Here is a 72,089-nt window from a genome sequence, read left to right as displayed (position 1 = left end):
ACTATTATACATCCTCTCTCTTGGCTTGATTTTGATTATCATAAGTACGAGTCAACTAATTATTATGGCGTGGCCTATCAAAATGAAGCATGGGTTTATACTATGTACTTTGATGGAGCTTCTAGAGGGCCCGCTAAACATGCGAGCGTTGGTGTGATCATTAAAGATCCTCAACATAGGGTTGTCATGAAGATGGGAGTCTATTTAGGACCCTATTTTACTAATAATATGGCAAAATACAAGGCCTTGATCATGGGGTTGAATATAGCCCGTTGTGGTGGTATCCGCTGATTATTGGTTATAGGTGACTCACAATTAGTAATCAATCAGCTAAATGGGACCTACAGTGTGTAGGATCCCATCTTACGGATGCACCATTGTGAAACCTTCGATATGTTGCATATCTTTGAGATGATGTCACACGAAATTTGCACATGGCGCTTGTGAAAGTCGCTCACCACGACAGGGACGCTTTGCAATGGGAGAACTCAATGTAAAATAATTAACCAAAAGAATTTTAGGTTCAAGACGAATGAGAAAATAAATTCTTTGATAGACAAGATACAAGATCAAAAGACTCTTAGATGATATGATCAAAATACATATGAACACGAAAGTGATTGATAGAGAGAAGAGAAGAAGGTGGAGCTCAGGTTTTAAGGAAAGATCTTCAAGGAAGGCAAGGAGCTCAAAGTTTGACCTCAAGCCTCTCTCTTGAATTTGATGCCAAGATCTTTGAAGTGGGTGAGGGATACAAAGCTCCACCTCTAGCCTCTCTCTCTTGATTTTGATGGCCCCCTAAGGCTCTCATAGTGTCACCTGATATATTTTTCTCTCCTACATCTTCATATTGTGCTTTTCTTTATCCAAAAAAGCCTAAGGCCTTTTAGCTTAAAACATTAAGGTTTAGCTTTTGAATCTTATGCTTTAAGAAAGCATAATGCTAAGCTACCACGTCGTTTCTTTTCTTTGTAAAAAGTTTAATTATTAAGCTTTTTCACCACCCTTTTTGCCACCCCCTAAATACGCTTGTTGGTTATGGCACATTTAGAACCAGAGGCAATAAGGTGACCATCGGAGGACCAGGTTTGATTTATGAGGGCTTATTGTGATTCACTACTATCTTGGGTCCGACCAAAGACATGAAGTCAGAACGTTGCGCCCCAGTAGTCAAACAATCAAAGCTATTTGCACCATGAAAACGTTGAAATCTGCTGGATTTGGCAACACACCCATAGCTTGTCTTTCAAGCACGTATTCAGGCCTTTGACTTCAAGTATCAAAACCAACCACTCACTTATCTGCACCTACAGAGAGCACTGATTACTTGAACTGCAGTGGCCAACTATACCCATCATAGCTAATGAATGTTGATTCCTATGCAAAGATTTACATTTCCATTTTCCATCTTCCTTCTCATCCAACACATAATGACAACATGGTCACTACCACCACGGCATGAAGGCTATACTATTCAGTATACCTTTCACATGAGATTTGTCTTCCAAAAACTATGTCATTTTCTTCCCAGAAGACTTGATTATGGCAACTTGGCTATCATTTCCATCTACAGAGTAGCAAGCAAATAGACAATCCCTTGTTGGGTCCCATTGTCATGTATTTTGGTCATCTCCTTTATCTCGAGGAAATTCAATCAATTGAGCTCAACAACAATGAGAGGTCAATCCTTGTGGCACAAAGCTGCTCAGTTGTGGAATTCACTGTGAGACTTCTTAGTTTCCCATTATGTTGACTAGAAACATAATTTACTTACATAATCTGGAACTATAGAGAGGAGATGTTTTGGCGGATGTTAGGGACCACATCAGTGTGATGTCTAGGCTCTTCAAGGTGAAAGGATTGTCAGTTGAGGCAGAAGCTACCCTGACTATTTGTTGAAGCCTCATAGGTTTCATCAAAAGACAAGATCCAGCTCCCTTATGTCATGAATCGTGTGGTGGGGGAGCTTGCTCAAGATGCTGCACCAAACACACACAGAATGCACAAGGAGAAGCTCGCTCAAGAGACAAGAAGAGAGATGGAGGCCAAAACGTTTTCTTGCTGTTTTTTTCTTCTTCTTTCACACACTTTACAATGTACACAAAGTATAGATAAGATACAATAGTAAGGAAAGTGGCCTATTAAGTAAAACAATGCATAACCGACTACACTAGTCGACTAGAGCTATAACTATGCCAGCTATAAATAGGTGTAACAACCTAAATATAATAAGTAATGAATCAGTGGCCATGTGAGAGTCATAATGACCACCGAGTGCTAAGTGTAGACGTGTGGACCCATCTAACCAGGCAGTCCATCATCAATGTCCCCATGTGTTGAGCTAGTCATCTCAACACTCCCCCACAAGATCAACTGCATCTCTGCAACTCCAAGTAAGCTTCGAAACTTTTGAAGCTTCTTTGTACCCAATGCCTTCGTGAAGATGTCAGCTATTTGATCCTGTGTGCTGACATACACCAAGTCAATCTCACCTGCTAGTACCTTCTCTCTCACAAAGTGGTAGTGTACCTCAATATGTTTTGTCCTGGCATGGAACACAGGGTTCCTAGCCAATTGTATACTGCTCATGTTGTCACAATAAATGACAACTAGACCTTCCACCTGCACATCTAAATCAGCCAATAACTTTTGCAGCCATACTACCTCACATGCTGCAACAGCAGCACCTCTATACTCAGCCTCTGTACTCCACAAAGCAACTGTAGGTTGCTTTTTGCTGCTCCAAGTAACTACTTCACTACCAAGAGAGAACATGTATCCGCTAGTAGATCTTCTATCAAACATACTACCAACCTAATCTGCATCTATGTATCTAAACACCTGTACATCTGTACCTGCCTCATAGAAAAGTCCATAATGTAATGTGGACTTCACATATCTCAATATGCGTCTGACTGCATCCAAATGTGGCTTTCTAGGTACTTGCATAAACTGACTCACAAGATCAACAGCATAGCTTAAGTCTGGCCTTATAATGGTCATGTAGATCAAACTCCCCACTATCCTCCTGAATATAGTAGGGTCTTCTATCTCATCCCCAACATCAGCACTCAACTTTACATTCTGCTCCAACGGGACTGAAAGTGGTTTGCATGCTATCATACCATACTTGCTTGAGCCCATAGAGCACCTTCTTCAACCTGCACATATACGTGGGTTTTTCTAAATCTTCATAACCTGCTAGCTAATCCATATACACTTCTTCTTACAAATCACCATGCAAGAAGGCATTCTTCATATCCATTTGCTGCAACCTCCAACCTTTGGCTGCTGCCAAAGCAATCACACATCTGACAATTGCCATCCTAGCAACTGGACTGAAGGTTTCATCATAATCTATGCCATATGTCTGGGCATAGCCTTTTGCAACCAGCCTAGCTTTGTACCTACTAATAGAACCATCTTTATTGTGCTTAATCTTATAAACCCACTTACATCCAATAGCTTTCTTGTCCTTTGACAATGATACTAGATCCCAAGTCTTATTGGCCTCTAATGCATCCATCTCCTCATCCATTGCTGCATCCCAATGAGCATGACCAACAGCCTCCTCAAAGCAAGTGGGCTCAACATCCTCAACTAGTTTCACCATATAAGCATAATGGTGAGCTACATAACCTTCAAAACCAAATCTTTTAACAGGGTATTTGACCTTGCTAGATCTGCGTACCACCGGATCACTCAGTGGAGCCTTTACATTACTATGAGCTCTCTGTACACCTGACGTCCTGACAGAAGGAATACTAAGCTCATCATCCAAGCTCTCTGAGCCACTGGAGTCTCCATCAAGAACTGCATCAATGCCATCTGACACTTTATTCTTTCCTTTTTCTTTACTTGTAGTGCTACTAGATGCACCTGAAGATGTAGAGCTACTCCTTAGTCTCCCAGACCAAGGACTACCAGATTATGTCTCTGGTCCACTAAGAGTCCGTGATTCTTGCTTTTCAGCTTGCACATGAGTGTCATGATCATCATCATCATCCAACGCATCACCACTAGATGCATACCGACTGCTCATTTCATCAAAGATGACATCCCTGCTCACTCTGAACTTACATGTGACAGGGTTATAACAGCAATACCCTTTCTGCTCTAAAGAGTATCCAATAAAGACACACTTTTTAGCCTTTGGATCAATCTTCTTCCGTAGCTCATCTGGCACATGAACATATGCAACACAGCCAAATACCTTCAAGTGCGATACATCAGGCTTCTTGCCAGTAAAGAATTCTTTAGGAGTCATCCCATGAACTGCAGCTGTGGGAGTTCTATTTATAATGTAGACAGCAGTATGGACAGCCTCAAACCAAAAATGTTTGGGCATATTCTTTTCAGCCATTAATGTCCGTGCAACTTCTGCAATATGCCTGTTTTTTCTTTTTGCAACACCATTTTGCTATGGGGTATACCTGCATGTGAACTGTCTCTTTATCCCATGAGACCTCAAAAAATCACTGAACTCATTCGAGAGGTACTCTCCCCCTCCATCTGACCTCAAGCACTTTACTTTCAAGCATGTTTCTCTTTCAACTGCAGCCTTGAAAGTTCTAAAGTGCTCAAACGCTTCACTCTTTTCCTTCATAAAATATACCCACAGCTTTCTAGAACAATCATCAATGAATGTGACAAAGTATGAACTGCCTCCAAGAGATACATTTTGTGTAGGCCCTCAAATATTTGTATGCACAACATCAAGGATATTTCTATTTACATCTCTGTCATGTGTGAAAAGGGTTGTCTTGTTTGCTTACCAAACTAACATGCTTCGCATACCTTATGAAGTTCTGCAACTCTAAACGTAGGCAAACCTATAACCAACCCTTTGGACTGCAATAATTTCAGCCTTTGTACATTTGCATGTCCAATGCATTTGTGCCAAATTTCAATATCTACAACAACACCTTTTCCTTTAGCATACATAGCAGCATTCATAGTAGGAATTCCAGCATCTAGAGTAAACATACGTCCAACTCTACTTCCCTTTGCAACTAACATGCACTTGTCATTGAAGTCTTCTACAAAGCAGCCCTTTGCATTAAATCTGACTTGCAGCCCTTGCTCTACCATCCGACCGACTAAAACCAAGTTCTTTGTAATAGATGGCACATGTAATACATCTAAAAGACTCTTTGTCTTACCATCATGCAAGGACAAGGAAACTTTTCCAATGTGTGAAATTGGGTGGCATGAATCATCACCCGTTTGCACATAACCTACATTTTGAAAATCTTGCATCTCTCCAAACCATTCTGCATGGCTGGTCATATGATTGGATGCACCTGAATCAACATACCAAACATCATCATGTGTTCCCTTTCCTATAACAGTATTCAGCATATGCTGCATAACAAATAGATGTTCATTTTTGTCTTCATTCTGTCATCGTGAAGACAATGCATAGTTTCCTTGCTACAACTTACCACTGCGAATATCATCTTTCTTAGCATAACATTGGGCTGCAATATGACCTATTTTTCCATAGTAGTGACACACAATACCAGAGTTGTTAGAACCTCTGTTCTTCCATCCACCTCTTCCTCTAAAGCTCCCCCTGCCTCTAAAGTTACCACGACCTCCTGAAACCTGCATATCGCCAAATTGATGATTCAATCTGTTTTGTTGGTTGTCACTACCACGTCTTGTACCATGGCCCCTTGAAGAGAACCTGCCATGTCCCCTTCCTAAACTGGAGTAGAAAGCTTGGATCTATTCACCACTTCTTTCAGATGTCTCACTCTACATGTTGATCTCTTTACTGATCATAAGGGAGACCAACTCATCGAAATCTGGAAATGGCTTTCTGACATATACGGAAGTTACAAAAGACTTCCAAGCCTTTTCATTGTTAAGTCCACCCAAGGTAGATGACACCAAATCATCATCATCGGTCATTGCATCAATCGCTGCCAAGGCATCTGCAATGCTCCTTACCTTCAATGCATACTCATTGATAGGTATCTTCCCTTTCTTCAATGTATTCAACTCTTGCTTGAGTTGAATCTTTCGTGCCTTTGTATTTATGGAAAACATACTTTCAAGTATGGTCCAAGCTGCATATGAATTCTATGCATTTCTAATATGTCCTAGCATATTATTATCAGTTACTGCAGACAGCCAATACATGACCTTTTTGTCTTTTGCATTCCATTCCTTTCATGCCTTTGTCTCTTCTGCAGTTGGAGGATCACTCACCTCCGGCTCCTTTTCTTCACCTGAAACAAACTCATAGAGGCCTTTTCCAGTAAGGAAGTTCGTAACATGGAACTTCCATGACGAGTAGTTGTTCTTGTCGAGCTTCTCAATGATAGGCTTTCCATTGTTCTCTGCCATTATCAAAAAACTAATACCAAACAGCAAGCAAATCTTCTGCAACCCTCGACCTGTAGTGTACAGCAATATACCAAACAGCCTTTTTCACTATCTGCTCAACAATACATGCAATCTGCGGTGACCAATTTACAAATAAACCTTGTGTTTATTCGCTGGTAAACACCTTTGAACTTACAGATCTGAAATCTTTAACCTGTGCACCTATATACGGCAGACACAACTGAAATTGCAGCATATCTCGAACTGTTATCCGCAATCTTACGGCTCTAAAATGGGGCCTGAAACGGCCTCAGATGCCCAAAATAACTACACCAAATCTCACTGTAATTTGAGATTTTTGCTCTGCCCTGCTTTCGGTGCCTCCACAGGCACTATCCAAGAGAGAGAGTGGAAGGATGGGAGAGCTTCTTACCCGTGGCTTGCTTGCTCGAATCTTGCTTCTTCTCCTTCACTTCAGCCTTTGAAATTAGCCTCTCTCAGTGGCACGGCTCTGATACCATGTCAAGAATCGCATGGTGGTGGGACTTGCTCAAGATGTTGTGCAGAACACACATAGAATGCACAAGGAGAAGCTCACTCAAGAGACAAGAAGAGAGATGGAGGCCAAAACGTTTTCTTGCTGGTTTTTTCTTCTTCTTTCACACACTTTACAATGTACATAGAGTATAGATAAGATACAACATAAAGGAAAGTGGCCTACTAAGTAAAACAATGCATAACCGACTACACTAGTCGACTAGCGCTATAACTATGCCAGCTGTAAATAGGTGTAACAACCTGAATATAATAAGTAATGAGTCAGTAGCCATGTGAGAGTCATAATGACCACCGACGTGCTAAGTGTAGAGTGTGGATCCATCTAACCAGGTGGTCCATCATCAATGTCCGCATGTGTTGAGCTTGTCATCTTAACACCTTATTGAGAACCAGGTCAATAGGGCAACCAATCTTGGCATTCTCTTGATCTATCAACTCTGTAATACGTGCAACTATGTCAAGATGAGCTCCACATATTTGTAATCTTCACTATGATGCCGCCTCAATAGAGCCCATTCTGAAGCCTAGCCCTACAACAAGTTGATACACATAGCCATCTCACCACACGTAGTATCAGCTATTATTTATTTGCACACTCTTCGAAATGGCAAATTTTCCACTGTTCTCAATGAAGCCACATAAAGTTTTCCTTTAAAGTCAATAAGCTTCTTCTCACATTTTGTCAATCTACATTTAACATCAACTCCACTTTTCCCAAGAGATCCATGGTTTGCAATTAAGAATCGGCCCTGCCTAACAACATGTGTTCGTGCACTATTGAAAATGCAAACAAAATGACACACACAATTGGAAGAAATTTCCTAATAACACTGACTAATGAGATCAAAATCCTGGCAAAAAACTCAGCCCTCAGGTTCGCAATAGTAGACGTGCAGCATCACGACAACGGTGACTTGTTAGTTAGTTCCTCGACAATGGAATCGCTTTAAAGATTCCTTGGCTAACTATGCTTTCATGAAAGATGTCTTTTTCAATTGTGGTCTAGGGGAGCCCTTACAATTGCCTCCTAACATTAGCCCTGGACTACTATGGGGTCTTCTTGTTTGCTGACACATTATATTTCATTCCACCGATGGTTAGTTTGGAATATGAGTCAAGTAGCAAGTGAACACCTTCCTACTCTGTCATGGATGCATAGGCTTGTGTATCTTCATATTCGTCAAACACCCCTTGCTATTTATGCAAGGGGTTAGCTAATAACCTGATGCACTTAGTGTAGGGCCTAAGAGGCCTTATCTTTGGTCGGTTTTGGGCTTTAGTTGAGTAACATTAGGACCAAGGGATTGTTTCAATAGTATGATATGTTGAATGATAGTTCTAATGTTTTATTTCATAAGCCCAAGAGGGCCATATGTCTATTTGGTGCATGTACATTTAATATTTTTCTATCTTAGTGATTGCATCATATAGGTTGGACAAAGTGCCTGGAGGGAGCGTTTGCCACAAAGGAGCTTCTTGTGGTCATTCCAGGTGGTATCGTCACCACCTTTTCAAGTTTTTTTCTTAAGAAGATAATGTTATATGTGTATGTGGGGGTTACTTTATTTTCCTTTGTTGGGGACCCGCAATCAAGGCATGAAGTCCTAGGGTTTTGTTAGGTATATCTGAGGGAGATTTGAGTAGTCGTCTACCTCTTGTTAGGACATTGTCAAGCCTTAAAGACCTATGATAGGGAGTAGTCCTTGTGACCCAATCATTCTTGCTTACTAGGTAGTTGTCCTAGGAGTCCTTGCTAGTGTGGGGCAGTTAGAGAAGCTGGCCAAAGTATTAAAGAAGAGCAAGTTCTAAATCTATCTAAAGATAAAAATTATGGAGGTATGTAAAAATGAGTTCTAACCCCTCAATTTTTTAAAAAAGAAGAAGAAAATTCCTACAATTAGTTGATTATCACCTTGCAAAGGCCTGGTAGGTTCCTAGGATGAGTCAGAGACTCGGGGCTGATGCCTTGTCTTCCTAGGGATAGCAACTAGCCAACAGAAGAGAAAGGAAATTGGATCAAAAATAAAAGTGGGTGAAAGAAAAGGATTAAGTGTCACCTCGCGAGCACTTGGTAGGTTCTTGGGTGTACCAAGATAGGACCTAAGGCCATGCCCTATTCTCCTTGGGTCACTCTATGCTCAAATCCCTCATTTTTACACGCCGGAGTATGGAAACCTTGGAAGAACATGTGCTACAAGAAAAATATAATGACCAAGCTATATGAGTCCTCACCGAGCAGGAGGTCCTGGTCTAGTTGTCCCAAGTTAGGTAGGTAGTTCAGACCACCACTAGGATGACCTCTTTGATAGGGTTTTTAGCCAGTCCATGTTAGAGCAATTGGTTAGCAACTCGCTTTGGATTTCTATCAATTTATACTGGGCCTATCCCTTATGGATTCTCGTGCCTTGATTCTGTCAGGGGGTAAGGTGAGAGCTGTTCTTGTGATTTTTTGAGTATATTTCTTATGGTAGCTTGATACTCTCTTTGGTTATTGTTTGTACAGATCAGTTTGTAGGATTTGACGGACTGAGTCGCCCTATCCCATGGTCGCCAATGAGAGCAGTTTTTAAAGCCCGGTGAAGTGTTGAAAAGAAGTGGATTAGTGCAAATTTGAGAGGGGAATTTAAAGCCGATGAAAGCAAAACCTGAAGATCCAACAATTTTAAAGACCAAGGAAGATGGAAATGCAAAACCTTGGCCGCCATTGCAGTGGTTGTGGATTTTGTTTTTAAAGCCCGATGAAGTGTGGAAAAGAAGCAAATTAGTGCAAATTTGAGAGGGGAATTTAAAGCTAATGGAAGTGAAAACCTGAAGATCCGACAATTTTAAAGACCAAGGAAGATGGAAATACAAAACTTTGGTCATTGTGGTGATTGTGGATTTTTAGTACTTTTTTCAACCACTAGATGGAGAAGAGATAGCTTCTTGACCATTTGGGATGTCGAGCCAGTCAAGCAGGATTTTTCAAATCAAGATTTGGATGACGAATGGTCGAGATTGCCAAAAGTTCAATTGTGCTAGATGGAAGTCATAAGTGTGTGAGGCTATTTGGTCATAGCAATAAGCCCGCATCGTTAGACCAATGTGGCAAATTGAGGTAGTCCAAGAATATTAAGAGGATTGTAAGATGGGTTTGAACACCAAAAATCTCTAAAAGTGTGGTTGATGGGTTAGATGGAAGGCCAAGAATTCTAGGTGGACAATTCCCAAGTAGATGAGACTAGCGGCCATAATGATACATCTAACAGTATGGATGATACATCTATGTGATGGACCTAGGATTGTTATGGGTATTGTTAGAAAAGTTCCTTTGCTTCCAAGTATGAGGTGCAAGTTTTCTTCTGCAAGCATGGATTAGTGTATAAACATCTTTACATTTACATCCATTCCAAACAATCAAAGATATACTTAGTGTAGGTGCTTGCACACCAAATATGCTTTTCCTTTTGGCTAAATTTTAGGAAGTTTGGGCATGCTTTTGGGGGGGGGGCCAACGGCCCCTTATTAAAAACCAAATTTTGTGGGAGTGGGGGGGCCATTTTCCAAACGACAGTGGCTACAAATCAACACCCCCTCCTTCACGAACACAATATTAATGAGTTTGGAAATCTCCCAACTTCTATTTTTTGAATACTAAAAAGGTGGCACCCGGATAACATGCCCATAAGTTTCTAAAAACCATATGATTTGACCTATCATTGGAAAGCGCTTGAAAAATGGAATCTATTGAGCTACAGAGCGCTCAATTTGGAGTTATAATGTTCAAGTTATAGCAAATCCAAAGATTTGACCACGTGTCCCAAACTTATGGGAAATTTCCATATTCCCCAATATGGCATTCACATCGTTCTGGGGGAAGATGCCATTGTCGGGCTACTGCAAAGAGTTTATGGAGCAAACATCAGCAATGAACATCAGAAATGGTTGCTTGATCAGAGAGATCCAAACTGAGTCTTTCTCTCTCCTCCAAGAGGCAGATCACATGCAAAGAATCAAGAAGAAAATGGGATAAAGAATGCTTATCCGGCATGGATCGGATTATTGTAAGGCCAAGATGATGCTAAGAGTCTATGTCCAGCACTGTTGGGGAATTGATGGTGGGTCCATTGGCTGCCCTGAAGCTATTTATAATAACACACAACACACAAATAGGCGGTATGCTCATTTTTTACAAAGAAAATTTTATTGTTTTTTATGGTGGTTGATGACTTAAACGATGTGTGCATGGAAAGAAATTTTGTATGAATCATGTTTGAAGTATGTTTGAGGGCTTACACATAATTAAATGCAGAATCCATAGTCACACATGGTCGCAATAATTAATTTAAAATCCATACACATCTTTTAAGAGGGAAAATGAGGATTTCTTCCATTTTGGGTTGGGAGATGAAGTTCATATGGAATTAAAAAATTGAAAAAAACCATTTTTCAATGGATATGATCAGTCAAGAAACATAAATCAAAAAATACCACATTTTTATGCATAAATAAATGACAAAAAATAGGGAAAATGGGAGAAAAATAGATTTTTGCATCTAAAATTTTAAGAAAAAATATACTTTATGTCTATGAACATATAACAAGGCTGGACCATGAGGTTTAAGCCTCAATTCAACCTTGTTTCTATATTAGAGTATTGTTTCTATTGATTTTTTCATTAAAAACTACATAAAAATGAACGCTACACCTATCCAATGAATGCAAAACCTAAACGGCAGGAGGAAAGAGGGGTTGTAAAAGTGAGTGGTCACTGAAAATGTTTTAAATTCTAATTTATTTGATTATGCATAGCATACAGGCTGATCACCATTTAAATTTAAGAGAGACTAGTAGCACAAGGAAACTCGGTGCTAGTCTCTAGCAACGTCGCAATTACAAGTAGATTGGAAATCATCAAAGGATTGTCCTTGCACCTCATGTTGCTGGTTTGTTATCATAAAATACTTGAGCACGAGGTCTGGATCCACAATTGCATTGTGCATATAGTAACTCCTGGATACATTGCAATTGGTTTCTTATATACATGACCCACACTAAGTTATGAGGCACCTAAGCTGTAGGTCTAGGCATTGGGGTTCTTTGGAAAATTGTCACAAGTGAGGAATTTTTATCTCCTTGATCATTTTAAATAAAAGTGGATCTTGTTACACCTATATTATTTGTGTTAGCAATGCATCTTAGGGCTAATCTCTAAGGTGTAAGAGAGCTACAGTGGGGCCATGGCATTCAGTCGAGGGGGTGCCTCCTTTTGTTTGTGATTACGATGTATTTTATATCAATCTATGTGTAGAGACTCCCTCTGAGGAGTGTGGGGCTTAGTCGTTGAACTACAACTCAAAACAAACACAAGAATCACGATAGTAGTTAGGGTAGTGTGTCTCTTATATGCTCTTGGTTGTGAGGCCAAGGGGGTGTGGTTTCTTGAGTATAGAGAGGCCCGACTAGTGCCTGCTGGAGCCAGTGTCATGTCCATTTTTGGTCCCGACAAGTATATAGAGGTAGAGTACATAGGTGCTATAATTGCAGCATGTGAGATAGCTTGGTTACGCAAGCTACTTGGTGATTTAGGAATGCATGTAGATAAGAAGGTTATCATCTAGTGTGATAACCTTAGTAGCATTCCGTTGGCTAGGGACCTAGTGTATCATGCACATGCCAAATGCACATGCCAAACACATAAAGGTCCACTACATTTTCATTATTCGGGAGCAAGTTTTGACAAGTGATATTGACATGGCTTATGTTAGCACAAAAGATCAAGCTTCAACGCTTCAAGTTTATGCTTGGAGTTCACAAACTCATGTTGAGTTGGAGAGGGAGTATTGAGATATCGAACTCTACATGAGCTACCATCCACTATGTGCCTTGGTGATCTAGCAAGATAAAATTCGTGGGCATGTTAGGTAACCAAGATGAGGATACACCAATGATTCTATAGTTGGACTATACCCACATAGTCCATCCTTGGTTATGGCACAATCATTGTGCCACCTCTTGTTTCCTTAGTAGGTTCACAATAGATAGAAGTCTATCCTTATCAAATAATGTAGTTCACTCAAAAAATTCAATTCAATAGATAGAAGTACATCCATAATGCAATTATGGACCATGTTGATAGTGATGGAGCATGATCATGCAAGGTGAATATTTGGAGGTCTTTATATATAATCTTTAACTTTTGTGGCATGAAAACATGGAGCTCACATGACTATCAAGCCTTTTAAATAGCATTGGATGAGTTTAATAATTCATTGGTTGGTGTTGGACAGATCAATACACTTCCCACTACATGGTACATTATCTTCATAATGTTTGATAAAGTACAATCACTTAAATGAAAGTATAGCATTATTCTAGTATCCTTTCTTATTCTTTGATAGCACATTTTATATAATCATGCCCCTTGGTTTTCCAAGGAATATAGCTGTTTATCAATGGGATCAAATCATGGTGTGGACAAAACCCATTATCAAGCTCATCCTAGCTCTTCAGATATACAAGATGCAATGGAGCAGCAGAAAAGGCTAACTGTTTAAAAGAATTACACCAATGGACCTACAGAAAGCTTGTCCATAGAGCTAATAGAAAAGAAACACTAAGAACATCTAAAATTGCAATGCAACATTTAGAGAGACAAAGAATAAAAAAATCATGAGAGAATTTTAAACATACTATGTGGCAACAAACTAGATAAAAACAAGGCAAGACATGCATAAACAATAGTTTCTCATTATCCATACATAATGAAATAAATACTTAAATTTTGATAAAATCTTGACGCAAAGGAACACCTATTAATTTTTGTAATGATCTTTTATATAAGAGAATTTATTTCTTTTTTAAAAATATTATTTCTTGTTAAAGTGGTAATATAATGCTCAAAGCTCACTCCTCTACTTGTGGCCTCTTTGAAGATGTCCTAGCTTCATCATATGTAATCATTACTATAGTTATTTTAAATATTGTTGGATCAATTTTTGGAATTCATTTAGTTCTAAATAAACACCCTTTTTTATATTTTTCAAGCACATTCAAATCCTTGATCCTACTCATCAAACCAAATGATACATATGTTAATTCATATTTACCACGTTATGTGTGGCAACCAAGATCTTGACCAAAAATTCCTAGCGATTCCTGGTTCTCCAAAAACATTATCTTATCTACATTCCATCTAATAGGATATGCTCCAAAATATATTGATAGGGTCACCGATGTAAAAAATGGAAATGTTGCATTGTCCCTTAAGAACTTGTGATGGAAAATAACAAGCTTTAAAAAGGTGAGGTCTTTGATAAAATGGCCCAAGGTAGAGTCCTTTCCTGAACCCCCCTTCTGTTTGCCAATTGCATGACCAATGAACCCATCTTCATATATAACAAAATGAAAAATAATAAATATACCTAGTGAATTATAGAAATTTTCTCATGTAAATAATATGATGTCCAAAAATGAACATAGCTTGCAAAATATACCTTTTGATTTTCATTTGAAACCAATAACTCCTGACTCCATATTTGAATGCTTTATTTATCAATTTGTAAAGACTTAGGAATCAAGTCCTTATTTGGTTTTTCCAAGTGAAATACATTCATTTTTTCATGTGTCGCTTTAAACTCTTCCTCCAAAAGAAAGGGTTAACTCATATTTGAGTGCATGCTTGTATATCATGGTCAAAGTATCTATTGTGAAGTGCCATTCTATTTTCTTCCTATTTGAATCCACAAGCAAATAATTGCCCCAAAGTGGGAGCTGAGAAAAGGGAAAAGAAGCCGACCGAATCAAGCGGAACTGTTAATATCTCAACTCCTGCAGATCAAAATCAGGTTTTTCTAAGACCCGAAATTCATGGTAAATTATAAGTTCGAAAAGATAGTTTAAATGCATTAGAACTTGGGACAGAAACATTCTCCTGTTCTTCCAGGAAGAGGAGACTTACATACTAGGGCAAGGACGTCCTAGTGGACTCAATGTGCAACAATATTTAGGAGTTAGATAGGTAAACTATCAAGGGAAAATTTCCTATGAAGACCTAGTCGATGCTAAGGTCGTTGGAAAGGGCGGAGCACCAGTCCATAACTTGAAAAGCACGAGTTGAATTGGCATTCAACTATGTAGATTCTTGTTCCTTACAAGCAAAGACGAACTTAGGGAAAACCCCAATTCCTAAGGTATTGGATCTTGCGGGTTGCAATCGACCTAAGGAAGAATGCTGAGGGTATTCAGGAAAGGAACTTCACCTTAACAGGAATGTTGTACAAACCACCAAACTTGTCTATGTTTGAAACAATAGGACAATGTTAGCCTTGATCAGATCAAGATCAAGGGGAAGACCACTTAGATCATTTAAAGGATCTAGAAGGAATTTGTTAAATCGACCTTGCAAAGCCCTAACCCAAGGGGGAGAGCAAACTTTAGGGTAGTTGGTTTATGCTATGCATTTTGCTTGGAACTGTTGAAATGGTTTTAACGAAGGTTGATCTTGTTAAAGATGGATTGTTGACCCAAGTTATGCTTGGTTGTTTGAAAATGGTAACTCTAAGTGAATGTCGACTGGTTGTGTTGGTAAGAGAAGAGAATCTTACTAAGGATAGGTGGATCATAAGCAAGGTGATTGCTTGATGTGGTTCTGGATGCTAATCCAAGTTGTTTGTGATTGATGATTGCATGCCCGGGTCTGAGATGACTAATTGCCATGGAAACAAAAGGGATGTTTTCCCTAGTAAATGTTATTAAGCTGGTTGCTTCAGCTGTGGTTGATTTCCTAAAGGGATAATTAAGGAATGATGGTGCTAGCCCCCGCGAACCGCCAAACCCTAACCAAGGGGGTTATGAATCCACACCAGGAATGTGGACTGAACCTGCCGCAAGAGGTCTCTCCATGGAAATTACTTGGTGTAGGAGGACACTTGGGTGCCAATGGGGGCTCTGGCCGTAAATCCCAATGCCTCTGAACCCTACACAAATGTGTTCTACGTGACTCGAGATGGGATCTCAAGGCCTTGATACTAGTTACAAGGTAGAATCTTGGTAGGATAAACCTTCGGGTTTTTATTGCCGAGAGACTGAAGGATTTTTTTGCGGAGGCAGAAAGGGACACTTAATTCTTCTGTATGGGCAGAAGATAAACATTAATCTGAAGATAAGTTAAGGAAGTGTTTGCTCTTGTTTTATCTTGTCTTCATGTCAGTGCCCTAAATTACATAAAGGAACCTGTGATTAATGGGTTAATTAAGAAAGCTGCTTTTATGTGTCAAACATAATGTGGTAGGTAATTAGATAACTAAAACAACCCCCGAGGGAAGTGTAGTGGATGTGACCAATGGGTCCATCCTATGGCAGGGTGGTCTCGGTTAGCCTAGAGCTTTCCTCAAAAGAAATGTTAATGAGGAATATTAGGAAAAGTCGAACGATGACCTTAGACAATGTTGGTTAGAACCTTGGTTCATACCGTTTTAGGGGACCAGAATGAGACTATGCCCTACGGGCAGAGAGGTCCAGTGATGCATCCCTCTCGTTTCCCATTCTCTTTGAACCAAGTGCGGTATGAGTCTGCTTTGGTCTAGTTTTATCTACGCAAAGTGGAGCTGCTGTCAACGCTAGAAGGCTGTTAGGAAGACTAGACAGCCAGGAACCCGAACTTCGGGTCAATCCTAGTGGGAACGGTCGGATAATTTCCATTGCGAGGCATACTCAAGAGACCCTAGTTGGTAAACCTCATATCATTCCTTGGGAGTGCCAAACGACGTCTTCTAGATTGATCTCTTAATGGGCTGCTAAGACGTGTCCCGCAATTTGAGGAGCGGGCACATTACAGTTGGTATCAGAGCCGAAAATTGCTTAAGCTAAGGGTTGTGCTACATGATCAAAGTTGCGCAGTAGAAGTGTGATGGGTCCTAACCCACAAGTTCTAGAACCCAATGATAACTTGTCATCAATGAACCCTAAGCGCAGTCGAGATAAGGACATCTCGATTCCTCTAAGGGGGACACCCTCCCTCGTGCTTCGTCACTTGCGGACTGCAGTAGCCCCCTAGGCTTCCGTTTGATGAACTCCCCCCCTCCTCATTTGGCCGACAGCTATGCCCCCCCCCAAACAGAGTGGAGAGAGAGAGAGAGAGAGAGAGAGAGAGAATAGAGAGGAAGAAGAAAGGGAAGAAGAGAAAAAGAAGAAGAGGGAGAGAGAAGGGAAGAAGAGGAAGAAGAGAGAGAGAGAAGGAGAAGAAGAGAAGAAGAGGGAGAGAAGAAGAAGAAGTGAAGAAGTAGAAGAGGTAGAAGGAGAGAAGAGAGAAGTAGAAGAAGAAAAAGAAGAGGTAGAAGGAGAGAAGAGAGAAGGAGAAGAAGAAGAAAGGGAAGGAGAGAAAGAGAAAAAGAAGTAGAAGAGGAAGAGGAGAGGGAGAGAAGGAGAGAGAGAGAGAGGGAAGGAGAAGAAGAGGAAAATAAGGAAAGGAAGGAGAGAGAGAAGAGAGAGAAGAAGAAGAGGGAGATAGAGAAGAAGAAGAAGAAGAAGAAGAAGAGGGAGAGAGAGAAGGAGAAGAAGGAGAAGAAGGAGAAGAAGAGGAAGGGAGAGAAAGAAGGAGAAGAAGTGGGAGAGAGTAGGAGAAGAAGAAGGAGAAGAAGAGAGAGAATGAGAGAGAAATAGAAGGTTCTAGAACCTTCTAAGGTCCCCCCTCCTTAAGCCTTGTTCCTACTCATCCTTCCCCCTCACTTAAAACGCCGGATCATTGCCACTATTCCCTTCAAATTGAGGGCTACCGAATTCCTAGCAAAGCTATGGAGTTCCTTGCAAGGTTCACTCTTTGAGGAAGGAGGACAAGAGCTCGTTCGATGCCATCGAAGTACGAAAGTGGGAGCTACGAAAAGGGAAAAGAAGCCGACTGAATCAAGTGGAAATGTTAATGTCGCAACTCCTGCCGATCAAAATCAGGTTTTTCTAAGACCCGGCATTTATGGTAAATTATAAGTTTGAAAAGATAGTTTAAATGCATTAGAACTTGGGACGAAAAAATCCTCTTGTTCTTCCAGGAAGGGGAGACTTACATACTAGGGCAAGGATGTCCTAGTGGACTCAATGCGCAACAACATTTAGGAGTTAGATAGGTAAACTATCTAGGGAAAAATTCCTATGAAGACCTAGTCGATGCTAAGGTCGTTGGAAAGGGCGGAGCACCAGTCCATAACTCGAAAAGCACGAGTTGAATTGGCATTCAACTATGTAGATTCTTGTTCCTTACAAGTAAAGGCGAACTTAGGGAAAACCCCAATTCCTAAGGTATCGGATCTTGCGGGTTGCAATTGACCTAAGGAAGAATGTTGAGGGTATTTAGGAAAGGAACTTCACCTTAATAGGAATGTTGTACAAACCACCAAACTTGTCTATGTTTGAAACAATAGGACAATGTTAGCCTTAATCAAATCAAGATTAAGGGGAAGACCACTTAGATTATTTAAAGGATCTAGAAGGAATTTGTTAAATCGGCCTTGTGAAGCCCTAACCCAAGGGGGAGAGCAAACTTTAGGGTAGTTGGTTTATGCTATGCATGTTGCTTGGAACTATTGAAATGGTTTTAACGAAGGTTGATCTTGTTAAAGATGGATTGTTGACCCAAGTTATGCTTGGTTGTTTGAAAAGGGTAACTCCAAGTGAATGTCGACTGGTTGTGTTGGTAAGAGGAGAGAATCTTACTAAGGAAAGGTGGATCATAAGCAAGGTGATTTCTTAATGTGGTTTTGGATGCTAATCCAAGTTATTTGTAATTGATGATTGCATGGCCGGGTCTGAGATGACTGATTGCCATGGAAACAAAAGGGATGTTTTTCCTAGTAAATGTTATTAAGCTGGTTGCTTCAACTGTGGTTGATTTCCTAAAGGAATAATTAAGGAAGGATGGCGCTAGCTACCCCCTGCGAACTGCCAAACCCTAACCAAGGGGGTTATGAATCCGCACCAGGAATGTGGACCGAACCCGCCACGAGAGGTCTCTCTGTGGAAATTACTTGGCGTAGAAGGACACTTGGGTGCTAGTGGGGGATCTAGCCGTAAATCCCAATGCCTCCGGACCCTACACAAGTGTTCTACATGACTCGAGATGGGATCTTGAGACCTTGATACTAGTTACAAGGCGGAATCTTGGTAGAATAAACTTTCGGGTTTTTATTGCCGGAGAGACTGAAGGATTTTTCTGCAGAGGCAGAAAGGGACACTTAATTCTCCTATATGGGCAAGAGACAAACATTAATCTGAAGATAAGTTAAAGAAGTGTTTGATCTTTTTTTATCTTGTCTTTATGTCAGTGCCCTAAATTACGTAAAGGAACTTGTGATTAACGGGTTAATTAAGAAAGTTGCTTTTATGTGTCAAACATAATGTGGTAAATAATTAGATAACTAAAACAACCCCCGAAGGAAGCTTGGTGGATGTAACCAATGGGTCCATCCTACGGCAGGGTGGTCTCGGTTAGCCGAGAGCTTTCCTCAAAGGAAATGTTAACGAGAAATATTAGGAAAAGTTGAATGATGACCTTAGACGATGTTAGAACCCTGGTTCATACCGTTTTAGGGAACCGGAGTGGGACTATGCCCTATGGGAGAGAGGTCAAGCGATGCATCCCTCTCATTTTCCATTCTCTTTGAACCAAGTGTGGTATGAGTCTGCTTTGGTCCAATTGTATCTACGCAAAGTGGAGCGGCTGTCGACCGGCGCTAGAAGGCTATTAGGAAGACTCGACTGCTAGGAACCCGGACTTCAGGTCGATCCTAGTGGGAATAGCCGGATAACTTCCGTTGCAAGGCAGACTCAAGAGACCCTAGTTGGCAAACCCCGAGTCATTCCTTGGGAGTGGCGGGCGGCATCTTCTAGATTGATCTCTCGATGGGCTGCTAAGACGTATCCCGCAATTTGAGGAGCGGGCACGTTACACGTATACACTCATTCTAATGAAACCCCTATATGGGCCTCCATTCTTCACTTCAACCTTTTATTTTTCACTCTTAAGCTACCCCAAAAAGTCTTCAAAGTATGCCCAAAGCATAGACCATGCATCTACTCCCTATAGGCAAGTAAATACTCCAAGAGATTGACCATATACAAGATGTAGATTGAGAACAAAAATGTGTCTATTGTATGCAACCTATAAACCCTTTTATTCCCTATTTATGATAGCACAAGAGTGCATCAAAACCCTCTTTAGATTTCCAAGATCAATAGCATGGATAATAGACCAATTGCTATCTTATTTCCTCCTATAACCAGGCATGTCCACATTGAAAATATTGTACAAAATACCTTCCCTTTGTTGCTCCACTTTTTTTTTTCCACAAAGATCTCCCTTTTCCCCCACTTACTCTTTCCCTTAGCCCCTATTTTGGACACCTTTTGAGCTTGTCCCATGGACATTGGATACTCCTCATTTGCATGATCATGGGCAACCCCCAAACTCATCCGCTTTCACACTGCAACTTGTCTTCAAGCATATTATTCTACTCTTGACCCTATTGGATAGTTTTTGGATACTACAACTTACACCATCTTGAGTTACAATTACATACACGAAGTCTTTTGGCATCATGTCTTGTAAACAAGCACTTATGGGAATGGAAGAATGGAAAAACAAAAGATTAATATGGCATTGGCTGGGAACATTTAAATCCTATGTAATTGTAATCCTCTCCAGGTTTTCATAAGTGGACATGCAGCATTATGATATCGTACAATGCAAGGGGGATCCCTCTACATTTTCAATGGGCACTTTTCACATCAAGATCCCCTATAACTAAAATCAACAAGAAAAATGACTCGGGATGATGGTTGCCCCTTAGGAGACAAGGATGACCTTCCATCATGAGAGGGAATGAGAGAGTGGGCGTGCACCATTAGTCAGGGTGAGAGAGAGAGAGAGAGAGGACATAAGAAAGAGTAGAACGATAGAGAGTTTGTGTGCAAAAAGAAGGGAGGGGGGGCAAACGTGCCACTAGCTTGGGCCTTTATAAGCCTAGGTATTGCAAATTTGGTGGGTACATGCGCAATTATATCTACATGTGAAGAAAGTCCTCACTGCTAGATATGTGGTAAGAATATGCTCCATTAATCCTCACATATATGGATGCCCATTTGTGTTGATGTGGCATCGAGTGATGTTAGCATATTCTATTGACTATATAGCCCAAATTTTAAAGTCACATTTTCACTTCACACATTGTATGCCTCTTGGAGCTACATAGCCTTCTCATCTCAAATATTCTCAACACTCTTTGACAATGGATCTCTCCGTGTTAGATATGCTCAATGCCCCACCCTTGCAAGGTGCCACCAATGATCCATGGTGATGTACATTGTATGGCCCTATTATGAGGAGAAACTATGTGTGAACCTGAGGTTAGATAGAGTTGTTAAGTTGGTAGCAGCTCGAGGCACACTATATCTAGTTGTGGGGTGTGGGAGTTATAAAGACCCCCTATTTTGGGGTCTGAGAGTTGCAAAAGTAACCCTTGGCTAGGGCCCCTGGTCAAGTAGGCCGACTAGACTATCTTCCCAAGCTATAAAAGAAAGACCCCTCCAAAGCCATAATCTTTTATCTTTCACTTATTCAGAGTTCTTCTATCTAGCCTTAAGCTCTTCATCTACTATGTATCTAGATCACTATTTAAGCTTCATAGTGGAAGCACATAGGTGGACAAAGCCATCCACCTAGAAAGTTTGACAAAAATATTCTCTCGAAAAATGGGTGCATGGTAAATGTTTTACAAATGAATTCCAAACTTATCAAATATTGCTTTTTTTGAACCTACTCTTCACAAGCTTTCTGATAATATAGAAGATAATGGGGTTTCAAGATTCAACGAGGTTAGATTTGATAAATCTTTTTTTTCTCTTAAAAGATTCTATTACAAAAATATTTCTTAGGTAAAAGGAATCTTTGATGTAACTTTATTGTTCCACTTCCAAATCTTATCATCCCATATATCATTGAAAAGCTCTTGATGATAAAGTTCTAAAAATGCAATTTCCAATAAGTTTACAATTCATTTGTAAAAATTTTACTATGCCCCATTTTTTGAGAAAATATTTTGGTCAAAATCCTTTAAGGGGGTGCTTTTGAGACCCCAAACTTTCCCTATTATTTGTATCAATTTTTTTGGGATTACAAAAGTGTCTATTCTTCTCATATTTATTGTATATTCTCTACTCCTTGCTCAAATTCTATTCAGTGCTAGTGTAATTTTTAAATGGTATCAAAGCCTAAGGGGCTCTAAGAAGTGAAGAGTACATGAGAGGTAAGGACTTAGATAGCACAAAGAAGTAATTTCATTTGGCACATGAGGCAACAATGATATACTGGCAACTCAAACATTGATGATTCGTCCATCAACCTTCAACAAAGGAAGTTACATAGTATAAACTACGCTTTGTGGAAGTTTAAAACTACAACTATCATTAATTATTATGAGCTTTTGGAGATAGTATTGGGGACTGACCCAGAACCACAACCCACCCCCAATCCATCAAATTTGAGTGTTATGATTCCTCCAAACATAGATCTTCTACAAGCTTGGAAACGAAGGAACATGAATACATTGTGTGCCTTAGTTACAAGTTGTTTGGATAGTGTTTTGACCCTGATTTAGCATACAACCAAGGTATCAAAGGCATGGAATGTATAGAGGAGTCATTATAAAATGCAAAACCAAACAAGGATTCAAAACTTGAAGAATCAACTAGTAGCGAAGAAGTTTGTTGAAGGAGAGATAGCTAAAGTGTTCATCACTTGGATCAAGAATCTACACAACTAGATGGTTGGTGCTAGGATACAAACGACTGGTGACGAGCCAACCTAAATGTGTCTTTGGATTTTTCCACCAAAGTCTGATGGATTGGTGACTACCCTAAACACTCAAGTGACACCCCAAGATTTGAGGTTTGAGGAATTTTGTGCACTACTAATGATGAAGTGAATCCTCTTAAAGACATCCCAAATTGGCCCTAATTTGTAGCATTTCTTTGTTATCTGTATCTGTGTTGAATAGTAGGTCCCCTCTTGTACTTTCCCGTGTAATGCTAGGTAAAGAGAGTGGAAGGAGCTTGATCCATGACATCAATGCATGGCTGGGCTCTAAGCCATACACATACTTATGAAGCTTGGCATCATCACTTGCACCCTACATGGTAAGGTTGAGGAATTGATTTGTATATTCATGCACAGTGATTTCTCTTTTTTCTAACCTATATCATCTGCACAAAAGCTCCTCTTTTTTCATAAGTGAGATAAATACTATTATTGTAAGTGCCTTATATGCCTTCCAAGTCTCAATGACCTGATTTTTCCATTTTACCAATTATAAGTAAATCCTTCCAAATGTAAGGAGGCGAAATGAATCTTTTTCTCATCACTTCTTGAAAATATGTTAAAATATGACTCTAACTTGGAATTCCACTCCTTTAGATCCAATGGAGATGAACATTAGCCATTGTACTTGGAAAAAATAATGTTATCTCTCAATTTTTTCTTATTGAAAATCAGTTGGTCATAACAGCTACCAACTCAATCTTTGTTATAAGTCCTCCCAAGAGGTGGTTGAACTCTTAAGGTAAGAAATGAACCCCTTTGTCCTTGAGAACTCAACCCATGAGAATTTTCCACATTATATTTATAGCATTAAGAAGGCTCATGTAACATGACGCGTATCGGCTGTCCAAGCACGTTTTTAGTGGTCCATCAAGAAATGAATCTAAGTGTCATCGCCCGACACTCCCATGGAATGTTCCGAGGTTTGGCACCTAGGGTTTCCCGAGTCCGCCTTGCAACTGAATGTTCATTTCTGAATCCACTAGGATCGACCTGAAATCTGGACTCCTAGGGTCAAGGTCCCCTGACAGTATTCTAGCGTTGGATTCTAGACATCCTACTTTACATAGAGATACCCAATTCAAAACAAACCCATGCCGCACTTGGTTCAAAGAGAATGGGAAACGAGAGGGATGCACCGCTCAACCTCTCTGCCCGTAAGGCATAGTCCCATTCCAGTCCCCTAAAGCGGCACAAATCGGGTTCTAATCTATCAATACTTAAAGGTCGAATGACAGTAAAACCTTGTGAGAGGCCTCCCAGTTCTCTCAGACCACCCTACAGTAGGACAAACACATCGTGGTTTTTTCCACCAGCTTCCCTTGATAGCTTTAGTTTTCTAATTAGATCCTATCACATTTATGTGCGACACTTAAAACCAGCTTCCTTAATTAAGCCTTTTCAAGAATAGGGTTCGTTCACATAATTATGGTTCCGACACGAAAACAGTGTAAGCAGTAGAAATTATGTATCCCTTCTGTCCAATAAAAGTACCCTGGCCAAAGCACATGGCACCATAATTTCCATACTTTATCTAAAATAGGAACTTCCAAAGCCCTAGACATTGGGCTCACAACAGTCTTCAAATCTGTTTCGGATGCTTGGCAACAAGGGGTGTGTCCAGAGCTCCACCTGGCCCCAAGCAGCCTAGGAGTGAAACACAATTTCCATGGATGGCCTTTTCACCACTCAACCTTCGGCGCATGAATCGAGCAGTGATATCCCGGGTTGAAACATGGCGTGACCTTGGAGACAATCCATCCGCGCAAAATATCCTTCCTTAATTAATCTAATTAAGAATCAAGGAGGAAATCAGCCTGGTATCATCATCCAAGAAAACATTCATTTCCTTCCCATGGCAACTTGTCATCACAAACCCCTGCCATGCATTTACCATCAAGCAAAAGCACTTTGAATAATCACCCAAATCACATCCAATAATCAGTTTAATGCAAAAACATTTAGGACATTAATTGATCAATCAACAAAACAATGGTATCATTTTTCAAACATTGCAAGAATAGTCGCGGTAACCTTTCCATCACGTATTTTCTCTCCCCCTTGGGATCTAAGCGATTCCATGCAAAATTTACTTAACACTTCAGCTAAGACGCATGCCAAGGTCTTATACAACTATGCAAGAATGTAAATTCTATTGAGCACTTATACTATGCAAGAATGTAAATTCTATTGAGCACTTATATTTAACCCTCTTCTCAACAAGTACGAAAGCATTGGTCTTTCCTTTGTCTCTTGTTTCGCTAATCCCTTGAGCTCTCTACTTGCCTTTGAGGCCTAGAGTTATCTGTATCTAGCCTAATCCCCAAATTTGGATTGATAAACATGATGGTTATCGAGCTAATCCCAAGGCATCTTAGCCTTTAATCCTTATGATCATTGTTTGTACTAGTTAAGCACAACATCAAGATTCCCAATCTAACGGCATGAGCTATTAGTGAGAGTTTGGCAAAGGTCTAGAGCTTCGAAAATGATTCTCTTCTAGAATAAGTTGCTTGCTATGCAATCTATCAAGCATGCGAATTGTGACATATACCTTTGAAGTGATGAAAAATGCACCTACTATTGCGAGGACCGGAAGTTGACAATGCTTGAGTCTTATATATTTATAAATTTATCGTATAGCATTTAAATACAATGGTCTTCTCTTGATACGTGCATTTGGGGAATTAAATCTTTCGATTACTTGCGATGCAGTTTATCTTTTTTAATGTCCTATCCTCGTATGGGTCTAATGCATCTCATGCGGGAATCAAAGCAAGCATTTATCGATTCTGGAATACATTACTTACGACTGGTACTGCTGTTGGATGGTCAGTGATGTCCTCACTCGAGACTTTCGTTGTGGGATTGCCATCTGCGTGTGACATATTCCATTTGGGGGTCATTCTCGATCTTCGTCTTCCCTGGATGCGAATCACACAAGACTTCCGCGCCTTTTCCTTGGTTATCGGGGGCCAAATTGAAAAGAGAATTAAATTTCAGTGGGGGATAATTTCACGGAAAAGGGGAGTAGGTGTGTGTGGCCACCCTCTTCGGAGGGGAAGAGAAAGAGTCCCTTTTCAAAAGACTCTCTCCCTCTCTATCTCTCTCTCCCTCTTCTTCCTCTTCTTCTTCCTCTCTCTCTCTCTCTCTCTCTCTCTCTCTCTCTCTCTCTCTCTCTCTCTCTCTCTCTCTCTACTTTGGCAACAAAAAGGGGGGGCAAGAATTGGTGTCACCTTTCCTTTCTCTCTCTTATCCTCTCTCTCCCTCTCTTAGTAGTTGACAGTTTGGAGACATCCCCCTTTCCTTACCAGGGGGGGGGGGGGGGGGGGGGGCTCCTTGGCCCTCCATGTGGCCACGGCTTTAATACGCACCTAAGTGTCACCGCCTGGCACTCCCATGAAATGTTCCGAGGTTTTTCGCCTAGGGTTTCCCAAGTCCACCTCACAACGGAACGTTCGTAGCCGAACTCACTAGGATCGACCTAAAATCTGGGCTCCTAGTGTAAAGGTCTCTTGATAGTATTCTAGTGTTAGATTCTAGACAACCTACTTTAGGTAGAGATACCCAATCCGAAGCAAACCCATGGCCGCACTTGGTTCAAAGAGAATGGGAAACGAGAGGGATGCGCCACTCAAACACTCTACCCATAGGGCATAGTCCCATTTTGGTCCCCTAAAATGGCATGAATTAGATTCTAACCTATCAATACTTAAAGATCAAATGATGGTAAAAACTTGTGAGAAGCCTCCCAATTCTCTAGGACTACCTTGCACCATAGGACAGACCCGTGGGCTTCTAACCACCACCCGCTTCCCTTAATAGCTTTAGTTTTCTACTTAGGTCCTATCACATTTATATGTGACATTTAAAACCAACTTTCTTAATTAATCCTTTTTGGGAACAGGGTTTGCTCGTGTAATTTATGGCACCGACATGAAAACAGTGCAAGCAATCTTTTTGACAAACAAGTTCCTTAACGTATTTTCCAATTAATCTTTGTCTCCTACCCATACATGAGAAATTATGTATCCCTTCTGTCCAACAAAAGTACCCCGTCCAAATCACATGGCACCATAATTTCCATCATTTATCTTGAATATGATCTTCCAACGTCCTAGGCGTTGGGCTCACGATAGTCTTCAACTCCATTCCAAACAGGCAAGGGGTGTCCAGAGCTCCACCTGACCCTAAGCGGCCTAGGAGCGAGAAACACAATTTCCGTGGATGGCCTTTTCACCACTCGATCTGTAGCCCGTGAATCAAGCAGTGCCCTCTCGGGTTGAAATGCAATGTGACTTTGAAGATGATCCACCCACGCAAAATATCCTTCCTTAATTAATCCAATTAAGAATCATGGAGGCAATCAGCCTGGTATCATCATCCAAGAAAACATTCCTTTATTTTCCATGGTAGCTTGTCGTCACATATCCCTACCATGCATTTACCATCAAGCACAAGCACTTGGAATATAATCACCCAAATCACATCCAACAATCAGTTTAATGCAAAAGCATTTAGGGCGTTATTTGATCAATCAACAAAACAATGGTATCCTTTTCCAAACATTGCAGGAATAGTCGCAATAACATTTCCATCACGTATTTGCTCTCCCCCTTGGGATCCAAGCAATTCCATGCAAATTTTACTTAACACTTCGGCTAATACACATGCCAAGGTCTTATACAACTATGCAAGAATGTAAATTCTATTGAGCACTTATATTGATGGATAACCTAACCCTCTTCTCAGCAAGTACAAAAGCATCAGTCTTTCCTTTCCCTCAGGTTCCCTAACCCCTTGAGCTCTACTTGCCTTTGAGGCCTGGAGTTATCTATATCTAGCCCAATCCCCAAATTTGGTGATAAACATGATGGTTATCAAGCTGATCCTCCCAAGGAATCTTAGCCTTTAATCCTTATGATCATTGTTTGTACTAGTTAAGCACAACATCAAGATTCCCAATCTAATGGCATGAGCTATTAGTGAGAGTTTTGCAAAGGTCTAGAGCTTTTAAAATGATTCTCTTCTAGAATAAGTTGCTTGCCATGCAATCTATCAGACATGCAAGTTCTGATATATACCTTTGAAGTGATGAAAAATGCACCTACTATTGTGAGGACAAGAAGTTGACAATGCTTGAGTCTTATATCTTTATGAATTCATCGTATAGCATTTAAATACAATGGTCTTCTCTTGATACGTGCATTTGGGGAATTCATCACTCTTTCAATTACTTGTGATGCAGTTTATCTTTTTTAATGTCCTATCCTCGTATGGGTCTAATGCATCTCATGCAGGAATCAAAGCAAGCATTTATCAATTCGGGAATACATTATTTACGACCAGTACTGTTGTTGGATGGGCAGTGATGTCCTCGCTTGAGGCTTTCGTTGCGGGATTGCCATCCTCGTGTGACATCTTCCATTTGGGGGGTCATTCCCGATCTTCGTCTTCCCTAGACGCGAATCACACAAGACTTCCGCGCCTTTTCATCGGTTATGGGGGCCAAATTGGAAAGAGAAACAAATTGCCGTGGGGGATAATTTCACAGAAAAGGGGAGTAGGTGCGTGTGGCCATCCTCTTCGGAGGGGAAGAGAAAGAGTCCCTTTTCAAAAGACTCTCTCCCTCTCTCTCTCTCTCTCTCCCTCTTCTTCCTCTTCTTCTTCTTCTTCTCCCTCCCTCCCTCCCTCCCTCCCTCTCTCCCTCTCTCCCTCTCTCTCTCTCTACTTTGGCAACAAAAAGGGGGAGCAAGAAGTGGTATCACCTTCCCTTTCTCTCTCTTACCCTCTCTCTCCCTCTCTTAGCAGTTGACAGTCTGGAGGCATCCCCCTTTCCTTACCAGGGGGGGACGTGGAGTAGTGGTGGTCTTCCCCCCACCCACCACCTATTCTGCATGATCGGGGAGGACTCCTTGGCCCTCCATGTGGCCACGGCCTTAATACACACCTAAGCGTCGTTGCCCTGCACTCCCATGGAATGTTTCGAGGTTTATCGCCTAGGGTTTCCCAAGTCCACCTCGCAACGGAATGTTCGCAGTCAAACCCACTAGGATCGACCTAAAATCTGGGCTCCTAGCGTCAAGGTCTCTTGATAGTATTCTAGTGTTAGATTCTGGACAACCTACTTTAGGTAAAGATACCCAATCCGAAGCAGACCCATGGCCGCACTCGGTTCAAAGAGAATGGGAAACGAGAGGGATACGCCGCTTAACAACTCTACCCGTATGGCATAATCCCATTCCGGTCCCCTAAAATGGTATGAATTAGATTCTAACCTATCAATACTTAAAGGTCAAATGATGATAAAAACTTGTGAGAAGCCTCCCAGTTCTCTGGGAGTACCCTACATTGTAGGACAGACCCCTCGAGGTTCTACCCACCACCCGCTTCCCTTGATAGCTTTAGTTTTCTACTTATGTCCTATCACATTTATATGCAACATTTAAAACCAACTTTCTTAATTAAGCATTTTAGGGAACAGGGTTTGTTCGCATAATTTATGGCAGCGACACGAAAACAATGCAAGCAAATTTTTTGACAAACAAGTTCCTTAACTTATTTTCTACTTAATCTTTGTCTCCTACCTATACATGAGAAATTATGTATCCCTTATATCCAACAAAAGTACCCCATCCAAATCACATAGCACCATAATTTCCATCATTTATCTAGAATAGGATCTTTCAACGCCCTAGACGTTGGGCTCACGGTAGTCTTTAACTCCATTCCAAACAGGCAAGGGGTATCCAGAGCTCCACCTGACCCCAAGCGGCCTAGGAGTAAAACACAATTTCCGTGGATGGTCTTTTCACCACTCGATCTCTGGCTCGTGAATCAAGCAGTGCCCTCTCGGGTTGAAATGCAACGTAACCTTGGAGATGATCCACACGTGCAAAATATCCTTCCTTAATTAATCCAATTAAGAATCAAGGAGGCAATCAGCTTGGTATCATCATCCAAGAAAACATTCCTTTATTTTCCATTGCAACTTGTCATCACAGACCCCTGCCATGCATTTACCATCAAGCACAAGCACTTGGAATAATCACCCAAATAACATCCAAGAATCAGTTTAATGCAAAAGCATTTAGGACGTTATTTGATCAATCAACAAAACAATGGTATCCTGTTCCAAACATTGCACGAATACTCGTGATAATATTTCCATCGCGTATTTGCTCTCCCCCTTGGGATCTAACCAATTCCATGTAAAATTTACTTAACACTTTGGCTAATACACATGCCAAGGTCTTATACAACTATGCAAGAATGTAAATTCTATTGAGCACTTATATTGATCGATAACCTAACCCTCTTCTCAGCAAGTACGAAAGCATCGGTCTTTCCTTTGCATCGGGTTTCCCTAACCCCTTGAGCTCTCTACTTGCCTTTGAGGCCTAAAGTTATCTATATCTAGCCCGATCCCCAAATTTGGATTGATAAACATAGTGGTTATCGGGCGGATCCCAAGGCATCTTAGCCTTTAATCCTTATGATCATTGTTTGTACTAGTTAAGCACAATATCAAGATTCCCAATCTAACGGCATGAGCTATTAGCGAAAGTTTGGCAAAGGTCTAGAACTTCGAAAATGATTCTCTTCTAGAATAAGTTGCTTGCCATACAATCTATCAAACATGCGAGTTGCGACATATACATTTGAAGTGATGAAAAATGCACCTACTATTGCGAGGACTGGAAGTTGACAATGCTTGAGTCTTATATATTTATGAATTCATCGTATAGCATTTAAATACAATGGTCTTCTCTTGATACGCACATTTAGGGAATTCATTCTTTCGATTACTTGCGATGCAGTTTATCTTTTTTAATGTCATATTCTCATATGGGTCTAATGCATCTCATGTAGGAATCATAGCAAGCATTTATCAATTTGGAAATACGTTACTTACGACCGGTGCGACTGTTGGATGGGTAGTGATGTCCTCGCCCAAGGCTTTCATTGCGGCATTGCCATCCGGGTGTGACATCTTCCACTTAGGGGCCATTCTCGATCTTCGTCTTCCCTAAACGCGAATCACACAAGACTTCTGTGCGTTTTCCTTGGTTATCAAAGGGCCAAATTGGGAAGAGAATTAAATTGCAGTAGGGATAATTTCGCGAAAAAAGGGAGTAGGTGTGTGTGGCCACCCTCTTCGGAGGGGAAGAGAAAGAGTCCCTTTTTCAAAAGGCTCTCTGTCTCTCTCCCTCTTCTTCTTCTACTTCTTCTTCTACTACTTCTTCTTCTTCTCTCTCTCTCTCTCTCTCTCTCTCTCTCTCTGTACTTCGGCAGCAAAAAGGGGGGCAAAAAAGTGGAATCACCTTCCCTTTCTCTCTCTTACCCTCTCTCTCCCTCTCTTAGCAGTCGACAGTTTGGAGCCATCCCCCTTTCCTTACCTTATGATTTTTTTTTGGGGGGGGAGCGTGCTCATCGCCGACATCCTTCTTTCTATTGTCACGTTCCTTCTCCCCTCGCGATCTTCTCCTCATCCACGTTGACTTCTTCCCCCTCGCCACCTGCTGGCATTATAGCTCACCAAATTCATAGTGATTGTTTGGGATTCTCTTTCGTGCAATATTACCTTGAGAGTGGGAGTTAATAGGCTAAAGTGGAACCCATCCATCCGTGCTTGCTTAAGCCTTGTCTCTATTTTGCTTTTCCCTCATTTGATATACCATCCATTTAGCTATTTGAGGAGTGAGTTGAGCATTGGACTCTACATGCTTGTCAACTTCTTCCTTAGTTTGGGTGCCAATCAATACCATCTAATCCATATTGCTTATCAATTCATTGTACCTAGATGCGTGTCTTTTCTCATATTCACACATGGTTACGTTGAGTGCATTAAGTTTTTCTTGAATATGAGTGTTTTCATGAGGTCTATGAGGGCTAATTTATCAACAAAGAATCTATGTTTTGGTTGGATAATTATTCCTAGGCCTTACACTTATTTTGTTCCCTATCATGATAGCGTAGTCTTGCTAGACCACCTATCTTATGAGACCACTTGTTAGTAAAATGGTAATATCTTGAGCTAGATAACTCTGATTATCACAAATTTTGATTCAAATAATATCCAATGATGCCTTCTACAAAGAGAGCAATCAACCCATGTGATCGGATCAAAGCAAAGCTTGCTATGGGTTGTTAGATTAAGACTAACAAAATTTATCAATTATCTATCCATTGCCTCGTTTGACTTCAAACTACCCTACTTGACCCCAATGCTTCCAAAATTAATCCAAGATGATTACTCCATGAACATATGCCTATGTAAAGGATTTATCAACGACAATCAAGGGCACCTACATGGGCTCATAATCATGAGGGTGCGCAAAGTTCCTCCCTAAGTCAATTTATGGCACAAATTGAGAGAGGGCCATCGCTCTTTTCTCATGCTATCTTCCCTTGATACATCTTTCTCCTTAGTATTTCAATGGAGTTCAATGATTTTGATAGAACAGAAAGAGCCTTCCAAACGTAATGCAATGGAAATGAAAGTTGACTGATGGGATAAGAATGTACCTCAATAAACTTTCACTAATTTACTCACTCATATTATGAATGGATCAATCAAGAAGAGGAAACTCAATGATCAAGGTTAAATTAACTTCCTATACACATCATTTATTCTAATGGAAAAAGAAATTGCCAAAATGGGGATGGAGATTGAAACAATGGAGATCTAAATAATGCTTACAATAACGACCCAATGACTTGAAATAAAAGCTAAATGATGAATTTATATCTCTCTTCAACAAGTGGATTAAGCTTCAAATTTGAATTCAAGGGATACTTAACAAGATTTTTGTGAAATACCTCATATAATGAAGTTCATTGAAGCTTGCAAATGCATAATGCCTTGCATACATCGATCCCATTGACTTGAAGCATCCAAGACACCTTTATTATGATAATCCTTCTTGACCTTGAATACTCCAATGATAAACAATGGGCTAAAGTTGGAATTTCCCCCACGTTCTTGACTCTTGTTGCAATAGTGGAACAATGAGCCTTCAAACTAATGAATATTGATGCATCCTTTAAGACTCTTGATGTAGAGTAGCATTTGATCAATAAATGAAGCCTTCTTGCAAGAACTTAAAGCTTTCTTAAAGGATCAACAATTACACCTACTATATATTAGGGTTTCAAGAAGAGGAAGTGCCAAGAAGAGGGATATGGAGTTCAATCCTTTGCCAAGTTGATGTCTGATGCTAGAGTAAAGTGTCTACTAATGATCAAAGGTTGAGATGAAAGAGAGAGCTTGTTGTGATAAATGCAAAATGTGCCACATTTGGCACTAGCTATCTTGGGGAAAGCTTACTTCAATACTCCAAAAAATGATGCTCAATCTCTTGAATATGCTGCCTACAATGCTCCTCATTGATCCATTTGTGTTTGGGAATGAAGATTGATGGGATAGAAGACTAAAGAATCCATGGGAGCTTGAAGGGAGGGTTGAAGAAGAAGATTGTTTGAAAAGTAGTAGTGACTAAAGTCCCTAGCAATTCCATCAAACCTCCTTTTGCCTTCTAAAAGTGACTCAAAATGACTGACACACTACTACATTTGTATTTCCTCTACCATATTCATCATATATGCTCCCAAGAATTCTAGACTTTTCCTTTTACTCAATTCAATAGTCTCAAGATGTTACAATTGAACATACTCACTATTAGGCTTAGCTACATGCTTGCATTATCATTGTGTTGTTTGATTTCCTTATGTATATAAATGTGTTGAACAAGGGCTTTGATCACTACAATACGTCCAAAAATGTAACATTGCGTGGAAGGGAGGACAAGGATACATGATTTCACAATGCAAAGGGAAAGTCATTTTGAATTTTACACAGATAACTTCAAAGGCTGCAACCTTTCAATACAAAAGAAGGTAGTGTTTTTTCATGTTTTATTGCAAATGCCATGTTCTTTCCCACAAACATTTTATTATGTATTCTTGATTTGTGATTTTATATGGCAAACCTGACAAAAAGATTCCTATTACATGAAATTTCAATCTCATGCCCGAATTTTACACATATAACTTCAAAGGCTACAACCTTTCGATGCAAAAAATGTATTGTTCTATTTTTTAATGTTTTATTATAAATGCTATGTTCTTTTCCACAAATATTTTATTCTCTATTCTTGATTTGTGATTTTATATGGCAAACCTAACAAAAAGATTCCTATTACATGAAATTTCAATCCCATGACCTAATTGGCTAGCTCTATCTTTTTTTAATATTTTATTACACAATTCTAAATTTTCTCCTAATGAGGGTTTTGGCACAAGAATGACTAATACAAGTCTCTCTCCAACTAGGCTAAGAAAGCTCTCGTCTTCCAATGCCCTCTCTGTAGACAAGCTCTAGTCTCATGGCATTCATTATCATACTAGCTGTTCCAATGCATCAATCCAGATAAAGCTCTTTTTTGTGTGGATTGAGTGTGGAAAAGCTACACCTATTATACATAAGGCCTCACTAAATTGATGTGTAACCTTAGATAACGAGATATATGGCTCAAAATCATATAAGAATTTGAAGTTCTCTCCTAAATAGCTACTTTCTTGTCTCTCTGAAGAAGTAATATTTTAGGTTTCAGTAAGCCATAAAAACATATATCCATAAGTGGACTAGAAATCCACTGCAAATGATTAACATGCATGTATCTATAGCAACCTAAATGGGGCATGATAAAACTATGAGATCCTCAATATGAAGGATAAGCATAGTAAAGGCAAGAATACAATCCATTATATTGAACAGTGATTAAGTTGCCCCATCAGTGCAAATTGTGGCACTAAATCTGGGGATCATGCTAGCCATGACCGCATTGATAATACTATATAGATCAAGGCATAAAGCTCCTCCACTTTTGGCATATACATAAAAGCTAAGCAAGTGGCTAGACACTCAACACTGCATTCATCCTAGGAAACTGGAACCTACAACAAGCATTGCAAGCCATAAAGAATGGATCGGTGAATGTGTTCTCACAAATGGGGATTATGTCTACTTGAGACCGAACATGCAACCCAACCAAGAAGTCAAGAGGGGATGCAAGAGAAACCCTCCTAGGAAATGGGCTACATGTGTATTACACTCGCACCAACCATCGAAAGAAAACAAAATGTTTATACCCATGGTGGTAAGATAGATCCGAGCCCACAAACTTTTTACAGTAGCCTCAAATGCTAGCCTATCCCTTTGGATAATAAAGGTTCCCACTATGAATTCAACAATTAATAGACATAAGACATGCATACACGCACACGCAAACACACGTGCACACACACACATACATATATATACATATGCACATGCACTCGTCTGACTTCCCACAACCTTTTGATAGCCTCCAATGCCAGCCTATCCCTTTAGAAAACAAAAGTTCGCACGATGAGTTTAACAATTAACGTAAGACATAAGACATATGCATGCATGCATGCACGCACACACATGCACACGCACACGCACACGCATTCACATACATATTCATATATTACACTCATACACATGCACTCATCTGGCTTCCTTAACAATCCTTCCAAGTCCTTTGCCACGCCTGGACATCTCAAAAGTCTGGTGTATATAAGACTACCTGTGAGCTGCGAGTGAGTTGTTTTGACACATGAACAGGCAGCCTGGGCCTTGTTTAAAAGATTCCTGGAGACCCTGCTGCAACTGAGCACGTAATAAGAGTCTTAACATTACCTTATCGATTGCTTTGATTGCAAATGGAAAGAATTAAGTGAAAATGCATTGTAACAAATTGGTGTGTTTTTAGCGCCTCTGGCATAACTCCGGAAGTTTCCCTCACTTCTGTTCGTTCCCTGTGCTATTGGTTTCTCGGCCCGGAGGTGCCATGGTAGGCTCCTTACCTGACTTTCTATGTGTTGAAAGGTTCATGGTCATTGTATTTCCTTTTACTTTCACTTGACCAGCATTGAAATGGCCTGCATGTTTCGGTCCCTTTCTTGGATGCATAGGTCTGTTGACATCCATAGATGAAGGAGCTACAAAAGGGTTACAATTTTGTGAGAAAGGTGACAGCATAATCAACCCAGATTGCCACGAGGGCACTGCAATAGGCCCAACCAGATCGCTTCCTGGAAAGAATACACCTGTGCCACTATTAGGAACCTTCCGAGCCATGGGTGGACCGCTCCATCCTTGGGCAATGACAGGAAGAGGTGACTGAAGACCTGGATGCATGCCAGTCATTGGAGGCTGAGGCATGAGCTGGGGCATGTGTGGTAATGGTTTCACAGGAAGTGGTAATACTGTATTTTGACTTAACGTCATTTGCTTGATTCTCTGGTTCCTGGCATGTGTAGCACTGTTGTTTTGGTGAATCGGTCTCTCTGAGGAAGGGTTAATTTTGGGCGGGTTAATTTTGGGCTGGACACCCCTTCCCTCAATATCCATGTTACTGAGGTTAAGATGCTTTCCCAAACATACAAGAATTTGTCTGTTTGCAGCAGCAGGTATTGCTTTCTTTAAACTGCCGTGCATTCTCTCTCCAAGAAGCAAGAGCGACCTATAGCAAACCAGAATCAAATGTCATTTATAAGACTTCACTGAATATTGAACTTCCTGGGCACATTATTCCTCTCTACATATCTTAGAACCACACATGCAGTCTCGTGGCAGCAAAGACCGTCTACTTGTTTAATCTGTCCATGCAGCAAGACATACAACTAAGCCAATTACTCACCCAGTAGAAAGGCAAACTTCCCAAGGATCTTCACAATCTCTTAGCTGATCCACAGAATTGGATCGACTAAACACAATCTTGCAGTCACCACCAACAGAAAGGATGCAAAGTGGATGCTGCCAAGCATCTCGACTATTGTTTGGCAATACTAAATCTTCCTGTAGAAGGAACAGTTGATACATCATTTATAACCTGATTTGCAGGGAGCACTTCTGCAATGTAAGCTGCACGTATCATTGGAAGAATTGGCAGCAAGCTTTTACTTCTACTCGAGCACTCTCAGAGTAGAATGAGCATGAAAACAAAATGATGGAGCTGAAAATCACATTGAAAGAAGTATCAGAAGTACCAAAACACACCTTATCAAAAATGTTGATGGTGCACGAGTCTGGGCAGGTGTTCTGGGGTAAGATGCCACAACGAGTTAGCCAAGCGATTATTGATTGTATAACCTTTGGCATTAGTTGTACATCCCCTGAAGAGTCAGAAGATAATAAGTGGAAGTGTTACATCAAGAAGATGACAAGCTAAGATCAAAATCAAAGGAAATTGAACATACGATATTAGTTCTCAAAACTAAGCAGCTGTGACAATAAAGTTGACCAGGTATCTGAAGAAAGAAAATATATGTACATATCCAGCATACAACAAAACAAATTTCAGACACTCAAACATAAAAATCATCCCACTCTTACAACAATGAACCTTTGTGGAAGCATCCAAATGAACAGCTGTCTGTACAGCCAGAAGAATTGAGACCTTTTCTGTGTAAAGGTCTGTTATGCTCTGCAACAATATACAGGCTTGTTGAGATCCTGTTGGATCATCAGGAGATTTCTAGGGGAATACTATATCATTGTTGGATTCTGATAAAGTTCTGGTTAAATTGGGAATGTCATGTCACCTGAAGTTTTCCATGATTGGGAGATTTCTTATGTACCGTTTCCTTGTCCCAGCCACAAAACTTCAAATGACTCAGATCTAGGAAAAGTATCATGAAACTAGTTAAGCCATCATTTCATTCCTATCATGCAAGAATTTGTAATTCTTTTTCGACTTTCAAAACCATGTTTCATAAATTGTTGCAGCTTTCAAACAGCTGAATCCAGCACTTACAAGCTGTAAGGCCACATGCATGTCACTTCCCCAGCAGGCTCAGTAGAGATGCAAAATATGTTTTGCTGTTTGTGCAATTAAATACATGTTAAACATTTTCTTAAATAGATTGTCGAAAGAGATTCTTAATTGATGGTTATTGATTTTTGCCTGTCGTGCATGTAATTGTACAGAAATACCCAAACATCTTATATCTCCCCGAAAGTAGATCAAAACCCTGGCACTTCTGGACTGGGCAAATTTCATGAGGAAGAAATTTCCTTCTACCAAATCTGTAATAGAGTCAAGATTGGGAGATTTTCCTGATAAGCCATTGAAAGTAAAAACAGGGACTTGGAGATGGGGAGGATGGAATTTACTAGAACTATTAAGCCATCAATTTGATTCTGATCCCTAAACAGTATTCTCCAAAAATTCAGTACAATACTTACCATCTTTCAGCGCAAGTGTAACTGTGTAACTGGATTGTGAGGTTTCATTAACGTTGACCCAACCCTGATAACTGCCCAACTTGCTGCCTGCATCAAAACAAAAATATGTATAGCGATTTAGTCAATCCGTACCTATTGTCTTAGAACACAAAACGTAATTTAGGTCTGGACCTCAGGCCACATGCATGTTTCTTAAAATTGCACAGGCAGCGGACACACAGTTGATGATCTTAAAAGATCAAAACTCCACCATCCTTGCATTGAACCACACAACAATTCAGTATCTGGAGTTCCATATTGAATACTCACGCACTCACTATTTTCTAAAGCTTACTTGGTTTTTCTGGCCCTATTTGTGCAGTACTTTAAGTCCACATGGTAATGTGGGACTCAATGTCACCCATAGTTGCCTAGAGTTTCAGAAACAGGGAAAAGGAAATGCATTTCAGACACCCAAAAAGGAGTTTGAGGCCAAGGCCGAAGCATGGAAATGGCGAAATAGATTTAATATCTTTTTTTAAGAAATGTCTTAATATTAGGTGCATATGAAGGCATAATACCATTTGTGACTTAAACCTCTACACATCAAAGACACTTAAATTCCTCAATAGTATAGAGTATATATGTAACATCAGAAGAGATCTAGCAAGCATACATACTACTACCTCCATAGTTGCTGATGATGCATGTGTGGCTCCAAAATGTGTCCTTCACCATGGCTGTAGCTTTGCTAGAAATAGAGAAAACCAGCAGTAAAAGGGAGCGAAAACCAGCTATAATGCCAATGGCAAATCTGAGGGAAAACAGCTGCAAATAGTGTGGAAAGGAAAGGAAATAGATTTGGGAGCTGAAGGTTGAGGGATTTAGGGTTTGGGGCTGTAGATAACGATAGATCTGCAGTAGGAGAAGCAAAAGCGGCTTAAAAGAGTGAGTAGTGGCTAAAAGAGGTTGGAGAGCTGAGGAGAATGAGCAGAAACAGCACGCACAAACTTGGGAAGTGAAAAAGCGGCCCAAAACACAACTTTACCCTGCCATATCCCGAAACTGCTGTCCCAAAATATGTTTAAGGACCGAAACATTTTGGTCCATTCCACATTTCTATTTAGGACCCCCAAAATGGTGTTTTGGAAACTATAATGTCACGGTTCACCCACACAAATGATGAGTCCTAGATCACTATAGAGACCTAAGCATAACCCTCTTCCTTTTTCACTCCATCATTTATTCATTAGTTTGCACAGCAAGAAGGAAAACATGTGCCCAATAGACACAAAGGAAAATGGCATTAATGTGGGATGGGGCCCCCTCCATAGTAACATGGAAGGGGTTTTGGGGACAAAGATGAGAACGGAGGATGGGGGCAGGAATTGCCATCCCCTATTACCATAAGAGGGGGCCCTAACATGGGGATAGGACTAGTGTTGACCCAGGCGTGGAGTGATTGTGTGATTAATTTAAGGAAAAATAAATGAGAATGAAATAATTAATCGATGCACAACAATACTTGATCACGAATAAGAAGTAATGAATTAATGTGTGAGAGAGAGAGAGTACAACGTTCTAGGCGATCACATTGAATAATGCCACACTTCGAGGCACGAGATGTCTTTAAATAATAAAAAATAAAACCCTAGCGGCTTAGCCATCATAGGAAACCCTAAAATAAACCCTAACCCTAGTGTCTCTTAGTGTCTTAGTGCTAGGACACTAGGGGCAACAACTGCATTTAATGACAATTTAAATGCCTAGGGAGCCCAGCTCATGGATCAAAGGGCAAACGCATAGCCCATGAGATGGCCTCTGAACCCCCCTCCATAAGATGGGTGGATTGATCTAGGAAAAATGATAGAATCCTAGAAAATAAAAAGAAACGTGAGATCATGGTTGCACATGTTCATCCAAGTGGCAATAGCAACCTATGACAATATAGAGTATGACAAATCATGGAACAAATGGCCAAATAAATAGTGAAGCAAACCAAGATCTGTCATAGCAAATGTTGACTGTAGATCAGCCTTAAACACTGCAATTTGGCCAATATTGGTTCCAATGACAAGTATGTCATCAACATAAAGGTCAAGAATAATAAAATCGATCCTTGATGTCGTATGTAAAGAGTAGCCTCAGTAGGGCTATCCTGAAATCCAAGATGCGATAGATGAGAATGTATGCAGGCATACCAAGCCCGTGGAGCTTGCTTTAAACCATACAAAGCCTTCTTGAGATGATAGACTTTGTGCTCAAAGCCTTTAAAATCCTAGAGGTTGAAAAAGATATACCTCTTCAATGAGATATCCATGGAGAAATGTCGTCATGATGTCCAACTGATGCACCTCCCAATGAAAGCGGGCAGCAAGGGCAATAATACTCCTAATGGAAGTAATGCGAGAGGTAGGGGCAAAAGTCTCTTCAAAGGCAATTCCTTGTTGTTGGGCATAGCCCTTAGCAACAAGGCGGGCTTTGTACCTATCAATAGAACCATCTGACTTTCTTTTAATTTTGTAAACCCATTTGGTACCTATGGCACACTTGCCATGAGGCAAGTCACATAGCTCCCAAATGTCATTCTAATGGATAGAATCAATCTCTGTCTTCATTGCTTCCACCCAATGATCATCTGAAAAAGCATATTTATAACATAGAGGTTCTTCATTTCATGTTGTAGCCGCCAATGCACATGCAAGAAGATTACCTTGATCCTTGCGAGCAAAGGCTCGTGTGCAGGCAGCCAAGGGAAGAAGCTCTTTGCTATCCCGAAGAGTGTCTAACATCCAGCGAGGGACTCTTTTAGGCTGCTGAATTTCAGCCCTTGTATGCTCCAATTGATCCAAAATAGGGGGCTGCTCTTCAAACAAGGTATCATGATGCTGTTGTGGCTGTAAATCAAGCTGAATAGACTACTGTAATATATCTGTAGATGGTGAAAATGAAGGCTAAGAAGAAGGATCAGCTATGGAACCATTATGGAAAAGTGGTAGTAGGCTGTCAAAGATGTCTAAAGCATCTATAGTAGGCTGTTTTTTACAGTCTAGCAAGGGGTGAGGAGCATTTCAGCAAAGATAGCATCTCTGGTGACAATAACCTTGCTTGTAGAGGGTTGATAAAGACAGTACCCTTTACTTTCAGGACTATATACAATGAATATGCAACGAACAGCCTTATCATCCAACTTATGCCTTTTCGAAGAAAGTACATGAGCATATGCTAATGATCCGAAAGTCCTCATATGAGAGAGAAAAGGCTTGGAGCCAGCCCATGCCTCATAAGGAGTGATGGTGCGTAAAGCTCTTGTGGGACACCTGTTCAAAACATAAGCGGCACATAAAATAGCATTGAACCAAAAGGAATTATGTAAATTATTACTCTTTAACATGCATCTTGCCATGTCCATGAGTGACCTATTCTTCCACTCCGCTACTTCATTTTGTTGTGGTCCCACTAAGGAACGGTGCATTGATGATGAATTCCTCAAGATGCAAGATACTCTGAAAACTGTTTGGAAAGATATTCAACCCCCCCCCCCCCCCCCCCCCCGGCGGTCAGTGTGAAGGGTCCAAATGTGAATCCTCTTTGGTTTTCCACCATAGCAATATATATCTTGAAGCAAGAGAAGACTTTAGACTTAGATTTCAACCCATATACCCAAGTAAATTGGGATTTGTCATCTATGAGTGTGACAAAATATAAAAATCCACCAATGGATTTGGTCCACATAGGACCACAAACATCACTGTGAAGAAGATGCAAAATAGATGGTGAATGAACATGAGAATCCTTAGGAAAGGAGAATCGATGCATTTTACCAAGTAAACAACCTTCACAAATGTGACTTCATGGCAAGTGAATTTTTGGAAGATCTTTGACCATATCCTATGATTGGAGCTTCATCAATGCTCAATAGCTTATGTGACCAAGCCTCTGATGCCATAAATGTGTATCATGAAAAGATTCCTTTGTTAATAAGGCACTGTCAATAGGATTTTTAAGAAGTTGCTAATCATAGGTATGAAGATGATAGAAACCTTTAGTGAGGGTGCTTGTCAAGACAATGGAAGAAGAAATTTGATCATATACCACACATCGAGAGCCATCAAAAATGACATGAAACTCGGAAGTAGCAATGGCTGAAATGGAGATAAGATTCTTCTTGATGCCGGGCACATAGAGAACATCATGCAATGTCAAGGAGTGCCCAAGATGGAGACAACCTGCACATGTCCAATGACTTTAACTGCATAAGAGGCATTGTTAACACACATAACTCTACCCCCCTTATGTACATCAAAGAGGGATGAAAATAATGTTTGGTAAGAGGTGATGTGCTTAGATGCACCACTGTTGAAATACCAAGTAGAAACTGCATCAATTATAGGAAAACAAGCATCCTGAATAGAAGGATTATACTAACACTGAATGAAAAATGTATAATCCTTGAACTAAGAATAATTTGTGGTCTCATGTGTAAGAGCAAGACTAGACTCCTTCACTAATGCAATGCACTTATGACATTCAGTGATGTCATGCCCTGTCTTCCAGCAATAATTGCACCTCTTAGCTTTGTTGATTGGAGCCTTGGAAGGATTGGAAGGGGATGGACCAGCATGGAAAGGTGTCTTCAATGTAGAAGGGGTGGAGGAAGAAAGATGACCAGCATGAAAGTTTGCTGTTTTCTGACCAGCAACTTTGTTTTCTAGCTTGGGTTTGGTTTTTCCATGATGATGAGTGGAAAAGGCATGTTCGGTTGCCATGGTAGCATTTCAGTTGAGGCGGCTTTTCTCCTCCCGTAACAAGAGAGACACAAGCTGGTCGAAGCTATAGGTAACTTGGTTACCTATAGTTACCAACCACAAGGTAGTAGCAAAACCTTGTATGGTTCCGATAGACCATTAAGAGCGATGTAAACAAGCTAGCTATCAGGAACTTCTTCATCAATATTTAATATTTGCTCAATAAGATCTTTTGATGCCAGTGAGATAAGCATCCATATTACTTCCTCCTTCCATGCAAACATCTTCCAGTTACTTACGTAGGTAAGCAACATGTGCTTCACTACACACTTGATATAATGATGCAAGCTTTTGCCATATATCCTTGGATGTCTTGTACAATCAAATGTGTGGAATGATGGCTCTCTTCACGGATAAAGCGATTAGGGCATGTACTTGGGCGTCAGGGCCATCTCACCAAATCTGATCTTGAGTGGGAGGTGTTGTCGAAGAAGAAGATTATTCAAGATAATGAGAGCCACCTCGAGATGTGGAAGCGGGAAGTGGTGTCGGTATTGGAGAGACCGGCCTTTGCTTAGTTCCATTGGCTATATGCCATAGATTCTTCGCGACAAGAACATGTCGCATCCTGTAAGCCCAGATTGGGTAATTGGTGCCGTCGAGCTTGTCATCGGTGCCAAGCATGCCCAACAAATCATTATTATTGCTGGCCATGAGTGATGATTTGCAATAAAATAATATTTTCCAAGTGGAGAGACAGAAAATAGATACCAAAACAATAATAAATCACTGATAAAATATATGTTGCCCACCTCAATGAGATCGAATAATATAAAAAATAATAATTTCTCTTGCTGTTTTTTTTTTCTGGGGAGAGAAAAATATGCTGAAAATAATTAATTTCAAAAATAAATATTACCCGATGAAGGTGCTAATCAGCAATATGCTGAAATTAGAGATTAATGGCTGGAAATGTACTGAAAATTCGCCCAATAATATGCCAAAATGATCAAATTTGCCTTCAATGTCGGGAAAGAATAGAGCCAACGGTCAAATAATATGATTTTGGAGTCGATTGAGGGCCAAGAAGATGATTTGAGGCAAAAGCCCAAAAATTTGGGCACCTCAGTGAAGGAATTGGCCAAAAGCCCCAAATTTTACCCGGAAAATGAAAAGAAATTGAAGAGTTTGAATAAAAAATTTATCAAATGTTGTTGAATTCCACGCTAGAAGGTGAATTGAGCCTGAATATTGATGAATTTCAACGAATGTAAGAAAAGCCCTAAATGTTTCAATGAAATTGGGGTGAAATTGAGCTTGAATGACAAAAAACCCCAAATTTATTGGAAAATTGAAGAGAATTTTGATCATTTTTGTAAAATTTTTACTCTAAAGATAACGAATCTCAGGCTCGATGATGCATTATGCCTTAATGTCAATGAAGAATGCCGAATTCTTGAAAAGCCCCAAATTTGGCAATAAAATTGGAGTGAAATTTGGTCAATTTGTTGAAAAGCCCCAAATTTGATGATGATCGATGCCAAATTTCTTTCAATTTGAAAGTTGGGCCAAATTGGGTGAGTTTGTAAAAACCCCCAAATTTGTCCCTAAATTGTGCTTAAGAGGGGCTGGTGTGTGAACAAAGGCCTTTTTGAGATAAAAGAATGAATTAAATGTTGCCTTACAAATTTGTCAATCACTCGGGGACAGGGCGGCATGCCATCTTCAGGTTGGCGGGGAAGGCACGTGGCAAAGTGTCGGTGACGAGGCGGTTCGAGTAGGTGGCTCAACCAGCGTGGTGATGTGGCAAATCGCACAATTCGTCGTGACAAAAGTGGCAGACGGGGCAGGGGGTGGCGTGGTGACTAGGACAAGTAGTAGGTCCACGTAGGCAGCAAAATGGCCGTGGACTGTCGGCTGGAAGGGGGCGATTGCAATGGATGGCAGCAAGTAGACCACAAAACTGACGTCGAGCAGCAACTGCAGGCAGGTCCCCAACAATTGATGCTCAGGTCTGCAAGTTGCACATTGGCTGTGGGATGTGGAGGAACCTAGCAGAATTTGAGGAGTGCTAGCTGCAGACCAAAGGCTCGAGCAGGGATAGACGTGGATGGGCGGCACAAAGTGCAATCGCCAATGAGCCTTGAGCTGGTGCGGTAGCAATGGCTCGTGGGGCAGCTGACCAGGCGGAGGAGCTCAATGGCGATGACTGGTGGCAAATGATCGCGAGCGATGGTGAGGGTGATGAACGAAAGCCGCTCTAATACCACTGTTGGCCCAGGCATGAAGTGATTGTGCGATTAATTTAATGGATGGCCTACAACTGGGATGGTATGGGGACGAGATGGGACTGGGACAAGATGCTAGAAAATGGCCATCCCTTGTTACTATGGCCCCCTCACAAGAAAGACGGCAATCTCGCCCTCTCTAGTATGCCCTGCAGCTATTGGTTGACTATATCCAGGAGGCTGCACTGCAGATTCAATGCTCCTCCACTCTAGAGGACTGCTGCATTTTGCAGCCCTTCCTGCACTACTCAGCCTTAGAAACATCTTCTAATCCTCAACTCAGTTTGGACTCCTCTATTACCATTGTTGTAACCAAGATGGCCTACATAAGGTCCAGGATTGCTTTTTGGTGTTTTGCTGCATTCAAGGTCCACGGTACAACACACTCCTCCAGCATTCCTTGGCCCGCTCCCTGACAAATAATGGCCATTGAACAGCCCCTCCACTCCTTGACACTCAGTTGTATCACACATTGCTATATGCTTGATCTATTCATTGAGTTCTTATTCCTTCGTTTCTTCATACGTCTCTAAGCTCATTTGTTAGTCATGTGGATGTTCACAATCTCTACATTCTCTACAAACCCAAGTGATCCTCACAAATGATGCAAAATCTGGCCCTAAGGTAACATGCTCTCAAGTAGGAGGACAATGAATCCTCCCCCTCATCTTCATATAGTTTACCCAATGTTGTATAAATCTCCAACACAAAATTGGCAAAGTACATATGTAGAAGATGGCCCAACTACGCTCTTCTATCTTCACTCAACACTTCGTCAAAAGTTGCACATCTGTCAAAGGCAGCTAGGAGGCCAGCCATGTCTCCACTCAAGGAAAACTTAACACATTATTTGAGACAACTTGTGATCCTTTGTCTTCATCACAACCATGTTTGATGTCAAGTTCATAGAATCCTTTTGATTTATATAAGCTGAAACCTCTCACTGTTGCTCCTTTTATCGTACAGGATCTAGTTGTAAATCACCATGGAGACCATGACCGGTATCAATATGTTAATGTTCGTAGAGGAGGCTCTAGAGACAAACATATGTCTTCAAGCATTCTTGTCACACTACCTTCTACTTCATTTGAGCATGTTGTTGATGTTGATTATTCTCAATTCCCTCCTATCCCTCCTTCACATGATCATTTAGGATCTCTTTCTAATGCTTCCAATAGCTCAAGTATATTTGTAGAATTGCATCATCTACATTAAATTCAATTTCTTCAATGTCTTTTACATTAGGCTTAAGATCTTCTATTTCATCTCAAAATTCATTTTCATTTTTAGTTCCACATATTACTTACCCATAAGTGCATGCCACTTTGCACCCTAATACCACTTGTTGGGAATGCCACCTATACACACTACACCTTGTTGAGCTAAAAAGTGCACTACAAACTTAAAACATTTAAGTAGCTCTTTAAAAGAACCCCAAAACATTGAACTACCAAACTTTCCTGGAGGATTACCAAATGTCTATGTCCCATAAGCCAAAACCCTAATTTTGGGAGGATCCTCATCTATAAATAGAAGGCTGCCCAACACTCAGATTGTTCCCTTGTCTTGTAGATTGTAGGCACCCTATCTACTACTGTTTACACCCCTCTCCAAGCGGATACTTCAGTTTGTGGTGTTGTCCATCAGCCAAGCGCTTACATCAACCACCTCCATTGTTGTGTTCACTGCAGCCTAGCCATCTCCAGCCAGTTTGCAGCCAAGCGATACCAGCTTGGGCTGCATTTTGCAGCCAAAGCATCCATATGGCTGCCATGTCATCATCCAAGCTGTTGCAAGGTGGTTTCAGCCCTGCATTTGCTGGTTGCAGCTGTCGCCCTGTTCATCCTCTGTCTCTAGAAGCTGAGACTGCTTTCCAGCTGCTTCCATCTTTATCAGATGAGTCAATTTCAGCCTTGGCCCTACATTTATGGGACAATGCAGCCTGCACTACTATTTACAGCTGCTGCTCACTGTTCAGAGGCTGCTTGCTGCAATTCAGGGTCCATTCAAAGTGCAGCACACCCTCGAGTTCATCTCTACCCCAGTCTTTTCAAAGACACAAGACTTTGAGGTTTTGAATTCACTCTTGCATAGTGTGTGTACTGGATTAAGCATTGCATTATTCATTCTTCATTCTTCCATCTTCATTATGCCTGAGTTAAACTTTATCTCTGAGTTCTACTCTTATCACTTTGTGCTTTGTTGTACATTTGTTTTTAGCTGCTGTGTTTGAGTATTTATTTACATGATATCAAAGCTAGATACTCTCTAGAAATAGAAAAACCTAAACCTTGATCTGAAAGCTCGACATCAAAGATAAGAACTCTCAAAGGGAAGATGACTTCAAACACATCTTGACCACTTCAGTCTCCAAAACAACCCATGCTGAGAACTGAAATGAAGTGGGTCCCTAAACTTGCTCCTAGAGATTCCGACACTCCTGGAGAAACATGTGACTATCATGGTTCTTCCTGACCATTCAAGATTTCACGGGCTGAATATGACTTGATTCTTATGCATCAAGCCCAGCAAGCCATTAAAGGTCAATATGACTCTTTTCCTTTAGATGATGCGCATATGTCTAAAGATATTGCAAGATAGTCAAAGCCTCCAACTCGGATGGCCCCCCTTGCTGGAGAAAGAAACACCGAATATGCTCCATTCTTTCAGCCTAATCCATCTACTCCAGTCCAAGGTATACAAGTGTCTACTTCTATTCCTTCTTCTTTTGCTACTACTTTGATGCAAGATTCTGAAACAGTTATGAAGAAGATAAATTTCAATTTGTTGACTATGGGATAAGTCCTGAAGAGGACCGATTTTGTATGTTAACACACTTATGCAGTGGTTATAAGGCAAAATCACATTCTTCTTTTTCTAGCTTTTCTTCTTTGCCTTTTGCATCTCATAGTCAGCTAATGTTGGTGCATCTCAGTTCCATCTCATAGTCACCTAATGTCGTGTGGCATGATCTACACAAAAAGGAGTTAGCTCTTGGAAGACAAACTCCTCTCCCTTGTCGAAACATAGAGTCTTGAGTTTCTTGCCAAACCTATTCTCTTCAAAGATCATACAAACTCCCCTTAAGGGACTCCAACCTCATCGGTCCACATAAATTCAATCAAAAAAAGCTCCAAGGGCTCCTTAGCCCTTCGTGAAGCCTTATTGGAAATAGCATGTCCATGCTGCTTGCCATGAATACAAGATACACACAGCAGATGGCTTATCCCAATCTCTGGCAATCCACACGCCAATTGGCCACGAGCTGCCTTCTGAAGGTATTCATAGTTAAGATGGCCAAACTGAGCATGCCAAAGCTCAATCTAAGTCTAAGAAGAAAGAAGAAGAGAAGAAAAGAAAAAAGAAGACTACATATTGTAGACTCCATCCTCCTCATGTTCGGTACAAAGAACCTATCAAGACACTACATCAAGAACTTGGAAGGGGTCCTTATCAAACTTGACCGTCAAACTAAGAGCACATATCTTGATCAATGAAAAAAGATGATATCCTAGACTCCGCACATAGAGCACTTCTTATGTGTAGGCACCGCCTAGCCCATCCAAAATCAGCTACATCTCACCTTTGCCTTTGATCGAGACTGAAGAACTATCACCTACGAGAATTTTCCCATGCATCGAATGCATACGAGCAATCCCATCTGAAGAAGGATTCATGTGGCAAGAAGCGCCACTATCCACAATTCACTGACAAGACTATGGGGCTATCCTTGCCATATCAATGACCATTGAAGAAACATCCTCTATCACCTCCAAATGGAGGAAGGCAGCCAATGAAGAAGCAACCACCGCTCCTGAGTCCTTTGTAGTCTTCTCCTTCTTGTTGTCCTTCTTGTCCTTGTCGTGGAAATCTTTCTTCCAATGACCTATCTTGCTACAAATGTAACAAGTAGACTCCTTCACTTTGTCGTGTTTGGACTTCTCATCCTTCTTCTTCTTGTCGTTCTTCCCCTTCTATTGGAAAGACTAAATTGTCAAAGCCTCCGACTTGGGAACATTTTGACCTTTGAGTTGTTCCTCTTGGTTCAAGACCACCGGAACCGACTCCTCCCACTTAAGGGTCTCTGTCGCCCTAAAGCAATCAAGGCAGAATAAATTGCACTAAATCGGGGCGGTAACTAGGAGAGAAGAGTTATCGCCATATCCTCCAAGGTAATCACCTTCCCTACGTTCTGGACTTGCATCTGCAATTACCAAAGCTTATTAATATACTCCCACATAGAAAAAGACTTATTACGACTCAAAGTCCTCATCTAAACCTCTAGAGACATCCACTTCAACACAGTCATCTGATTATACATTTAATCCAACTCCAACCATATCTCCCAAGCCACAAGTGCTCGATGTGAGCAAGGACAACCGGTGTGCAAGAGAGAAAGAGGAAAGAACAGATGCGGCATTCAATTTGTCCCAATGTGCCTATACCTTCATCAACTTAACTTTCTCATCCATAGAAAGCTTGAAGACATCACGGGCTATAGGACAGTCTATAGCCTCAGTTAGAGCTCCATTAAATCATAGGACTCAAGTATGGCAAGCATCATTACACAGCAAATGCGGTAATATTGAGCTTCTGATCTGAAGGAAGAGTTGGCAACACATGGACCTTATGTTGAGCTAAAATATGCATTACTTGCTGATTAGCCTCTTAAACAACCCCAAAACACACTAAAAATGCTCTTTTAGAGTAAAACCCTAAAACAAGGAGCAGTTCAAGAGAGTTTAGTGGAAACCCTAATTTTTTGGGCGCCCTGCCACATCTATAAATAGACAGGCTACCCCCATTCGGCAATTATCCTTGTTTGCAAGTTACACTAGCCCACACACCCTCTGCTGCTGTTGGCGCCTAGTTTCCAGCCTGCAGCCCGCCTCCATCTGTTGTCCAGCCATCATCGACTGCAACCACATTATCTTCAGCCCTGTCCATTGCTGTAGGCGACAACTCTCAGCTGCTGGCAACTCCTCCAGACTGTCCCAACCTGCTGTCCATCATCTCCAAGGTCAGCCAGCAGTGTTTTCAGCATTGCAGGCCCTGACACTCTTAGACACTGTTTCAGCCTACTGTTTACAACAGACTGTGCACAGTTTCCATCCTCCGATCGGTGGTACACTGTTGCATTTACCAGTTTCCAGCCTCAAGACTGCTGCGTTTTGGTGACCAGCCTGCTGCCATTCACTATTCAACACTCCTACTTCAACTGGTGGTCACAGACTTGGGATCCGTCTTCGGTGGACGTCACACTCCAACATTGCTCTGCCCTTGAGCACACTATGCACTCTTACATTCATTTACAGTATTCATTCACTTCAGAGTTGTGTTCTCTCTCTCCCTTCTTCTGTTTGTGTTTGAGTTTTGAGTTTTGCGTTTAGGGTTTAAGTTTTTCCCTCTGTGTCTGTGTCTCTCTCTTTGTGTTTCTATTGTGGTCGTACACTCTATGTGTCCTCAGTGCAAACCCTAGCAGTTTCCTTCAACCCTTATAGTCCATAATAGCCTAAAACTCTGCCTCAAGTTTGGTCAATGTAAATGGAATGACCTACACAAAAACAAAGGCAAGCCCCTCTCCACGCACAGTGCCAGTGCTTGTAAGGGCTTTCTCTGCTCTCCTCAAAAAGTTTCACCCGTCGGAGATGATGAAAACTCAAAATCTGCTCCAAAAGGCTCAAAACACAGCCTTTCTCCTTCACAAACAACAAAAACCTGCAGCAAATCAGCCACACTTCCACGCTCGCCTCAGCCTTGTGTCAATGCACAACCCTCCCACTCGCCCTTGAACGCTGAAAATGCAGTTTTGTGAATGCACTGAAATCTCCTCTTCAAATCTCCCCACGATCAATCAATCCTTCTATATTGCTTTGATATCATGTCAGTGTGCAGTGAATGCGGAAGCGTATGACCGGGCTGAGAGAAAAGACTGAACATGGAGAGGGGGGAGAGAGAGAAAAAGACTGTAGAACGCAGAAATCTCCAATGAAGAATGCGGAATAAGGAAGAAGATATGTACACGAGGGTAGCACATATTCTGCATATCTCTCCACCTAGAAGATCTCACCACCTATGCTCTTCAAAGTCTGCAAAATAGAAAATGACTGTGTGCTGGCTGAAATGGCCACTAAATAGCCAAAAAAGAATGAGAAAAATATGGCAGGTCAGCCAGCCAAATCTGGCCGACTGCTGCCAGATTTGGCCAACCTACCAAATCTGACCAACTCCCACTAAAGCTGGCCAACTGCTGGGCAGCAATAAATGCAACCTGTCCTACCTGCCCACATGGCACAAAACTGCCCAAAAACTGGCACCTACTGGAAGATGCCCAAACTAACAAGAAAAATGTGTAACTTTGCCCAAGAGAAATGATTGCACCAAATGTAGCTTAAGAATGCTAGTCCAAGGGATGACTAAATCTCTAATAGTTTCAATAGGTCTAATTACACCACTTGGTCAAATTTGATGAGGCATGTCCTTGACTCACAAATCTTGTGGGACTTACTATGGGGGATAGAAAACCCTCTAGACCCTCCCTTTGCTCCTCCAAAGGTTGTCTGCTCTTGGAAAGCTAGAAATGCTTCAACCATAGTTGAGTCAATGTAAGGACTTCTCCGAAAATTCCACTCATAACTACATCACTTTGACCTTTCACCTGAGCAATGTGAACATGACCGCTATGCGGCTCACGATAGGACCCATTGTATCAATCTCAACTATGAGCTCCAAGAGTTTAAGGTCACAAACTAGGGTGAGCATAAGGTCAAGCTAGCAGAATACTGGTGTTTACTCACTGAGTTAGCCACCATTACGGGACTTCCTAAGTCCCATGATGAGGCCAAGTCACATTGTTCCTCAACAATAGTTCAACTTTGTGTGCAACAAGCAATCTCACAACCTACTATGCCCATCTTTTATAAGTTTCAGTCTCAGCAACTATGTGACATTCAACTATTCAATCAATTATAAAACCATCTCTCTCACACCTACAAAGGAGGCCCTTCTTCCAAAACAAAATCAGCCCCCCCCCCCCCCCCAAAAAAAAAGTATTAGGTTAACCACCAACCAATGAGACAAGGTGGTAGTAACCAGCAAAATCACAAGCAATGGAGATCTCAAAATCACAATGCCACCAATCAACCATCTTAGTCGATACCATTCTCAACTCTAGCGGGCATGTCGAACTGGTCTACATGACCTTTAATGGACTTTAGTTCTCCAGCCCACCTCGTCTCTTTAGAGGCATCCAAGATTGTGAGCTTGGTCCACATTTTCCCCCTCCATGAGCCAACCACAAAGACCCACCCTACACAACCTTGTGGCTCTCCAATCACTTGGATTGTGAACTGTGGAGCCACACATCACATGACTCCACTCGATAATATTTTCATCTCCCAAGCCCCTACAACTGAGAATATCCAATGTGGGAACACTTCTCATCCAAGATCCAAGGTCTCAATCATGTCAAGTTTGATACTAACACAGGCCCTGGTCTTGCTTCATTGTATATGTTTATTATGTCCCTTAGCTTGGAGTGAATCTCTTATCTATCCAGCAACTTTGTCAATCAGGGTGAGCTTTGTTTTTTTACAGCAACCACAGTCAAGGTACTTAATGCCATGACTGGTTTAGTGATTGCTTCCAGAGGCGATGGTTATCTTACCAAGGGAGCCCAAGTGATCACCCCAAAGAGGCCAAGGCATCAGACCAAGGGCACTCTTGGCTTCCCACGGGCCTACTAAGTCCTGCAAAGGCGGATGGAACCAACAAATGACTTTTTTTAAATGTTTTTTTTTTCTATTTTTTTAAAGACTATGTGTTAGTTTGTCACAAGGTTTAGCATTAAGTAAGGGTTTCAAAGCAGCGTTCATCCTATTGAGTCACTATACCTGAAGTATGGGAAATAAGGATAGGTAGCCCCACTACTTTCATAAAATAGCCAAAACAATCCCACACACTACTAGGATAAGTATCTATAGACTACTTAAGGGTATGAGTGTGCCAATTATATGGAGAATAAGTGGAGAGACGAGCAAGACGAGCAAAGCCAGCATGCAAGCATAGGAAAAAACAGCCTTTGGAGACTACCATGTGCAATGCCACGAGTATAGTGGATCCGGAGTCGACCATTCCAAGGGTGGTCAAAAAGAGATAAATGTGCACAGATGCATATTTACATGAGCAGAATGCCAACGCATGGGGTAATGCAAAAGAAGATTCAAGTTTTCATGCTCATGCAGAATGTGATGCAACAATGCCACTTGGATAGTGCCCTCGCAAGGGAATTATTCACTTGTCCAAGCGTCCTTCTATAATCATGTCATCTTGATAGTGCAGAAGAAGTTACAAATGTTTATAATTTACAATGCAAAGTAAATAAATGTCTAAGAGTGAAAAAGTGCAATCATCATTACTATCACTATCAAGAGAAGAAAACCCCTCTCAAAAGGAGAAGCAAGAGAGAAGCACCCTCTCCCTATCAATCTGAAGAAGTAGAGGAGGATGTGTCCAAGCCGATCTAAGGTAGAAGGTATTATTGAACCAGCTTGTTGATTACCTTGGTCAAAATATCTACAAAATTGTCACTGAAAGCATACTCTAGATAAATAGTCCTTAACTCAACCTACTCTCTTGTAAAATGGATGTGAACCGCCATGTGCTAGGTCCAAGGATCACACTTCAGGCTACCCGCAAGGGCAATGGGCGTACTTCTGTTATGACAAAAAGATACTTTCCTCACATCAAACAATCTCCACCTCCAAGAAATAAGATAACAAACCTAAGTCAGTCATCTCAAATGTAGTGCAAAGCTTTGCCTTGAATTCTGCTATAGCTCCAAAATCTAAGCTAGTAAGGAGTATATGATCAATGTACAACAAGATATATCTAATCTCCGTGCTAGTGGTGTACACATATAGATTTGGATCATAAGGAATAGAATGATATCCACGAGTCTGTAAAAACTCATCCATCCTATGGTACCAAGACCTCGACACTTGCTTGAGCCCATAAAGAGCTTTCCACAAGCAAAATACCTTGTTATTTCAATCAGCAAAAAAAAACCCGGAAGATTGCTCCATATGGACTTCCTCCTCCAAATAACCATTCAGAAATGCACTTTTGACGTCCAACTAATAGATCAGCCAACCATGGTGAGGAGTGAGTGCAATCAACATACGAAATGGATAGTATACTTGTTTTGTGAAGATCTTGGGTCTGACCTTCCCTTATCACTCTTCCGTTTGGGGCACCAATACTCAATAGTCAAAAAACTGATTTAAAACCCTCACTTAATATTAAATCTATCAAAACTACAAAGCCCTCAAAATATATACATATAATAATAACAGCTGATTCCATCAACCTTTGCAGGGCTTAGTAGGCCACTGGGCAGCCAACATGCACACTTTGTCTGATGCCTTGGCCTCTCTAGGCTAATCACTTGGGCTCCCTTGGTAAGATAACCATCTGCCTCTGTAATCTTAGCAAACCACTGGTTAGCCGACGCGCACCCTTTGTCCGATGCTATGGTTGCTTTGGGGTGGGACACCTTGAGGTAAAAGATTTTATTTTTTTTTAAACCTTGCTGAAATACTTCTCATGGCACCATTGTTAGGCCTAAGAGGAGCTGTTGAGCTAAAAATACATTAGCCTCACTTAAACAATCCTAAAATATGCTTAATTAAGGAAGAAACCTTGTCTATTTAAAAAGAAATGCATTCCTAGAGAGTGTATTTATCCTATAAGTACAAATCCACTTGGGAGAGTCCAAACTTTCTATAAATAGGTATGATGCCCTCCATTCAACCTTAATCTCGTTTTTGCAAATTTAGGGTATTTCAGCTTGCTGCCCACACCTCGGACGCGGAGGACATCGCGGTCCAAGCTGGCCATTGTTGTCTACAACAATCTAACGCATATTTCTAGCCTACCACACACTGTTCGGAGCTGATTTCAACATGCTAATAGCTGCTACTAGTTTTTCCTGCGTTTTTAGTATTTCTCTCTCTTACAGTCTGCATTTGTTGTTTTCTCTCCTATAGCCTACGTTTTTAGTTTTTCTGTCCTCACCTGCGTTTTTTAGTCTTTCTCTCTCCTGCACTACCGTATGCATCAAATTTAGCCTTCCTTGGCTGCGTTTGCTGGTATTCAACATCTAAAGGCTGCCTTGCTGCAATTCGGGATCAGTTTGAAGTACGACACACTCTCTAGTTCATTACCCCTACCCTGATCCTTGAGATACAAGAGTTCGTGAAACCAGCCTTCCTTCTTGGAATGGGTGGTGATGACCTGATTTAAGAGTTAGTTACAGCAATAAATAAACGCACATAAAATGAAATACACACTTTACCATAACATTCTTTGACAGTAGACACCCTGTTGGCCCCAAAATTGACGCCCCTTGTGGTATTTCTTTAGCTTTCATTCAATTGGAAGAAGTACAACTTGAGATTCTTCAATCTCCTCCTGCTAACCAATTGCTCTTGCTGTCATAAATGACCAGCAAGCCTTTTGGGTCATTTGCCCCTTGATTCACCCAGGACTTCTTCTCCAATTTGACCCTTGGCTGGCCAAATACTGCCCCAAATCAATTCGGAATGTGCTAGCTCTTGAAATCCCTTGATAATCTGCAATTATCAGCTGCTGATTTCAGTCCCTTGAGCCTTCAATCTCTGGCATGGATCCCAAGGTGACTGCTAAACCTTAATTTCTGCTATAAATTAGGATTTACTGCAGAAATTACAGATGCCCATAAAAAATGACTGAGATCTCCTCCGAATGGCTAAGAATGGCTGAGAATGGTTGAGCATAGGCTGAAGGAGATGAGAGAATGCTGTAGAGAGAGAAAATTTTGAGATTTGTCACGAAGAACTGATCAAAATCAGCTGCTGCCCTGCTGTACCAACCCCAAACGGATACATCAACAACAATAGGAGTATCAAAGACTGTGATCTTCAGGAGAAAGTGCATCAGCAGCAATTGTCAGCTTCCCAAGGTTAAGAATATGCAATCTCCATCACCAAAATGGTCTCCAATGGCTGGGAAATGGCCCCAAAAGCTTGCAGCAACAATCCAACACCTCTTTCCAATAGCTCCAAAATGAAAAAGCGAGATTTCCCTCTCCCTTCAGCCCTGTTTAGCCTTTCCCCCACTTGCATGGGAAAGTTTTGCCAAGTGGCAGTTTTCTTAATTCATTTTCAGCAATTTTCAGTCATTTAATTAATTTTCAGAATTAATTAATTCTGAAAATTAATTTAGCCCTTAATCCATGCCCAGAAAATTGACCTTGCCCATCCAAAAATTAATTAGCTAGGCCATTTGCAACCCAAAGTGGTTCCATGCATTTATTGACCCTTGGACAGCATTAATCCATTAATTAATGCCTAGTCTCTAGTGTCACCACTGACACTTAATGGCCAATTAATGGTCCTAGGGGCAAACTGACACCAAAATTCACCTAGAATCTAACAAGTGTAACTTGTTACAACTTTTGCCTTTGACACCCATCTTTTTCACAGGGTCCTTCGGCCTTCAACTGTGAAAAAGTAGCTTGCACCTCACATGTGCAACACATGTGCATCTTTTAATTGCATATTTGATTAATCCTTTAATCAAATGTCAATTAAACATAAGCAAAGCATCAAATTTTCATGTCCTCGTGACAATTCGAGATACAGTATTCATTCACTACAGTGTGTTTACTGCATGAGCATTGTATATTCAATAGTCATACCATTTTATTTATTCTTTGTGTTCATTGTCTCTAAGTTACCTTAACCCTAACTATGTTCTTCTATCAGTCTGTGATTTGTCGTACGGTGTTATTTATGTTTCTATGTTAGGGTATTTCTTCACAGGTGGTCCACTAGGTAATGCCATAGAGGCAAACTGTGGTACCAAATGATCCACACTCAAGTATATCTAGAAAACACTCCTAGAGGGATAGGCCAAAAGTGTGTGTGGGAGGTCAAGCCTCCGTCATAGATACACCACTCGGAAACGGATATGTAGAGTTTCTAAAGACTGCCTATGTGATCAAAAACCCCTAGTGTGGTATATGGTGGAATATGTGGTGCACTTAATGAAAGCGGAAAGGAAGGTGCAACGGAAGATGAGGGATGGGTGGGAGCCTAAATGGATCAGTGATAGATGTTGTGGAAAACATGGTTGGTTCCTTTTGTCCATTAAATGCATTGAATGAAGATACATCTACTCCAAACACACCGTGAGAAATAAAATCAGTTGAAAAGGAATACTTATGACTTCTTCTTTTAACTTCTTACCTAGTTTTGAGTTCATAAAAAAACATCTATCTTCCTCATTACTCGGAAACCAAAGGTTATTTTTAAGAGTCCCTTCTTTAGAGCATCCCCCAATCCAATAGAAAATACAAAATCAATCCGCATAGAATGTGATATAATAGGATTTGTACTTGGCATTGGAGAAAAAACATACTCTGAAAGTGGAGTGTAATCCGAGCCAGGTTCTACTTGCGAATGGCCAATCCATAGTGGAGATTCTGAAGGTCCTACAAGATCACTAGTTCTGTGCACCGAATCTCAAAAGATTAAGAAGTAGTAACATGCTTATCTAACATAGAAGTGAGTGAAGGTAGAAAACTATATCGAAAAGATTAAAGAGGTAGAGATAGAGATGGAGATGGAGATGATTATGGTAGAGAGAAAAATGGTTTGTACTCCATGCCAGTTTTCATGTCAAGGTGATCAGTCCTTCGTGGAGCTTCTATCCTTCCTGCAAAATCATTAGACCAATGCACGGAATCTAAAGGGGAACACTCAAATTTACCTTCAATCTACTGTTGAGCTCGATACATAAGGATGAGATCATATTCGGCTAATGAGATCTTGTATGGTCTATGGACTCCATGGTAGTCCGAAGACTCTCCAGGCATGTCCAAATGAAGGAGCAAGCTTTGAAGCCCACTCCATTGTGTGTCTTGAAGTACTAGGCTCACGAGCATCATGATGATAAGGTGAAGATGTATTCAAAGTCATCAAGGGATGAACAAGTCCAAGAATTTTACTCAAGTTCAAGAAGGAGACATAGCAAATCCTCTTCGAGAGGCTGTGGTATGGGACGTACTAGTGATAACCAATAAAACAGATTAAATCAACAATTCGATAAAATGCGGGTTTTAGGAGGCCATGGAAACTTTAGGAGAGCTCTAGAGAAAGAGATGGATGGCAGAACAAAGATTCTGGCAATTTTGGTATTGTTTGTGATTATTATGGCAAAACAAATCATATTGCAACCCATTGTTATGCTAAGAAGAAAGATATCCACAGTGGTAAATTGCAACAAGGAAACTATGCATCGTCTTCATAGTAGAATGAAGGCAAAAATGAGCACTTGTTTGTTATGCAACATATGATGGATACTATTACAAGAAAGGGGACACATGATGATGTATGGTATGTCGATTCAAGTGCATCTAATCGTATAACCAATCGTACTGAATGGTTTGAAGAGATGCAGATCTTACAAAATCCAAGTTTTGTGCAGATAGGTGATGATTCATGCCACCCAATTTTACACATTGGAAAGATTCCCTTGTCCTTGCATAATGACCAGACAAAGAGTCTGTCAGATGTATTATTTGTGCCATCAATCACAAGAAATTTAGCATTTGTTGGTCAAATGGTAGAGCAAGAGTTACAGGTTCGATTTAATACAAAAGGTTGTTTTATAAAAGACTTTAATGATAAGTGTAAGTTGGTTACAAAAGGAAGTAGAGTTGGTCACATGTTCACTTTAGATGTTGAAATTCTTGCTATGAATGTTACTATGTATGCTAAAGGAAAAGGAGTGATTACAAACATTGAAATATGGCATAAACATATTGGACATGCAAATGTGCAAAGGTTGAAATTAATGAAATACAAAGTATTAGTTACAAGGTTGTCTGCTTTAGAGTTGCAAAATTTCATAAAGTGTGTGAAGCATGTTAGTTTAATAAGCAAGCAAAACAATCTTTTTCGCATGACAAAGATGTAAGCACAAACATACTTGATGTTGTGTATACAGATGTTTGGAGACCTACATAAAACATATCTCTTGTAGTGGCAGTAAATACTTCGTCACATTTATTGATGATTGTTCAAGAAAGCTATGGATATATTTCATAAAGGAAAAGAGTGATATATTTGAGCATTTCAAAACTTTCAAGGCTGTTGTTTGAAAGTTAACTGCTTGAGATCAGATGGAGGGGGAGAGTATCTCTCTAATGAGTTTAGCAAGGGAGCTCCAGGAGATCTAATGCTTGGAGAGTACTTCTGAGTAGTACTAGACAAAGGATTTCAGGTTCTTTTAATACATACCGATTCAACTCATTGTGCTTTGTCTTTGTCGTGTTTACCTCTTGTCTATTCTCTTTCTTCTCTTCCATCTCCTATCTTTACTTCCTTCTATCTCTTATCCCCGGTGAATATAATCTTTCGACAAAAATCCCTCCAACAACAGGGACCAGAGACATCATTGCTTCTTCCTCCTAGAGCTCTAGAGCTACCACGCAACACTACTATAAGACAAGAGACCATGTCGCCTAGAGGGACCCCTGCAGAGACTAGTGAAAAATTGTTTCTTTTTGAGGTCTCATGGGATAAAGAGAGAGTTTACTCACAGGTATAATCCCACGCAAAATGGTGTTCCAGAACGGAAAAATAGACATATTACAGACGTTGCACGGGCATTGATGGCTAAAAAGAATGTACCAAAATACTTTTGGTCTGAAGTCGTTCATACTACTTTTTATATATTAACAAAACTCCCATAGCTACAATTTATGGGATGACTCTCGAAGAATGCTTTATAAGCAAGAAGCCCAATATGTCACACTTGAAAGTATTTGGTCGTATTGCATATGTTCACATGCCAGATGAGCTGCAAAAGAAGCTTAATCCAAAGGTTGAAAAATGTATTTTAATTGGATACTCTTTAAAGCAGAAAGTGTATCGTTGTTATAACTCTGTCACAAGTGAGTTGTGGGCAATGATGTTATTTTTTATGAGATGAACAATTCGTATGCATCTAGTAATGATGCATTGGATAATGATGATGATCATGATAGTTATGTGTAAAAAGAAAAGTAAAAATCACGGAGCCTTAGTAGATCAAAAATATCATCTAAAATTATATCTATAGTTAGCCCTTGGTTTGGGAGACTAAGAAGTAGTTCCACATCTTTAGGTATATCTACAAGTGTTGCAAGTAAAGACAAAGGAAAGAAAAAAGTATTGGATGATAATGATACATCTACTAGTAATTTGGGATTTAATAAAGATTTCAATGGTTCAAAGAGTTTGAATGATGAGCTTGGTATTCCTTTAGTCAAGATACTAGGTCTACAAAGAGCACATGGTAATGTAAAGGCTCCATTAACTAATCCATTGGTACACAAGTTTAGCAAGGTGAGATATTTTGTTAAAAGATTTAGTTTTGAAGGTTATAATACTCACCATTACGCTTATATGGTAAGGTGGCTGAGGATGTTGAGCCCACTTGCTTTGATGATGCTATTGGTCATGCTCATTGGGATGCAGCAATGGATAAGAAGATGACTGTATGAGAAGCCAATAAGACTTAAAATCTGATACCATTGCCTAAGAGCAAGAAAACTATTGGCTATAAGTGGATTTACAAAATCAAGCATAATGCAGATGGTTCTGTTAGCAAATACAAGGCTAGGATGGCTACAAAAGGCTATGCTCGAACATATGGCATAGATTATGAAGAGACATTCAATCCGATTGCTAGAAAGCGCTCTATGGGCTGAAACAAGCACTTAGAGCATGGTCTGACAAGATCAAAAAGTATCTTGTCAACATTAACTTTTATGTTTTTTATGCTGACCACTCACTTTATATGAGAAAGGCAGGTGCAAGCTTAGTCCTCATAGTCATCTATGTGAATAACTTGATTATTACAAGTGATAATGACAGTGAGATTGTTAAAGCTAGGGACTTTTTGAAGATGAAGGATTTAGGTGAGCTAAATCCGGTACTTTCTTGGTATTGAGGGGATCAGATGTGACAATGGTATATGGCTATCCCAAAGGCAATATGGCTTGGATATGCTATCCAAGTATAGTATGACAGCATGTAAGCCTCTTTCAATGCCATTGGAGCAAAATGTGAAGTTGAGTGTTGATACTGGGGATGAGCTAGAAGATGCTAATATGTTCAGGAGAATAGTAAAAAGTTTGATTTGCACGACTATCACAAGGTCAAACTTAAGCTATATTGTTAGCCTTGTTAGTTAGTTTATGTAGATGCTTAGAAAGCCTTACTTGCATGCAGTTAGACACATATTGAGGTATGTAAAGTCCACTTTGCATTATGGACTTTTTTTAGGCATGTAAGGATATACAAGTGTTTGGATACACAGATACAAATTAGGCTAGTAGCATATTCGACAAAAGATCTACCAACAAATTCATGTTTTCCCTTTGTGCAACATGAGTAGCATACAGTTAGCTAGAAACCCAATGTTCCGTATTAGAACAAAACACATTGAGGTGTATTACCACTTTGTGAGAGAGAAGGTACTTGCAAGTAATGCGATTCTTGACAAAGCAATGGTGTGAATTCATTCGAAGTCATCTAACCGTTTTGTTATTTCTACTTCTACATATGAGCTTTCCAATCAAAGGCCAAGGTTTCTTAGACAGTATCTAGCTTTGATACCATGTGAAGAAATGCTCTAAACGCAGAAAACACAAAACCAATCATACAACATAGCACAAACTGATAAACACTAAACACAGTTAGGGTTAAGGTAACTTAGAGATAGTGAACACAATGAAAAATGAAGTAAATAACTATTGAATATACAATGTTCATATAGCAAACACACTATGCAGTGAATACTAAACCTCGAACTCTCGTATCTCTGAGATCAAGGCAAAGGTTATGCTCTGAAGCAAATCCCAAAACACAACAATGCAACCTCCATGTGTCAAACATCAATAAACGCAGCCAAAGAGGTTGGATTTGATGCAAAGAGATAGTGAGGAGAGAGACAAAAAACATAGGTACCTAAGGAGAGAGGAAAACTGAGCAAGAGTTGGAGACTGTAGATAACTATACAAAAAGTGTAGGTGACAATTGTAGAAGAAAGAAACCCAAGAAAGACAAGGTTCTAGATGATGGCAATAACTCCAATTGACGATATCAGCTGCAAACACAAGGTTCTAAGTGTAGGCAACGACTCCAAGGTACCAAGCGACAACTTCTAGATACAAGCAATAGCCCGAGGATGCAGGCGATAGCTGGAGGATGCAAGCGACAACTCATAGGTGGAGACAAAGGCTGGAATTAGACGCCAGATGATAGCATACGACAAGGGGAAGGTCTGACCACGATATCCTCCGCAAAAAGAGTGTGGACAGCAAAGATACGACTCGTGAAACCTGCAAAAACGAGATTGAGGGAGAGTGTTGGGCTGCATGCCTATTTATAGAAAGTTTGGGACACCCAAATTAGGGTTTGGCATATGGGACACAGTAACTCTCTAGGTCGCGTTTCTTTTTAAAATAATAAGATTTCTTCATTAATTAAGCATGTTTTGGGATTGTTTAAGTCAGGCTAATGCAATTTTAGCTCAACAATAGTAACAAAATCCCAACGAACAAAGGTGTCAAGGATACACTCCACTTTAACATGACTAAAGGGAGCAGTTCGACCCATCAAGTCAATCTTCTTTGGGTAGGAAAGCACTTAAACAAGGGGTGCCATCATGACAAAACAAAGGCTGGAGGTACATGTGCTATGTGAAATATGGAGAGAAGCAGGGGGAGGTGAAGGGGCCTCCAATCTTCTCAACCTAACAATGGGAGAACGAGGCTCTAAATGTCAATCTTTACGTCGCTCTTCGTGATGGTCAAACTGGTGTGACTACCTATGAGAAGAAGGGAGAAGCTCCTCTTTGGAATTGTCAAAAGCATCAAACCAGTAGTAATCCATCTCTAAAAACCTGCAAACACACTAGAAAATTTGTGTTTTGGTGTTGGGATTCCCAAAGGGAAAAATCAGCTACATCCTACAAGGAGTTATACACATCCCGCACACTTCATGGAAGGCCCAAACAATGCACAAAATCTGCATTCTTTTTCAATAGATATGCACCAAACAACAAGCTAAGTTGGTCTTCTCTTCGTAGAACCTCTGAATCCTCACTTTGGCGATGACACCATGTGAGAGTACACAACGGAAGAGGAAACACAAACACAAAGAGAGAAGGGGAGAGAAAGACTGCAATGAAAGAAGAGAATGGAAGGAAAAATCTGTACTGAAATCTGAAAGAATGCTAAATACAAGGAGGACAAATCCGTCCCTACACATGGCCCAAGGCATCAGTGAGGGCACCGGATCAGGCTTAGTGACAGAAGGCAGCATTGGAAAACAAAGGAGAGTCTCAAACATCGGAGTGTGCTGAAATCTGCAGAGGAAAACCTGTGAATGACCAGCCAACTGAGGGAGGTCAACCATAAATAGGCAAAAATGCCAAAAACTAGCCAACCTGATCAAATAGGAGCAATAAATTTTCACCGACCACAATAAAATAATGGGAAAAATGTTGTCGCCGTCATAAATTTGGTTGCCTCATCCTGTGTGGTGTGAACGCAGTCAAAAACCATTGAAAAAGAAATGTAAGCTGAAAATAAAGTTCAGCCAATCTGAACACGCCTGAAACCCAACTGAAAAAGAAATGCATGCTCTAGAAAGAGCTGTCTCCTCCATCAATACTCATGACAAACTGAATGTCGGAGCTCCTAATGTCCTTGTCGTTTAGCTCAAACTAAGGCTCACAAGTAGGAGATGATTGTGCATGACACACAACTGCTAACATGCTCAACAAAAATAATATTCATGCAACAGCGGTAGCAAATGCAACAAACCAAAAGATAGAAAAAGAAAAGTTGGAACCTCCAGCACAACATGGAGGAGGATGCTCTACTTCACAAGCCGTGCAAGGCCAGAAACACTTCTCAAAGGTCAGTATGGTTTGCTTATTGTGCTTAACCTTAAACTCCCTACCAGGTAAGGTCAAAATTTTCCCAGGGGAGCCTAATTTCTTTCAAATCAATGTTTCTATGACACCAACAAATGATGTTGGAACTTGGAAGTATTCAACCCAGTCCCTTAGAGTAAACAACACACATGCAAGCACATGCACAAACTCACTTGAATGTAAGTTCCAACAGGTAATAACTATCTTGAAAGTTTGACTCTTTACAAGTCCTTATGTGATCTATTGATTCAAAATTAACAAAATGAGAAAAACACGGCAGACCATGCTGATGCAACCACGTTTTTTTCACGTGTAAACAGTAGCCTGTTACCTATTTCTCCTCTCCTGCTTGCAGCTTGAATCTCTTCTATAATTTCCGTAATCTTGGTAATTTCCACATGAGTGAAAACATCTTCACAAATTTCAACATCTTCACCCACACTAATCTGCACACATTGCCCATATAGATTGTAAGTTCTTAATATTCTCATGATTCTAAACAGGTTCCATGTGCACTCATGAAAAAGGAGCAATTGCACTACCCTCACAAAGACTGATTTTCTCATAGGACAGTAAGCATAACTGCCAGCTCACCATCGTCCCATCCACAGATCTGTAGCTGCCACATTGATTAGACCTCTTGATAGCAGCAAGCCTGTCTTTCACCTCATCTGAAGGAAAACAAATTTCTTTGTCCATTATTCCTGCATCAACCCAGCCCACAGAAAGTCAAACGTCTGGCTGCAGAAACTGGAATGCCCAAAATCAATGCCTTATCATCTAAAGAAATGCATCGTGGATAATTCTAGAGAATGGACCAAGTCCTATATGCAAGTCACTTTAAAGCGGGCTTGCGCATTCTCCACACACATTAAGAACATTCCAATTGACAACACTGACATCACAGGCAACCCTCGTGCAAGTGCTTTTTAAATTGATGAGTCATAGGATGATACTGAATCGAAGAAGAAAGAGCACATAAGAGAAAGATTCATCGACAAACAAACAGTATACTGAAGGTTTGCAAGTATGCATATAATTGTTACGTAGAGAGATAGACGCATAGCTAGACTCTGATCATGCTCATTTGCACTCTTTGGAAAGAAAAAAAGGGTGTTCATTTGCAGTGTCCTGAGAGATAGACAAGCACCTAGACCATCAGAATGCTCATTGGCAAAGTCTCTTCTTTCACCTGTCAATGAAATGTTTGCAGATGCAGAATCATCAGCTGCATTGCTGACACAGTCAAAAACAGTGCCTTGTTTTACTGTAGTAGCCTGTTCAATGTCAGAAGGTGGTGCTGGAATGCAGAGTACCCTGTCTTCTTCAACTGCAGAAGAGTGCCTTGCCGCAGAATTGTCACTTAACTGAGTTTCAAGTTTGCCCCTCTGATGTAGTTGCTGTTTTTTCCAAATCACTTGTTCCAGGGAGTTCACAACCTCTGCCACAGAGTAGAACTGCTGCATGTAAAGGACTCCATTCCAGTTATGACGGCGCGTCAGCAAGCAATTAAGAACTGGATCATATTCTCCAGCTTCTCCAATGGCACACATGTGCTGGCACATTGCATCAATGATGGCATTTGCGGCAGCAAACTCACCCCGAAGCCATGCCACAAATGCATCTCTATCATCTGCTGCAATCCAGTGCCTCTGTTGGAGCTGCATTGCCATGAGTCCATTCCCACCAGGGCCAACATTGCTCTGAGCAAGGTAATCAGGCAAGTTTGGACGGTTGCCGGAAACATGTCCAGAAGCCATGAGCTCCTCAGTTTTGGGCAATTGTCCTGTTGACCTGTTGTGTCAAAGAAGGGAAGTGAGATGAGGCCTCGAGAAAAAAAGAATTCCACAAAGGAATGAAACAGGGGAGGGGACTAAGTGACCAAGGAGCTGTGATGTGACGACCCAACAACACAAGGGGCATGGGATGATGGAGCTGGAAATGGGTAGTTAAGCAAGAAGGAGATCTACACTGATGTTGATGTATCTCCTCAAATTGGGAGGCAGGGGCAGCTCATGTTGATCTATCTCGTTCAAATTGGGAGGAAACAGGGGCAGCTTTGGATTGTCCAAAGGTTGCAGGCTGATGAAGGGAAGGGGGCAATGGGATCTCTTTGGTGATTCAGGCAGACCCACCCTCGAGCAAGACGGCTGCTGGTTGGAGACCAACAAACAGATGCATACAAATCAATTCAATCAAAAACCATGACAGTTTGGGGGGTGTGCCCAGATCGAGAAAGACATATCAGACACCCACATCAAGTTTGCGAATTCCAGTTCGATGCCAAAAATGTAAAAGAGGCGTGATGAGCGCGCCCAGCCTTGGAGAGTCCTCCGACCCAACAGCGAAGCCAACGTAGCTTCTCTTTTCCCCCTTTTTCTTTTTTCTTATTTTATTGTTTTCTTCCTCTGAGTATTATTTTTATCTCATTTTATTTTATTTTATTTTTAACTTTTATCTATAATAAATAAAACATCTTGTCATTATTTCTATTTTCATTTATTTATTTATAATATAATATAACTAATCAAACCACCCCTCTCTGTTTCCTGAATCTAAACACGTGTCTCAACTTGGCCCCTTTTTTGGACTTCATAATATTTTTTTTTAAAAATCAAACCACCCCTCTCTATTTCTTACTTGGTGTTGACAAGATTGGTGAGCGCCCAAGGACTTTCAAGTTTCTATTATATGACTATTAAGACATAATAGAGGAAAAAAAACATGCAAATTTGACTTCTCACCTCCCAACTTTCTGCATCTTCAATCGATCATTTTCATTGTTTCTATTTGCTGTCAACAAGGTTGGTCGAGGCCTAGATAATTAAGACATAATAAAGAAGTTCTAAAAGCTTGTGGCTTGGATTTCTTAGAGGGGTTTTACACGAGGTCGAGACTATCCATTAAGCGCTATCTTAGAAATGCTTTGCCCATCTAGAGACTATACCCACATGAGGTATAGGCAGAAAAATGAGGCATAGCTTACGATGCAAAGACCTAAGTAAGGGGGCGTCGTTTATGTGCAAAAACTCTTTTAACTTGAAAATTTTACAATTTTACTCCATATTTCTATCATTTTACAAATTGTTAGAGCCCCATCCCACCCATGGGTAATGATGATCGTGACTAAGCTCTGGTATCCTTAATAGCATATGGTCACACCATGGGTTTAGTGGTAGCGTGCAAGAATGGAAGGGTTAAGTATACCCCACAAATATGTTGTTTCTCCTCGATATTGGCAAGATTAGAGCGAGGTTTTGCTTGCTTTTTCAACTCTTCTAGGTTAATCTTGACAATAAAAATGTTGTTAATGCGGTTCCAAGCCAAAACATGTTGCTTGGATGAAGAGATGACTTGGATTCTTTCCCACATAAGACATGGTTCTTATCACTACCCCCAATAGGGCAACCACAAAAGAAATTGAAAGGGGTTGTTTGATTTATGAGGAAGAACATTACATCACTAAATCATGTGGTCAATGGCTTTAAATAATTAAATTATAATAAATAATATTTAAAAGATACAAATGTGTCTACATAGCTCTAAATTCTACAATTTCAATTCTTCCTTCAAAAGCTTTATCACTAAAGAATTTGGCAAATTGCAATGATTTAGTGATGATGAAAGCTAATTGGAAACAATTTTCCAATTGATAAGTTGGCCCAAAAGTATTTGACAATAGTCTAAATTTGACCAATTTTCATCACTACCAAATAGGGTAATTGTACAAGCACCCTTAAGACTAAATCTATGTTGAGTGATTAGCTAAAAAGTATTTTATGAATAGTTCTAAAAAATTTTATTTTCACTAGAAGCAAGAAAAAACCTAGAAAAAAATTGTTTTGGCAAAATTAAGCTTCTCCAATTTGGTGTTTAGCAGAAGATGTGCTTAAAGATGGAACCCACATACATGGAGTTGACTAAAACATTCTAATTTGTGCCTCTCTAGAAAGAAAGGTCAATCTTTTTCTTCCATGATGATGGCTTTTTGTATTGTTTTGGAGGAGTGGTCTTTCACTCTCCCCAAAGAATCGTCAAAAGGCACCTTTGTTAAAGTTTCTACCTTTCTAGTGGCAGAAAGAATATATGCACATCAAGTAGCCATTTTTATGTTCCTCTTAGCTGACCTTTTAGGAATGAATAGAGGAGGACAATGAGGTAAGAGTTCCATGTTTCAGTGAAAAGTGAATGTGTATATGAGAGAGAGAGAGAGAGAGAGAGAGAGAGAGAGAGAGATTGAGAGGAGATAATGTGTGTGTGTGTGTGCACGTGCATGCGCACGCTCAAGCACACGTGTGAGTGAGTGGGTGATACTCTAAAGGGTAGTTAGTGGCAAGTGTGATCATTGATGAGGAGAGCATGAGAACTTAAGCTTTGTCTCAAGCCTCTAACATGATTTGGATGGTTGTTGTGATGAGCTTGATAAGGAGAGCATGATGTACTCCTCCTTTACTTCACCCCTACTTCCAAACAATCACACGTGTGAATGTATGAATTCCCTAGTTCCCACTTGCCTCTTATGAAATTAGGTGGGGGTCAAAGTGGCAGATTTTAGTCTCTTGTTAACTATCCAAAATCATATGCTTGCCTACACCTTCATGAAAGGACTAAATTATATTTGGCATACCACAATTTGATGTACATGTTACTTTTCCTTAGCTAGACGTGGAATCTTTCTTCCAAATAAAACTAAAACTCTAGTCAAACTTTAAGATAATTGTGGAATGAGTTACAACTCAATTGCTTGCATCTCCTGGTCACTTCAAGTCCCCACTTGCACAATCAACTTTATTTCACTTTCTCATCAGATGGAAGGACATTTAATTTGTTATCATTGTTATTCTATGATTTTCAAACTTAACTTTTGCTACTACCTTGACTTAATCAACTCAATTAGATGGATAGCCTCTCTTAAGGAAGAGTTAGTAGAGCAGCTTTGAAATGCAACTGAGCAAGATACAATGCATTTGGCATTCTCTCCACCATGGAAAGTGCACCTAGTCATGATGAAACTATAAACACTTTCACGTGTTCAAATTTCTAGATTGTGATCTAAAAATCTTGTTTATTAGCCAATCAAAAAATTGTTACTAACCACCTACAAAGACATCTTGCCCAATGTACCTTCTCTAATATGGATTACAAGTCTACTTATCCCCACATGTTTGAAAAGTGTGTTTATTGTGCCTTTGATGTGACATCAATGCTAGTTGATTTCATAATATCTTGATTATGACTATAAACAAAAAATTGCATGTTGTCAACTTATAGTACCTTCCCATTAGAGTGTTTTTCACATCAAGTTCACCTTGCTTATGTATTTACCTAAGGTAGAGTTTGATTTTACTAAGTAAGAGTATGTGGTTGATTTAATTTGTGCATTGAACCGAGAAGAACCAAATAATTAACAAGGCAATATACAATCATGACTTAATAAAATCACATCCACATTGTATCCCTATAAGATAGTAACAAGTAACATAAGCACTTACCTAGTTTGTGTGCAAAGCGTAACCAAAATAAGATATGCTTTGTAACCATCACTTTGTGGCCTTTCTTTAGATATCCATCATGGGCTTATTTCAATTGCTTAACAACATTCCTTAAAGCAACTAAATGAACTTGATGCCTGTGGATGAATTGCACAATAGTTTTTCCTAAGAATCCACGGGTTTAAGGTAGTATATTCATGCATCCATATAAGAAATAAAGAAATGCCCAAAGCTTATATTTGGTGAGAGTACATTTGTACATAAAATAAAGCATGCCAAGGTATATATTATGTTCAAATATGTGCCTATAGAACGAGAACAAAAAGTCATGGTTTTCAACTACAATTTTCCCTTTAGAATTGAATGGATTGGGCATCTTCTACTTTCTTATCTCATATATGTTAATTTTTTCTTTTTTTTAAACATTAATTGAGATGGAAAATGCATGAAAATCAAGCAAGCACATTTGAATCCACTTTCCTATGTGCACATTCACAAAATCGAAAGTCATTATACATGCCAATAATGAACCAAGATATATTTTGTTTGACAACCTAAAAGATCTCAATAGGCAACATAATAAGCATGAGAAGCTAAATAGGATGGTTTCAATTACCTTGCATGTGATGATGAGTATCGTCATAAAATGCTAAACAAAATAACACCACCAAGTACCTTACATGTGAGTGTTAGCCTCATAAATGTTCCTTTTAACCTCCATGACATGGAAGCTTCTTTGCATTGCATGATTTTTTTTACAAATATGTTTGTGGATTGTCTCCCATGTTCTCAGATGGCATGCATAAAATGTATAGATTGCCCCATCCAACACTTTATATGGCATTGTCATTTTTCCACTCTCATATATAGATGCAAGTGCTCTATAAAGTGTTTCTTATCATAATAGATACCACATGAAATTACATTTTTAAGGTTGGGCACTTTATAAAGTGCCACTTTACTTGATTTCTATGTTGTACTTCATTATGCAAGCTATTACATATATTCATTTTCAATGAAGGGCACGAATTGGACTTCTTAGAAGGTTTGCAAATGCAATGATATAATCAAACATAGAAAAGTGGACATCTTGGTATGTAGATGTCCATGCACATTGTAATGTTCCCATTACGCAACTCATATTATAAAACAATGTGGATTTCAAAACAACTAAATAAATGTGGAAAATATGTTAAATAAGTGTTTCCAGCAATGAGATGTGAATTATTGACACATTTACACATTGTAATTATTTCTTCCTCCTGAGGTATGCATTGAGTCATGCCTTCTCCCAACTTGCTCCTTGCCTGTCAAGGAGCTCTCAAGCTCTTAGCCAAGCCTTATTGTATGCTTATTGAGCTGAGAAGCAACCATTCTATCTATTTTGAGTGGATATAGAGCATGATATGGTAGCTTGACATCACTTTCGTATTTTGGCTATAACTTTTGCATCATACAATATCGAATTTAGGTGTTCTACAGGTAGAAACAAAGAGTGCAATGAGAGATACGCACCCAAGCACTCACAAAGTTGATTCTATGTAGTTTTCAATTCTCTATTTTACACAAAACAGGCTAATTGGTTTATCCTCTAGTTTGTATCCATCAATAAAGGGAGAGTCTCCCTACACCCACTACATTGTATGAATCCACCTTTAGCTACTAACCTTATCCACTTAGGAACTACTGGTAGAAATATACTTACTACAACCACTATCCTAAACCACTTGGTTGTAAATAATGGCACCTTTTCTACCTGAATAAACAACACTCTTTTTCATTTTTCATTCTAGTTCAATTGTACTTGAGTACTTCCTTTCCCTCACATTTCTCTTTCAAATATCTTAACATGGGATCTTAAGAGATGATAGGAATGGATCCTTGAGGTCTTATTGTTGCCCATCTCTTCTTGCACATTGCCATGATAGCCTTTGTTGTGGAGCATGCTCAGATCTCAGCAAATCTACTTTAAGTATGGGCTAGTTTCCTACTATGAACTGGTGCGAATCTATTAACCTCAAATTGAGATGGAGCAAAGAGCAAAAAAAGAACAAAAAAAGAGCAAAGGCATAGAGGAGGCCCCTAATTCTAAGCTGAGGAAAAAAGCACAATTTTAAATGGAAGGCGCTTTAAAAACTCTAAAAACTCTTGTAAAGGAGCGCAAAACTCCCTCATATGCCATTTGTAAAAGAATAGACGGGTGTAGGCTTAAGGAATGAGGCAAGAAGAGGGAATTGGGAAAAAGGACCCTACCATAATGGCCGGTCATGTAAAAAGGGATGGGTACCCATGAGATTTTAGGGTTGTGTATATAAAGCTCAAAAAGTGAATGGAAGCTCATTCTTTGGTGTGGCTAACAAGAATCCTCTCTTCCTCTCTTCTTCTCTTCACCTTGCTTGTGTGTTTTCTTGAGAGAGGGAGTGTGAGTGGGAGGGAGTGAGTGTGTGGGAGTGAGGGATCAAGAGGATGAAGCTCTTCACCATCTCCTCTTCTCTTCTTCTCTTCTTCTCTCCTCTTCTCCTCTCTTGTCTTATGCGCGCG

The 72,089-nt window shown here is 40.3% G+C and overlaps 1 protein-coding gene across 1 annotated transcript; it reads right to left on the bottom strand.

Annotated features, from left to right (window-relative positions):
* Positions 1–35,277: 35,277 nt before the first annotated feature.
* On the bottom strand, positions 35,278–66,391 carry LOC148027858 (RNA demethylase ALKBH10B-like). Its single transcript, XM_087689567.1, has 8 exons — positions 66,313–66,391; positions 65,249–65,850; positions 64,651–64,760; positions 64,388–64,502; positions 38,010–38,096; positions 36,822–36,937; positions 36,463–36,620; positions 35,278–36,285 (listed from the first exon to the last, which is right to left on the bottom strand). Coding segments are annotated over exons 1-8 (1,914 nt in total). The 5' UTR covers positions 66,315–66,391; the 3' UTR covers positions 35,278–35,561.
* Between the last annotated feature and the right edge of the window lie 5,698 nt (positions 66,392–72,089).

This window comes from Lygodium microphyllum, chromosome 12 (genome assembly GCF_053477565.2).
Source record: "Lygodium microphyllum isolate KBCC chromosome 12, Lygodium_microphyllum_v1.1.10, whole genome shotgun sequence".
Classification (NCBI taxonomy): domain Eukaryota; kingdom Viridiplantae; phylum Streptophyta; class Polypodiopsida; order Schizaeales; family Lygodiaceae; genus Lygodium; species Lygodium microphyllum.
Note: the sequence above shows the minus strand (reverse complement) of the source record. Positions and strands in the feature narration are given on the sequence as shown.

What these genes read in the sequence shown, in the direction of transcription:
- LOC148027858 (XM_087689567.1), bottom strand. An exon ending in AAGCAGGAGAGGAGAAATAG is followed by an intron (nt 38,097 to 64,387) that starts GTAACAGGCTAC and finishes GTTTTGATGCAG; the next exon opens with GCAGCAAGTTGGGCAGTTAT. An exon ending in CCATCAACATTTTTGATAAG is followed by an intron (nt 36,621 to 36,821) that starts GTGTGTTTTGGT and finishes TTCCTTCTACAG; the next exon opens with GAAGATTTAGTATTGCCAAA.